General features: G+C 43.4%; 1 protein-coding gene and 1 pseudogene across 3 annotated transcripts; one reads left to right on the plus strand and one right to left on the minus strand.

Moving 5' to 3' along the window:
- The first annotated feature begins 44,041 nt into the window (after nucleotides 1–44,041).
- Nucleotides 44,042–53,669, plus strand: PROKR2 (prokineticin receptor 2). 3 transcript variants are annotated; one of them, XM_037811767.1, is made up of 3 exons: nucleotides 44,042–44,077; nucleotides 45,959–46,566; nucleotides 51,097–53,669. In XM_037811767.1, the coding sequence occupies exons 2-3, from the start codon at nucleotides 46,109–46,111 to the stop codon at nucleotides 51,791–51,793; spliced, it is 1,155 nt and encodes a 384-aa protein (XP_037667695.1). In that variant the 5' UTR covers nucleotides 44,042–44,077; nucleotides 45,959–46,108; the 3' UTR covers nucleotides 51,794–53,669. The 3 variants fall into 3 exon arrangements, with proteins under 3 accessions (XP_037667695.1, XP_037667697.1, XP_037667694.1); XM_037811769.1 differs by lacking the exon at nucleotides 44,042–44,077 and adding an exon at nucleotides 44,613–44,675; XM_037811766.1 differs by lacking the exon at nucleotides 44,042–44,077 and having other exon boundaries at nucleotides 45,913–46,566.
- An 8,330-nt stretch (nucleotides 53,670–61,999) lies between these two features.
- On the minus strand, nucleotides 62,000–62,527 carry LOC119515251 (annotated as a pseudogene).
- Nucleotides 62,528–72,089: the final 9,562 nt, after the last annotated feature.

The following is a 72,089-nucleotide window of genomic DNA, read 5'->3' on the forward strand; positions in this document are numbered from 1 at the left end:
AAGTGTCTCTGGCTTTCAACTTCCTCACCTGTCAAAGAAGCAGACTGCACAAAACGACCTTGAATATTCTTTCTGCTTCAAGATCCCAGGAGTCTAATTTGGATATTCTATTAAATATTCTGTTAAACCTCAATCTGGGTGTTTTCATTTTCTAGCTGGCTTACAGTAGGCTGGCTTAAACAATGGGAATTTATTGGTTCATGGTTTTGAGGCTAGGAGAAGCCCAAAATCTAGGTGTCAGCAAGGCAGTGCTTTCTCCATGAAGGCTGTGGCATTCTGGGGCTGGCTGCAGGTGGTACTTGGTCCTTGGCTTCTCCATCACATGACAATGCACATGGCAGCACCTTCTCCATTCTCTTCCGGGTTCCATTGACTTCTAGCTTCTGGCTGCTCCCTATGGTTTCTCTCCCTCTGACTTTCACTCTGCTTATAAAGGACTCTAGTAATCTAGATTCAAAGCCAACCTGGTTCAGTTCGCCACATCTTAACCGTAGTAACATTTTGAAGAGATCTTATTTACAATGAGTCCACACTCACCAGAATGTGAACCAAGACCAAGAACATGTCCAAACTGGGGTGCACAATTCAATCCTTCACACTGAGTAATGGAAATAAAACCAAACCCTGCAACTCTCAAAAAGGGACATTATTCTTTCTTATGGATTATAACAGCAGAGGGGCTGCACCATGACATTTGGGGTTTGAATAAATGCTGATTATGTTGGTGTGTTTTTCTGTTTTCCCTCTTTCCCGATTATTTATGTAAAATGCAGGTTGAACCATGCATATGTAATAAGTATTTGTGCTTTTTGGGAAAAGCTGTAATTATTTGTAAATGTCTTCATTGTAAGTTCATACAGTTCCTAGACGTTCATTTTATTCAATAAAATCACTTCTCGGAGAGTTTGAGCTTGTGTTATTGTGTGGGCTTGTGGAGAACAAATAATCATACAGACACTTTCTTATCCACAGAATTCCAAAAAGTGGCAAAAACACTATTTCAGAAGAAACCATCTGGTGACACTCACTTTGGCTTTAGTCCCAAACAGTGGGACTATGTATCCCAGGAAAATATGTTCTTAAACTTTTCTATTCCTATGGGTGTGAACTCTTGAATTCGGACCTTTTGAAGAGGTTATTTCAGATAAGGTGTGGCTCAGGATGGGTCTGAATCCTATCACTGAAGGCTTTATACAGAAAGTCACAGAGAGAGAAAAAGCTGAAAGCCAACAGAACCTGGAAGAGAAAGGAGAGGCCAGGGGAGGCCACTGTGTGCACTGCCACATGACAGAGAAGCCAAAACAAGGATCACCAGCAGCCAGCCCCAAAACACCAGTCTTCAGGAAGAAAGCATCAGCTTGATGATGCCTGGATTTGGACTTCTCCTAACCTCAGAACTGTGAGCCAATAAATTCCAATTGTTTAAGCTAGCCCATTGCATGGTATTTGCTTTAGCAACAAGGAAACTAAAACATTGGTCATGAATCAAAAATATATTTTGTATTACAAAAACTTCAATCTGAAACACTAGCAATATGTACTTTGAAGCACTTTATAAACTTCTAATCAGTTTCAAGTGTTAATATTTTGTTCCAACTGAGATTTTGTAGATTAATTCACACAAACACATGGGTCACTAGTGCTTCTGATCCCCTGCATTGAAAAGAAGGGACTGGGCCCAAATCCCAAATTACAGGCTATAAAAGAATACTGTAGGAAAATCACATCAGGATTCAAACATTTTATAACACCCACCAGTATATTTTTAAAATTTTTATTGAAGTATAATAACATAGATACAGAAAAGTACACATAATAAGTGGAAAGCCTGACATGTTTTTACAAAATGAATACACCATTATAAGCATCCAGATAAGAAAAAACATTACCAGTTCCCCAAAAGCCCCACTCATGCTCCTTCCAGGCAGTACCCACTCCCCAGGTGACTCCTGAAAGGAGGTGACAGAGAAAGGCTCCCAAGCAGCTTCATCTAAGCCAAGAATGGCAAAATGAGTCAGGTTTGGACAGGTAAGAGCAGGGGGGAGAGTGGGGGAGGAGACAATGGTCCAGACAGATGGTACATGTTGTATGAATCCTGACTTCAAACAACATAGATTACTTTGCCTGTTTTTGTACTTTATATAAATGGAACTATTGTGCCTGGCTTCTTTCATTCAACATTTTGCCTGTAGTTGGAAATCATTCATTCTCATTGCTATATTCCAGAGTATGAGCATACCACATTTCACTTATCCATTCTATTGTCGTGGGCATTTGGGTCATGTCCAGTTTGGGATGATTATAAATAGAGCTGCCCCACCAGTATTTTTATCAAAGGACTAGATGTGGCATTCCTGGATGTTTTACCCAGTTAGCCCAAAGATGAGAGAACGAGTGTTATAAAACCAACAAACTAGAGCAAAATTTCTCAAACGTTATTAGCGAGCATCAGACTCAACTGGAGGGCTTGTTAAACCACAGCTGGCTGGGCCCCACCCTCCGAGATTCTGATTCAGTAGGTCTTGGGTGAGGCCCAAGAATTCACATTTCTAACAAGGTGATGCTGAAGCTGCTTGTCCAGGGACCACACTTTGTGAGCTCCTGAACTAGAGATATTCATGAAGTTTTGCCTCTATGGCACCAGCAATCATCAAAAGCACTTGATGAATGGCACAGGGAGCTTCCAGCAACCCCTAATGATGAGATTCATTTTCAAAATCTCTCCAACTTTAAGCAGCTCTTATGCAAAAATTTATTTCTGCCTTCCATGGGGGAAGGAGATCTTTCAGATTGTAGGAAACAGAGACCCATTCAGATTTTCTCAGACGATTTGGTGTTCATAAGGAGAAACAGTGAATAAAGGAAGCCCAGGAAACAGTACCAGCAGCCACTCCTCCAGCCTTCTACAGCTATCCTCCTCAAAGGTAAGGAGCAAATGAATCACCTGCAGATCTTGTAAAAATGCAGACTATGAGCTAGGAGGTCTAAGACGGGGTGCAATACTGTACATTTCTAACAAGCTCCCAGGTGGTGCTGATGCTGCCAGTGTCCCCAATTAGAGTAACGACGTGTAGAGAATGGAGAATCCTTCATGCCTATTAGACACTGTAATAGCCCTAGTTACCTGTTGACAGCTCTGGACTCCACAGCAACCAACCCAAGAAGTCTTCCAAGCTCAGCCTCAACACCTTCATTTCTGCTTTTCCCTGTAGCCCCTTCCCTTCTCCTCCCTCATTGACTTTTCTACCCTTTGCCTCCCAATTAATCATGACGTTTGCTTGCTCATGGCTTCTCGTTCTGTGGATTCTTACTTGCTGCCTTCTCTCCACTTCTGTGCTACTTCACTGTCTGTTAGTATGTGTAACAGATCTTACATCCAAATTCCCTAATAGGGAAGATCTGATTGGGTCAGAAAATAATCTTTCCTGTTCAGGATGTTCCTTTTGGACAGAATTCTTGCTCCTTAAAGGCCAGATAAGACCTGTGTTAGGACCAGGTGGGCCTCATTAATTGTAACCTAGAAACAAGGTACAAAGAATGATGACCTGTATGGATGGTTTGCAGGCTTGACTGTGTTAATTAGAATTACCTGGGGTGGGGGCATTTAGAAAATACACAAAGGCTGATACCATGGAAATTCCGATTCTGATCGTCTGGGGTGGGGCCAGTGTTTTCTGTTCTAAAGAACAGCCCGTGATGAGAGCCACTGACCTTTGTATAGGACCCTTTCAGAGGGGCTTATAGCTGGACTGGCATGCTGAGTGTTCTGCAGAGAGTAGCATAGGCGACAGTCACCCTGAATGACCTATCCTTCCCACATTCTCCCCAACTCACCCCCAAACAAACCCAGCTTGGAAACTGACAGTCTTGGTCTTCCCACCCAAGTGTGAGAACGCCACTCGTTTCACTCACCCTGACTGACTTCAAAACTCAAGACTACAAAATTCATAATCTTGGCATCCACATTTGGGAGGTGGTCACCCCCAACACCCTCATTTACTCTCAGACCCACTTACAAAACTGCAAACAGGGCATTCTGCTATCATGTAATTAGTGTCACATACTTTGTAAGAAAAACACAACTCTTTAAAATACCAGACCAAGTAGATGAAGCCAAAACAAAATTTTTATGACCAGAATAATCTGGCAGGTTGGTTGTACTTATTCTGTAAATAATGGGTTTTACAATTTTGCAGGGATTGTGGACTCCCCCTGTAATATAAAGATATAAATGTGGAGAATTCTTTGCATGTCATTAATATTTCTTGCATATTGATATTTAGGATATTTGCAAATCATTTGACAAGGATATGAAGAAAGTTCCAGAATTCCTGAGGACTGGGTGAAAAATACTTCAAAATGTAAATACAATTTTTTATCTTTAAATTTTTTATTGATGTACAATTTACATAGTATTAAACAAAATTTAAGTGCACAGTTTGACGAATTTTTATAGATATTCACTCCCCAATCTCAACCCCTCCCCTAAAGGTAGTCATTACAGGATACACATATATATACATATATATATTTTATTTTGAAATAAATTCAAAGTTATAGGAACAGTTGCAAAAACAATACTAACCCCATACAAAGAATTCCATCATACCCTGACCCCCCCCAATAGCTCAATCCACCAACTTTAACATGCTGTCACATCACTATTTCTTTCCCTCCCTCCCTCCCTATCATCCATCATCTATTGCTCTGTCTTCTGAACATATGAGAGCTAGCTGCACACATCCTTGAACATACACTATAATTCACGTATACACTTCCCATGAACAAGAACATTCTTTTATGCAATCCCATTAAGCGCAGCTACGAAGTACAAGAGATTCAACAATGATACAAAGCTTACATTCTACATTTCCTTTACCTTATGTCTCAACTGCGCCCCTTTGAGCCACCTGTCCTCTATCCTCCAATCCCATCCAAGTTCATCCTTGGCATTCAATCGTCATCTATTTAGACTTTTTTTTTTCAGTTGTGGAAACATGTATACAGCCTAAATCTTCCCATTCCACCCCCTCCCTAGCCTTCCATTAGTGGGATTAATCACCTTTAGAATGTTATAATGCTCTTTCCCACCATCCATTACTAGAAATTTCCCTTCACCTCAAACAGCAATTCCACACTCATTTCTTAAGTCCCCATTGCCCCTTCCCCCATTTCTCTTAACCCAAACTCTACATTTCATCTCTATGGTTATATTCTCTGAAAATTTCTTTGTGTTTGCTGTGGGGGTTAAAATTAACCTCTTAAATCCATATCAATCTTGTTTTTCTTTGATACCACCTTCACTTCAATAGGACACATAAACTATGTTCCTATACTCCTCCATTCCCCCACATATTTTACACTGAGTTCAAAACCACTGATTTGTCATTAGAGTTTGTGTAATTTATATCATGTAGGAAGTAAATAGTGGAGTTACAATTCAAAAATTATTGACTTCTATTTGTATTCCATTGTGGTTGGAGAATGTGCTTTGAGTATATTCAATTTTTTTTTTAATTTATTGAGGCTTGTTTTATGTCCCAGCTTATGGTCCCTTCTGGAGAAAGATCCATGATCACTAGAGAAAAATGAGTGTCCTAGTGCTGTGGGATGTAAGGTACTATGTATGTCTGTTAAAATTCTCTATATCTCTTTCTCCTTTCTTTGTTTCTCTGTTGGTAGGGCTCCCTTTAGAATCTGAAGTAGGGCAGGTCTTTTATTGGCAAAGTCTCTCAGCATTTGTTTGTCTGTGAAAAATTTAAGCTCTCCCTCAAATTTGAAGGAGAGTTTTCCTGGATAAAGTATTCTTGGTTGGAAATTTTTCTCTCTCAGAATTTTAAATATGTCATGCCACTGCCTTCTCGCCTCCATGGTAGCCGCTGAGTAGTCACAACTTAGTCTTATGTTGTTTCCTTTGTATGTGGTGAATTGCTTTTCTCTTGCTGCTTTCAGAACTTGCTCCTTCTCTTCAGTATTTGAGAGTCTGATCAGAATATGTCTTGGAGTGGGTTCATTTGGATTTATTCTATTTGGAGTTCGCTGGGCATTTATGCTTTGTGTATTTATATTGTGTAGAAGGTTGGGGAAGTTTTCCCCAACAATTTCTTTGAATACTCTTTCTAGACTTTACCCTTCTCTTCCCCTTCTGGGACACCAATGAGTCTTAAGTTTGGACGTTTTATTTTATCTATCGTATCCCTGAGATCCATTTCGATTTTTTCTATTGTTTTCTCCATTCTTCCTTTTGTTCTTTCATTTTCTATTCTGTGGACTTCTAGGACACTGAGATGTTGTTCAGCTTCCTCTAGTCTTGTATTGTGAATATCCAGAGTCTTTTTAATTTGGCCAACAGTTCCTTTTATTTCCATAAGATCTTCTATTTTTTTTTTATTTACTCTTGCAATGTCTTCTTTATGCTCTTCTAGGGTCTTCTTTATGTCGCTTACATCCTGGGCCATGGTCTTCCTGATGTCCTTTAAATCCTTTGCCATGTTTTCATTCCCTGATTGTAGTTCTTTGATTAATTCTGCGAGGTACTTTGTCTCTTCTGATAACTTCATTTGTGTGTTTGGAGTTGGATTCTCCATATCGTCTGGTTTTATCATATGCTTTGAGATTTTCTGTTATTTTTGGCCTCTTGGCATTTGCTCTGCTTGACAGGGTTCTTTCAAGTTGTGAAAAAAAACCTATCTAATTTTTCAGAAACACCGTTTGGTGACGTACACTTTCTCTAACTAACCAGCAGATGGCATCTGTGAGTCATCTATACCTCTCAAGTCAGTTCTCCACCTTGTCCCCACGGTGTGTGGGGAAATGATTCTTGTGGGGTCCAGCCGGAGAGCTCAGCCTGGGTGTGTTGCTGGAGCCGTCCGCCCTGAATGCGGGGCGCTTGTACGGGTGGCCAGGGAGGAAGGACAGCCTCAATATTCAAATCCCCCTGGTTCCTGGAGATTCAAGGCTGCTGCAAGAGTCCAAGCCTTCATTCCATTTCAGCCCCAGCCCCTCTCTCTCGCTGTCCCACAAACCACCGGACATGGTGTAGCATCCCTGGGTTCTCCGAGTGGGTCCCCCCGCCCAGCTGCACTCCTCCAGGACCTCTGCCGAGGGAATGCTGTGCTATGTCACCAGTGCGTGCTGTCCCTCAAGGGAAGCCCCAGGCCGCCGTGCCATGCCAGAGCGCTTTCAGCCTGATGCAAAAATGGCCGAATGGGGCGTCTCAACACCCCCTCCTCATACAGTTCCTCCTTCCCAGCTCCAGGACAACTGGCGGGGCTCTGGGCTGTGGGCACGGCCCTGGGCAGGAGTTTATCCAGCCCTCCGGGGGGCCAGCTGCTAGCCGCAGGGTTTCTTTCTGCTTCCGGCTCTCCCCTCCATTCCCCGGGCCCCAAGGGTATCTGCAGTGGGCTATCTTCCAGGCCAGACACCAAGAGGCCGGCCCAGCCCCCTCTTGCTGTGTTTTACTGTGTGGTTCCCACAATCGCAGCTGTAGCCACTCCTGGGTTTTTTCCTTTTTTTTTATTTAAAAGAGCCCATCGGTCTCCAACGGTCTCCAAATGGTGCTTCCCCAGGGCGCCAAGTGGCTGTGGGAATTCCAGCCAGCTTACCCACTTGTTTCAGAAAGCAGGCTCCCGGTTTCACCAAGTATACAGCCCCTGGGAACTAGCAGATCTCGTCCAGCTGGCGCATCACTGTAACCGGAATTCTGGGTCACTCTGTGGTCCTTAACTAGTGTTTTTCACGGAGGTGTTCCTTTGCCCTGTCTCACCTAGCTGCCATCTTAGTTTCTCTATATCAAATACATTTTTAAAGTCATTACTTATGTAAGTAGTGGCCCAGAGCTGACTCCAAAAGTCTAACGGTGATTTGGGTTTAGAGTTGGACTGGGTACAAGAGTTCCCAGTTACCATAGTAGTCAGCATTTATATGACAAAAGTGAGTTTTAGCTGTGGCATTGGCCAAACAACACATGTGAAATGTTTAATGGTCATTGTTCTAGTTTACTAATGCTGCTGGAATGCAAAACACCAGAAATGGATTGGCTTTTACAAAGGGGGTTTATTTGGTTACACAGTTACAGTTTTAAGGCCATAAAGCGTCCAAGGTAATGCATTAACAATCAGGTACCTTCACTGGAGGATGGCCAATGATGTCTGGAAAACTTCTGTTAGCTGGGAAGGCACATGGCTGGCGTCTGCTCCAAGTTCTGGTTTCAAAATGGCTTTCTCCCAGGACGTTCCTCCCTAGGCTTCAGCTTCTCTTCAAAATGTCACTCTCAGTTGCTCTTGGGGCGTTTGTCCTCTCTTAGCTTCTCTGGAGTAAAGTTTGCTTTCAAAGGCCATCTCCAAAATGTCTCTGTAAGCTAAAGCTCCTCTCTCTGCTCCTGTGCATTCTTCAAAGTGTCCCTCTTGGCTGTAGCAAGCTCACTTCACCTGTCTGAGCTTATATGGTGCTCCAGTAAACTAATCAAGGCCCATGTTGAATGGGTGGAGCCACACCTCCATGGAAATTATCCAATCAGAGTTATCACCCATAGTTGGGTGGGTCACATCTCCATGGAAACAACCTAATCCAAACCATCCAACTTAATCCCCACTAATATGTCTGCCCCCACAAAACTGCATCAAAGAACATGGCTTTTTCTGGGGGACATAATATATACAAACCGGCACAGTCACTAAGTGACCTAGACCTGTGTTCGCAGCCATGGAGTCTCAGGAGACCTTGTGACATGGTTATCCGAGCACTCCCTGGAGTTAGCAGACCCTGGCTCCAGTCCCAGCTTAGCTGCTGGGTAGACACAGGCACATCACCCATTGCTCTAAGCGTTGGTGCTTTCGGCTAGAAAATGAGAGTAATACTGCCTCCCTCACAGTGCTGATTTGAGGGTGAGCTGAATTAAAGTGATTAGCACAGTGGCTGGCACACAGTAGAGGCTCAATAAATATTAGCTTTTTAATGGCTATCATTATTTCTGAGATTGCAGTTGCCATTCCTTCACATAATTTACGTCTGTATATGTTCATCATATTATCCAAGAAGAAAGCTCTGTATTTTCCATCCTTTCCTCCTGAACAAGGGTTCTATTTTTTCCCTCTATTTGGTGACCTTCCAACACCTCATCATGCATCAAAATCACCAGACCAACATGCCATGAGTTACCTGTGTACTGCACCATGCTAGGACCTGTGAGAAATACAAAGGAATAAGGGACACCACTCTAACCTCTGAGAGCTTTCAATCTCACACAGTGGGTGCGAGGACCCAGGGCCCGGGGCCTGCCCCTCCTCCATTATGAGATACACACAGCTGCCTACCACGCCAGACAACAGCCTCCCCTCCCCTGATCATTGTTAGTAACCAAATCTCACGAGACTTCGTTGTAATCAAATCTCGCGAGCAACTCCGTTATCACAAACCTTTATACAAGTCCGCCCTTGGCACTCCTCCCTGTTTTTTGAGCGGTTCACTTTCCACAGCCAGTCACAACCGTGAGTCCATCATCTCCCGTCAGTAGGTCCCAATTAAATCCACGTCCACTTGCCTAGCATGTTGTTCCTCTTAGGGCTAAGCTGGGTCGGAACAATGGGAGAACAGAGGAGAGCTGGGTACATCCAGCTGGGGATCAAACAGGTTTCATGGAAGAGGAGTCCTTTGGGTTGAACCTTGGAGGAAAGAGGGCTGGGAACAGCTTTTGTGATAGAGGGAACAGCATTTGTGAAGGCTTGGATTAGGGAAAGCAGAAATAGCAGCAACAAAAAACAAGAGAAGGAGAAAATGTTGCAAAAATACTATTTAAAGGGAGAAGACCTGAAAATTTCTCAGGATCAAAGAAAAAACACCACAGATAGAAATACTCCACCAAGCATGCAGTAAAGTAGGTCTAGTTTGTTTTCTTTCCAGTTCACACCTACATATACCATGGTACAATTTCAAAATGAAAGGATAAAGAGAATATCCAAAAACTATCAGAGTGGAAAGCAGGTAAGCTGCAAAGGATCAAGAATGAGATTGACTCAGGTTTGTCATTAGCCACTTAGCTGCAAAACATACATGAGAAATATTTCCCCAAAATAATGTTGAGCCAAGACTGAAATGTTATACAAATTCTCAGTTCCTGACCATTTGATTCTTTGCCAGTTCTTGATTATTTTTTCTTGTTAGAGAAAGAAATCACTAGCATATCATTAGTCACATTTTAAAGCCCCACCTAAATGTTGCAATAGAACATGAAGAATACTCTGAAGCTGAATCCAACAAAGACTGGATATAAATCCATTCCCTGCTCCCTCCCAGGTTGAAACACTTGACTCCAGGTTTTGAGTGTGGTGCTCTTGTTGACTTCCTGTCCAAAAAAGTGCCAAACATAGTCTTAAGAGAATTGTCTGTATTTCTGTCTCTTTCGATCCAAATACGCAGATACATCTGAAAGAGCAGCCAAATATTGGCTGCCATTCCCAGTGTGCATCCTGAGTTAGGGATTTCTAATTTTAGAAGGACTAAGAAAAGAGGTTGACGGGCTATGAGGCTCAAGTTCTCTGTCTATCCTTGAGCTTTGATAAGAGTGCAGAAAATACCATCTCACAGATACGAAATAAGCATTTTCATTTCTTTTTAGAAAGCAGTATGCTTCTGTTGTATTATTTTAAAGACTGTGTTGAATCTTTTTTTATTTACCTATAATCAGTGATCCTCTGGAGTACTGACACCCAATAAATAATTCATAATTAAACAATTGAAAACTACCAACCTAAAGAATGAAGTCTGAACTCTATGATGTACCAGGACGTGACACCTTCTGTGACCCGTCCTTTGACCACCTCTCCAGGGTTTTCTCTCACCAGGTCCCTCGGCCTCTCACCCTACTCTCCAGTTGTCCTGAATGACCTGAGTCCCCAGAACGCACCACGCTGTCTCACACCTCCTCATCAGCTTGGAATGCCTTTGTTTCTCCCACCTCTTTCCTTCCCTCCTCAGACCAGTGACTCATCATTAAAACTTGGTTCAGAGTCACCTCCTCTACCTGGTTTGTGCTGACCTGCAGAACGTGACAAACATGGTTTCTGTGAGCTCAGGGCCACTGGTGCTCAGACCGTGATGGCAGCAGCTGCCAACAAAGCTCTCTGCCCTAAGGAGAGGGTCACAGTTATATTTAGAACATTCCAGCACTTATGCAAAGGTCCAAGACTGGCTGTGGGGAAACAGCCTCCCCAAAAGTGTCTTCTCCAGCACTTCCCCTACAGCAAGAATTCCCATACCTGCTGTGGGTGGGGCCAAGCTGCTTTGTTTGAGTGGCAATATGCTGTCTGATTAAACCAATGGGTGATAAAGATGATACAAATGTACAAAAAAAGTTAGTGTTGACAATAAGAAAAAAAGGCCACGACTTCAGCGTAGAATAATCAGCACTGTTTGCTCCATAATGTGTAAGTTCTATGCCACAAGCTTACTGAGTATTTTTTAACTGCCTTTATAATTGAAATTCTTTAGGGGAAAAAAAATATGTACGTAAATTCTCCAGCCCTGAATGTATTTTCCCCATTGAAATAGTTATTTTCTAATGCAATTTTTACAAGGCAAGTCATCTTAGGAACTGACCGTCATGGTATGGGAGAACTGATTGCAGGGGCAGGAACATAGGACATTGCAGCGCTGGGCCAGCAGAGATGCGGGGTCAGACACTAAGGGTCATAAATAAAGCCCCTGAACCTTGCAATCACATCTGCTCAAACTCACACAAACAGTAGATGCCCATGAGCTTTAGTTCTAAAAGACTTCTACCAGTTCCCCACTGATAAGATATGGTAGGAGGGCCATACAGATTTCAGTAACCATTTGGGCAGACAGCAGTTGGTCCCCAGTCACTGTGAGCTCTACCCTAGGATGTGCCCTGCTTGGAATGGTGTAACAAAGGATTTATCACTTCAGAGAGCCCAGTGAAGGGAACTTTTCACCAGCTCGTTGAATTGAGCATGGAGAGCTGGAGAGACCAGGTGGCTTTTTTACCCCCCTGTGGCATAAAGCAAGGGTGGGAGTACCCCAAAGATAGAAAGCGACAAGATGCAGAAGCCACACTGCCGGTTGGAAGCTCTGTTGGGCAGTGGGCCCAGGGGAGACGCTGAAGTGGGCAGCAGCAGCCAGCTCTAAGTCATCGTGAGAGCCTAGAATGTGCAAGGAGAGGAATCAGTCACCATCTGGGACCCAGAGGCCCAACCAGGAGAGAGGAAAGTTTTTAACTCTAAATTTCAGGCCTTGCTTAAGAATAATTTTTTAAAATAAGTCTGCTTGGCTGATATGGGTCACATGAGCCTGGAGTCACTCTAAAGTGGAACAAGGCTCAGCAGTTTCATAGAACAGGATCTACTTCCAGTTTTGCAGCTGAATCTAGGACGAGTGGTTTGTGAAACAGAGGAACTGGCGAGTGACAATGACAGTTCCCGTGTTCTTGTGACTTCACACGAGGCAAGGCACAAAGCACCAAAGCGCCATGACACCGGGGCATCCCAGGAAGGGCAGGAGAAGCAGCACACGGAAGCTTCTGCTGCAAAACTGATTCCAACACCCAAACTGAACTCTCAGACCTGGTGGTCTGCAGTGTGATTTAGAGGCAAGTTTCCTGGGGCTCTCCCTTCCCCAGCCTCCTGGGGAGCTTGTGCCCAAAGGCTCTCTAGAATGTGGTGCTCCACCACCCCCGGAAGAATCCTCTGAGGATTGTGCTCTTGTTCTTGGTTTTTGTTTTTGTTTTTTGCCTAAAGGGAAACTCAGAAAATCCATGATATAAAGTTTGTCATTTCGATTTTACTGCAAATACCCAAAACATTTTCTCAAACTATTAGAAACTGAACATTTCAATTAAATTCAAAATTTCAGAACTATTAGAAATTGAAAGAACAGTACGTTGAACACCCATATACCATTTACCCAGACAGACCAGTTGCTACCATTTTGTCGCACTGACTTGTTTTTCACTGAAACTAATTGAAAGTAAATTGCAGACATCACAGTGCTTAACCCCTGAATATGTATCTTCTGAGAGCTTTCTCCTACACAGCCACAATACTATTAGCAGAGCTTAGAAAATTAATATTAATTTAATAATAAACAACAGAGAGTTCACATTCAGATTTTTCCAGTGTACCAAAAAAAATATCCTTAGATCTTCTTTTTTCAGTCCAGGATCCCAGGTTACATTTGGTTCTCTTTAATCTTCTTTAACCTAGAATGGTCCTGCTGCCAATTTTGACTTCTATAATATTGGCACAATGTACCTCAATGTGTATTTCTCTGCTTTTTCCCCTCATAGTGAGATTTGGTGTGTGCATTTTTGGCAGGAGCCCCACAGAAGCAAGGCTGTGTCCTTCTCAGTGCATCACATGAGAAGAGGACATACGCTGTCACTTTATTCCATGATTGGGGATAAGTCTAACCCAGTGGCTACAGTGACTCCCCTGAGATATCACAATTGTAAGGCTGACTTTCCTCCTTTGTATTTAATAAGTAATCTGAGGACTGGTACTTCAAGGCTATTAATATCTTCTTCCCCAATAATGTTCCACCCCTTGGTTTCGGCATCCATTGATGATCTTTCCATGACCCAATTATTATACTGGTTGTAAAATGGTGATTCTCTATTCCATTCTTTCTTCTATTATTTATTTAACTATGGCATTCTTTCCAGCGAAAAGAGCCTATCTCCTGTCTCAGTTTGCTGGTGCTGCTATAACAAAATTCTACAAGCTGGTTGGCTTAGACAGCTGGAATTTATTGGCTTACAGTTTGGAGGCTAGATATCCAAAACAAGGCATCGGCGGGCCATGCCTTCTCCGAAGCCTGTAGCCTTCTGGTGGCTTGCTGGCAATGACTCTCCTGCTCAGTCATCTTTTTCTGTCTAGTTTTCTCTCCTTATAAGGACTCCAGTCATACTGGATTAAGGTCCACCCCGATTTAATTTGGCCCCAACTAATAGGATCTTCAAAGATCTTATTTACAGAAGAGCCCACACTCCCCAGGACTGGGGGTGAGGCCTTGACCATGTCTTTGTGGGGCACGGGATTCAGTCTATCACACCTTCCTTCCCCCTTCTTTTGAGAATCAGTATGGACTCAATTTTTTTTAAATATGTGTAACACTTTCATGTTCTTTTTGATGATCCAATTATCCCACATTTGGCATAGTCCCTTCAAAATGATTTCGCTGTCTTTTTGATATGACCCATTGGCCTTTGAGAACTTCATTGTTTTCTGCCAAAAGAAGATATTCCACACTTATCTGGTCCTTTTCCAGACCCCAGCCCTGGAATCAGCCATTTCTCCAACAAGCCTTGGTTCCTTTTATTGGGATACAGCATTTAGAAACTGAGATCTGGGTGCTAGCTGTGCTCATTGATACTGAGATGTCACTCTCCTAGGCCCTTCAGTGGACAACTAGGAAAAACTCAATATACACATCTATATTAGTCACGATTCCTCCAATTCCATGCAATAACACACATCTAACCACATTCTGTGTTTGTATTTCCTTCCACGATGAGAATCCTGGTTCACAGCTCCCTCAAAATATTTATTTATTGCCCTATTCTACAGTATAGTCAGTGTATTGTGTTCCAAATTTACTTGAATTGATTATTTTTTTCTGCATGGTTATGTTATTGATTTTATTATGTGGTTAGACTCATTTGTTTCTATTTGTATTCAATTTTAGGGGTTTTTATTGTTTTTAAATTTAATTTTTGAATATGTAAATAATTAACATTTCCTAGTTATGTAGTAGGCCCTTTCAATATGTAGATTGTCTTCTTTTATTTACGGAAAGTTTTCTTATATTATAATTTTAAACACTAGTTCTGCCCATCATTTTACTGTTCTTCTTCTGAGACTCTAATAACATATATTCAATCTTCTTTGCCTCTCATCTATTGTCTATATTTATCCCTTCCTCTCTGACCCTTTTTACTTTTTTAATATTGCTTTTATTCCCTTGGCTGTTTTCATTCCCACCCTCAATGCTCTTTATTATTTCAATCAAATCTATTCATCCTTGATCAACCTGATCAAATTCTTAATTTCTGAGCTACTTTTGTCATTTTTTCTTTCCTGAATTGAGTCAACTCTCATTTCACATCTTCTTATTTTACTTTTTTCTATTTCTGTGGTTTTTGGGATTTCTGAATTGATGTGGGTTTTCATACCTGCAAATACTTAACATTTAATTGATGTTGGGGTATTCTGTTAGTTTTCCTTTTCTTCACGTCTGTCATTTTAAAAGTTTGTATACTATTTAGTCAATTGTTTTATAAACCATTTAATGTATAACAAGTATATTTATCTTGATTCAGACTGCCTCAATCACTTTGTGTTACATCTGTATCTTTTGTAATAAACAAAACTTTTGAGCCCTGAAACACATGAAAAAAAAACAACCTCTCCAATTGTCTGATCAATACTTTCTAAAGACAGGACTAAAAATAAAAGGCAAAAACTTTTCTTTCAGTAGGACATATGAAAACAGACATAAAAATGCTCATTAAAAAACAAACAAGAAAAGAAAACCTAGCTAACTTTGCTAATAGTGATGCTTGAGAGTCAAGCGAAAAAACAAGAGGGTTTTAAGTTTCATTTCTGTTATTTCCTGAAGTCCTCATCCTGATTTTCCATCTGACTAGCAAAAGATCTCAGGGTTAAAAGAATATTATATGCAGTCACAAACTCATAGTATAATACATCTAGATGGTCAAAAATTATTAAAATGTGATAATATTTCTTTAAATGTAAATCTTAAAGCTGATACATTCCAGGAACATGTAATTTCTCTGCTTTGTACAAGATCATTGACACATTCCTAGATAAACAATCATGATTTTAAAAGTGGAGAATAAAATAAAATTGGCATAAACTAGAGTGTTAACCACAAGTGCTCACTAAAGATTCTTGATTTTCTTTTCTACAAGAAAGGTTTTAACCTTATTTCCACGGCCAGATGCCTTCTGAATATATAAATCACTCATGCTAACAAGAATGATATTTTTATTTTCAATTCTGATCCATTTAGTAATTTTGCTGAACATTTAAGTGGCTTTTATGTTTAATCTCAGATTTTACTGTACTTCACTGGTGAACTAGGAATAATCTTGGAATAGTTATATAGAAGTATTTGTAAAACATTCTACTGCATTCCCTCCAAAGGTAAATTATATTTAATCCCTTACCTTATTTCATAGTGTCAAAATAACTGCTACTGCAAATAGAAAGGAGAGGTTTAACAGAATATTAATTCATGAATTGGGCAAAATCAAGTAAAAGCAGATGTTCCAAAATGTTGGGGGGGGGGTGGCTTTGAGACCTTATAGCCCCCCAAAAGGGGGGAGGGGTTGGAAATCTCTGTTGTCAGGTGAGTTCTGTTCTAGCAGCTTACTGGAACATCCAGGTTGCAGAAACTTATTCAAAGCTGATTGGTCAGAGCTTGGGTTTCTTTTTTTTTTTTTTTTTTGGTCCTATTTACACATGTCTGAAGTCTGATCGGGCAGTACAGGGCATCCATCTTGCACGCTTGCTTTGCCGGGAACCATTTTTTAACCCAGGCCCTGAAAGTCATTTACCCCTTATCATCAAGATCTTTTGCAGGAAGCATCACTGTTGAAGATTGGTTCTGTGCTGACCCACAGTGCGGGAAGTTATCCTAGGCATTCCAGTAGCAGGAAAGGTCCAGTGTCATGTACTATGCAAGAGGGACTATATTATAGAACTATGGCCAACTGAGGCAACACTGGGAAAATAGACTCCATCAAAAGTCAGCAACAAAGCTTCTAAAAGACACAAGAGGAATATTATTTAGGGGAAACAGTATTTTGGGGAAAGAGAAGGCAGCCATCAGAGGTTTTGCCCTGTAGGGCATCATAAGTGCAGGCCTCAAGATTGAAATCCTGATTTACCGGCTTGATTTTGGAAGTGTGAGATGGTTGAACCGTATCCATTACTCAGTGGTTAGGTGTCACCCATTTGAGTTGAGACAGGTGTATCCAAGAGCCTATGCCAGCAAGTTGAGTAGCACATTTGTTGGTGAGGAGGCCTTGCTATGGTCCTTTCCATCAAGATTCCAAAGAGTTTTTTAGTTAGTGTCTTTTCCAGTACATAACCTCTCCAGGCTGCAGATTTTGGGGGTCAGTTGGAGTAAAGCGATGTTCTCCTTAAAATTCTTCTTCAACCTTCAACTTTCGAAGATGCAGGAGGAGATGGAGAGCATAAAGGGCTGCGGGCACCAGTGCCCATGTCAGACAGAGACTTCAGAGGCTAAAGGAGAGCGTCTTTTGACACCAAAATTGTCAAAAGAACTGCTACATTTTGAGGCTGGGAAATTGTCCAAACCAAGGCATCATCAAGATGATGCTTTCTTCCTGAAGGTGATCTTTGGCTTTTCTGTCACATGGCAAGGCACATGGCAGTATCTGCTTGTTTCTCTCTTCTGGTTTCGTTGCTTTCAGCTTCTCATTTCTGTGGCTTTCTTTTCATGTTTGGTTTTATAGAAAGAATTTTCATTAGATGAAATGCTTTGAGTCTCAGTTTTTTTTCTTCTTATGGAAGCTTTGTATAGGTGTTGCCTAATATTTTCCACTCAATTTTAAATGTCTTATATTTTCTGAACCAGCTATCACAGAATGAGTGAGAAGTCTGGGTGGCCTGCTAACTTTCTTGGTTCAGGAGTACTCTCTTCTGTTGCAGGGAAGTGTCGTTTTTTTGGTATTAGGCACTTTTGTCAGGGAAGGGGATTGATGTGTTTTCTGATTTTGTGATTCTCTTTTCTCTCCATCCTTAACTTCTACAACTTACGTGCTTTTTTCCCCTTCACCACACAATATCCCTGGGATGCCTCCACTTTCCAAGTTCTCTCCCACTGTTCCAGAATTGGTGGTTTCCCAAGACTTCTACCTCTGGCCCCACATGCTTCCACACCTTTCCTTTCAATTTCCCAGCAGCCTTGCTCTGATCCACCAGGTCACAGGCCTATTCACAGTGTTTCCCACTCAGGATATATCTGAGTGTCTTTCTTGGGGAGAAAGTTCTGGGCTGAACCACACTTTGGGTTTTCTTCCCCTCTGCTCTTTTCCTCACAGCTTCTGCCTGACTGCCCACCTAAGCACGTACTCTGCAACTGGCTCTGCTATTTGGGATATTTGTTTCCTTACTTACATGTACATCTGAATTTTTAGTATTGTTGGTCTCCTAATTATGTTTTACTGTGCATTTGAGTTGTTTTATTTGCTCTCCTTGTTACGGGTTTTGGAAAATGGATGGAGAGATTCATATGTGCACAACCTCAATATCTTATGCAAAATATCTAAATGTTTAGATGGGTTAAAATATACTAAGCACCTCTGCTTGGGGGATTAGGTATAAGTCTAATTTATCCTTTCCCATACCTGCCTAATATTCCCTAGTATGAGTGAATCATAATTTAGTCATCATTTTCCCTCCTTATGGTCATTTAGATGTTTCAACTTTGTTGTTGTTGCTTGTTTTGTTTTTCCCCCACTTGATTTGTTTGTTGTTTTGAGGTGGGGTTTTCATTACCACTAGAAATAATTTACATTTCTTATTTGCATTTATTTTCTATGAAATACCTGTTTGTACTCTGTTCTTTTTTTTTTCAAGTTGTTGATTGCTTTTTCTGATTTCTTAAAGGCTTCTTCTAAATTAAAGAAATTAGCCTTAACATAAATAATTCTATCACTTATTACAAATATTTCTCTGTTTGACACTTATTTATGAATTTTGTTAGTAGTATATTTTACAGCACTTCTATTAAAATATAATTCATGTTCTGTAAAAGTCATCCTTTCAACTATTCAGCTCAGGGGTTGTTAGTATATCCAGAGTTGTACAACCCTCACCACCATCTGATTTTGGAACATTTTCATCACCCCCAAAAAAGACACTCATTAGCAGTCACCCACCACTCCTGAAAATGACTAACATACTTTCTGTCTCTATGGAATTGCCTATTACAGATACTTCAAAAAATGGAATCATATTTTTTTCTGGGCAATTTTGGAAATTTTTCATATAGATCATTGTTTTCCTTTCTGGGTCATGGGCTTTTTGCATTGTAGCTAGAAATCTTCCTCCTGTCAGTATTTTATTTTAAAGTAATCAATATTTTCTTCTGTTATTTTTATGGATTTGCCATTCACTGTAAATATTTTATCCAGGGACTTCTGGTTTTAACTCTGACATGTAAGGAGCTTGGAAGTCATCATGCGCATGCTCACAACAAGAAAATAGCTGAATAAACTGAAAAAATAACAACCCTTCTTAGACCCTTCGGAGAACTGAGGTCACAAGACAAACCACTGACCCCAAAACTGGAGAAAGAGGTGGATAGAATCACAGCAGAAGTCCAGAAGCAGAAGCCCCGCACAGGAGCCAGCACCAGTGAAAAACACTTGAACTGTAATTGATAGATTGCTAGAGGCTCAGCTGAACTTGCTTGAAAGAAAAACTCTGGGGTCCCAGCCTTAAAGGGGCTCCATGCTTTCCTGCATTTTACTTCCACCAGGTTCTCTCTGTGACTGTTGGAGGTAAATCCCCTCACATTTCCAGCAGGGAGAGGGAAAAGTAAGCATTTTGAAATATTTAGCTTCCATGAATTAGTTAAGTTGGATTTTTTTTTTTTTTTACATTCTGTTTTTTTTTAATTAGAGAAGTTGTGGGTTTACAGAAAAGTCACATATCAAATACAGGGTTCCCTTATCCATCCTATTATTAACCCCTTGCATTAGTGAGGTACTTTTGCTACAATTGATGAAAGCATATTTTTTTTTAAATGTAATTTTATTGAAATATATTCACTTACCATACAATCATCCAAAGGGTACAATTGTTCAGTTTCACCATAATCAATTTTTGAACATTTTAATCACTCCAAAAAATAAAAATGAAAATAGGAATAAAAATAAAAGTAAAAGAGAACACTCAAAGCATCCCATACCCCACCACCCCCTCATTTAAAAGGATATATATTTTTTTGTTTGTTTGTTTGTTTTTGTTTTTTTTTTTTTCATTTTTATTGAGATTGTTCAGATACCATACAATTATCCAAAGATCCAAAGTGTACAATCACTTGCCCCTGGGTACCCTCATACAGCTGTGCATCCATCACACTTAATTTTTGTTCAATTTTCAGAAACTTTTCATTATTCCAGACAAGAAATAAAGTGAAAGATGAAAAAAGAAAAAAAGAAAAGGAAACTCTAATCCTCCACTATCCCTAACCAACCCCCCTCAATTGTTGACTCGTAGTATTGATATAGTATATTTGTTATTGTTTATGAAAAAATGTTGAAATACTACTAACTGTAGTATATAGTTTGTAATAGGTATATAGTTCTTCCCTATATGCCCCTCTATTATTAACTTCTAATTGTATTGTCATACATTTGTTCTGGTTCATGGAAGTGATTTCTAGTATTTGTACAGTTGATCATAGACATTGCCCACCATAGAATTCAGTTTTATACATTCCCATCTTTTGACCTCCAACTTTCCTTCTGGTGACATATATGACTCTGAGCTTCCCCTTTCCTCCTCATTCACACACCATTTGGCGCTGTTAGTTATTCTCACATCTTGCTATCAACACCCCTGTTCATTTCCAAACATTTGAGTTCATCCTAATTCAACATTCTCCTCATATTAAGCAACCACTCCCCATTCTTAAGCCTCGTCCTATGTCTTGGTACCTTACATTTCATGTCTATGAGTTTACATATTATAATTAGTTCCTGGCAGTGAGACCCTGTAATAATTGTCCTAATGTGTCTGGCTTATTTCACTCAGTATATTGCCCTCGAGGTTTTGTCATCAACCCATTTTTTTTTTTAATATGGTTTTGTTCACTCACCATACATTCCATCCCAAGTAAATAATCAATGGTTTTCTGCATGGTCATATATTTATGTGTTCACCACCTTCACCACTATCTATATAAAAGCATCTACATTTCTTCCACAAGGCAGGAGGGAGAGTCAAAGAAGGCAGAGAGGCAAAAGAAAGAGGAAAAAAAAAAAATGACAGCTAGGAAGCAGCAAAAGGAAAAATAACCTTAAATCAAAGTAGAATAAAGAATCAGACAATACCACCAATGTCAAGTGTCTAACATGCCTCCCCTATCCCCACCTCTTATCTGCATTCACCTTGGTATATCACCTTTGTTACATTAAAGGAAGCATAATACAATGATTCTATTAGTTGCAGTCTCTAGTTTATGCTGATTGCATCCCTCCCCCAATGCCTCCCCATTTTTAACACCTTGCAAGGTTGACATTTGCTTGTTCTCCCTCATAAAAGAACATATTTGTACATTTTATCACAATTGTTGAATACTCTAGATTTCACCAAGTTACATAGTCCCAGTCTTTATCTTTCCTCCTTTCTTGTGGTGTCTCACATGCTCCCCACCTTCCTCTCTCAACCATATTCATAGTTACCTTTGTTCAGTGTACTTACATTGTTGTGCTACCATCTCCCCAAATTGTGTTCCAAACCACGCACTCTTGTCGTCTATCACCCTGTAGTGCTCCCTTTAGTATTTCCTGTAGGGCAGGTGTCTCGTTCACAAAGTCTCTCATTGTCTGTTTGTCAGAAAATATTTTGAGCTCTCCCTCATATTGGAAGGACAGCTTTGCTGGATACAGGATTCTTGGTTGGCGGTTTTTCTCTTTCAGTATCTTAAATATATCACACCATTTCCTTCTTGCCTCCATGGTTTCTGCTGAGAGATCCGCACATAGTCTTATGAAGCTTCCTTTGTATGTAATGGATCGCTTTTCTCTTGCTGCTTTCAGGATTCTCTCTTTGTCTTTGACATTTGATAATCTGATTATTAAGTGTCTTGGTGTAGGCCTATTCATATCTCTTCTGTTTGGAGTACACTGTGCTTCTTGGATCTGTAATTTTATGTCTTTCATAAGAGATGGGAAATTTTCATTATTTCCTCTATTATTGCTTCTGCCCCCTTTCCCTCCTCTTCTCCTTCTGGGACACCAATGATACGTACATTATTGTACTTTGTTTCATCCTTGAGTTCCTGGAGACGTTCCTCATATTTTTTCATTCTTTTCTCCATCTGCTCCTTTGCGTGTAGGCTTTCAGGTGTTTTGTTCTCCAGTTCCTGGGTGTTTTCTTCTGCCTCTTGAGATCTGCTGTTGTATGTTTCCATTGTGTCTTTCATCTCTTGTGTTGTGCCTTTCATTTCCATAGATTCTTCTAGTTGTTTTTTTGAACTTTTGATTTCTGCCGTATACATGTCCAGTGCTTCCTTTACAGCCTCTATCTCTTTTGCAATATCTTCTCTAAACTTTTTGAATTGATTTAGCATTAGTTGTTTAAATTCCTGTATCTCAGTTGAAGTGTACATTTGTTCTTTTGACTGGGCCATAACTTTGTTTTTCTTAGTGTAGGTTTAATTTTCTGTTGTCTAGGCATGGTTTCCTTGGTTATCCAAATCAGGTTTTCCCAGACCAGAACAGGCTCAGGTCCCAGAGGGAAGAAATATTCAGTATCTGGTTTCCCTGCGGGTGTGTCTTAGAAAATTGCTCCACCCTTTGATGCCTCGGGTCACTGTGCTTTTCTGCCTAGCAGGTGACGCCTGTTAGCCTGTAATTCTTGCCTGGTGTGAGGAGGTATGGCCGTGTTCCCCCAGGCTCTGGGGTCTGGTTCTGAATGGAAAGGGCCCCACCCCTTTCCTCCTAGAGAAGACAGACCCCTCAGGTGGAGGTCATTAGCATTTCAATGGTCTCGCTCTCTGCTTGTGCTGTCTCCGCCCTTTCCCGAGTCACAGCCCTGGAAACTGAAAATGACTGGGGCTTTCTCCACTGAGCCAAAAAAGAAACAGATAGTTCCCTTCAGACCCAGTCCAAGGTGACCCTCCGGCTCTCCCAGGTCAGTCGTCACCCAAAGCCTCTGTCTGTTTTTTGGGGATGCGTACCTGTAGTGAGCAGTTCACACTCGCTACTTAAAACCCCAGTTGGAGCTCAGCTGAGCTGTATTCACTTGCTGGGAGAGAGCTTCTCTCTGGCACCACGAGGCTTTGTAGCTCGGGCTATGGGGGAGGGGGTCTCCCGACCTGGTTCCACAGGTTTTACTTACAGATTTTATGCTGTGTTCTCAGGCATTGCTCCCAATTCAGGTTGGTGTATGATGAATGGATGGTCTCGTTTGTCCCCCCGCAGTTATTCTGGATTATTTACTAGTTGTTTCTGTTTTTTGTAGTTGTTCCAGGGGGACTACTTAGCTTCCACTCCTCTCTATGACACCATCTTGCCCAAGTCCGAAAGCACATTTTTATAACTGTACTATTCACTGTACTCCATGGTTTACTTAGGGTTCACTGTGTTGTACCATCCCATGGATTTTTTTTTTAATTGAGATTGTTCAGATACCATACAACTATCCAAAGATCCAAAGTGTACAATCCATTGCCCACAGCACCACCATACAGCTGTGCATCCATCAACACAATTAATTTTTTTTTCAATTTTTAAAACATTTTCACTACTCCAGAAAATAAATAAATACAAGAAAAAAGGAAACTCAGATCCTCCCATACCCCTAACCATGCCCCCCTCCATTATTGATTCATAGTTTTGGTATAGTACATTTGTTACTGTTGATGAAAGAATGTTAAAATACTACTAACTATAGTATATAGTTTGCAATAGGTATATTATTATTAACTTCTAGTTATAGTGACATACATTTCTTCTAGTTCGTGAGAGAGATTTCCAATATTTGTATAGTTAATCATGGACATTGCCCACCAGAAAATTCACTGTTTTATACATTCCCATCTTTTAACCTCCAACTTCCCTTCTGGTGACATGCATGACTCTGAGCTTACCCTTTCCACCACCTTCACACACCTTTCAGCACTGTTAGTTATTCTCACAACATGCTACCATCACCCTGTCCATTTCCAAACATTTAAGTTCACCCTAGTTGAACATTCTGCTTATAATAAGCAACTGCTCCCTATTCTTTAGCCTCATTTCTATATCGTGGTAACTTATATTTCATGTCTATGAGTTTACACATTATAATTAGTTCATATCAGTGAGACCCTGCAATATTTGCCTTTATGTGTCTGTCTTATTTCACTCAATATAGTGCACTCAAGTTTTCTTCATCAACCCATTTCTTTTAAGATGGTTTTGTTCACACACTATATATTCCATCCTAAGTAAACAATCATTGGTTCTCCATATAGTCATGTATTTATGTACTGAGCACCATTGCCACTCTCTACATAAGGACATCTCCATTTTTCCACAAAGACAGAGGAAGAGTCAAAGAAGCAGAGAGCAAAGAAAAAGAAAAGAGAAAGAGAGAAAAACAAACAATAAAAAAAAACAAAACTTGATAGCTAGAAAACGACAAAAGGAAAGATAGCATTAACCTAAAGTAGAATAAAGAGTCAGACAACATCACCAATGCCAGGAGTCCCATACCCTTCCCCTATTCCCCCCCCCCCATATGCATTTAGCTTTGGTATATTGCCTTTGTTACATTAAAGGAAGCATAATACAACGTTTCTGTTAATTCTAGCCTCTAGTTTGCATTGATTGTATTTTCCCCCAATCCCACCCTATTTTAACACCTTGCAATGTTGACATTCATTTGTTCTACCTCATGTAAAAACATATCTGTACCTTTTATTACAATCATTGAGCACCCTAGGTTTCCCTGAGTTACACAGTCCCCGTCTTTATCATTCGTTTTTTGCTCTGCTGTCCCACATGGTCCCAGCCTTCCTCTTTCAACCATATCCACAGTCATCTTTGTTCAGTGTACTTACATTGTTGTGCTACTATCTCCCAAAATTGTTTTCCAAACCTCTCACTCCTGTCTTTTCCTTTCTGTCTGTGGTGCTTCCTTTAGTGTTTCCTGTAGAGCAGGTATCTTGTTCATAAACTCTGTCATTGTCTGTTTGTCAGAGAATATTTTAAGCTCTCCCTCATATCTGAAGGATAGTTTTGCCTGATATAGGACTCTTGGTTAGTGGTTTTTCTCTTTCGGTATCTTAAATATATCACCCTACTTCCTTCTTGCCTCCATGGTTTCTGTTGAGAAATCCACACATAGTCTTATCAAGCTTCCTTTGTATGTTGATGGATTGCTTTTCTCTTGCTGCCTTCAGGATTCTCTCTTTATCTTTGACATTTGATAATCTGATTATTAAGTGTCTTGGCGTAGGCCTATTCAGATCTATTCTGTTTGGGGTATACTGGGCTTCTTGGATCCATAATTTTATGTCTTTCATAAGAGATGGTAAATTTTCATTGATTATTTCCTCTATTATTGCTTCTGCCCCTTTTCCCTTCTCTTCTCCTTCTGGGACACCAATGACACGTACATTCTTGCTTTTCATTTTGTCTTTAAGTTCCCAGAGACGTTGCTCATATTTTTCCATTCTTTTCTCTATCTGTTCTTTTGTGTGTAGGCTTTCAGTTGCCTTGTTCTCCATTTCCTGAGTGTTTTCTTCTGCCTCTTGAGATCTGCTGTCATATGTTTCCAGTGTGTCTTTCATCTCTTGCATTGTGCCTTTCATTTCTATAGATTCTGCCGGTTGGTTTTTCAAACTTTCAGTTTCTACCTTACGTATGTCCTGTGTTTTTATTATACAGTTCAGCTCTTTTGCCATATCTTCCCTAAACTTTCCGAATTGACTTATTATTAGTTGTTTCAATTCCTGTATCACCATTGAAGTGTAAGTTTGTTCCTTTGAATGGGTCATAACTTCATTTTTCTTAGTGTAGATTGTAGTTTTCTGTTGTCCAGGCATGGTTTCCTTGGTTACCCCAATCAGGTTTTCCCAGAGCAGAACAGGCTCAGGTTCCAGAAGGAAGAAATATTCAGTATCCGGTTTCCCTGAGGGTGTGTCTTAGAAAATCGGTACACCCTGTGATGCCTCAGGTCTCTGTGCTTTTCTACCCAGCAGATGGTGCCTGTTAGCCTGTAATTCTTGACTGGTTAAGGAGGTGTGGTCCGTGGTTGTTCTTCCACAGGCTCTGGGGTCTAGTTCTGAAAGGAAGGCAGGTAGTAGAGCTTGGCCCCACCCCTTTCCCCTTAGAGAAGACAGACCCCCTAGGGGGAGGTTATTAGCATTTCAATGGTCTCTCTCTGTGCCATCTCCACCCTTGTCTGGTTCACAGTACTGGGAACTGAAAATGGCTGAGGCTTTCTCCACTGAGCTGAGAAAGAAACAGAGAGTCCCCTTCAGGGCTTGTCCGAGGCAACCCTCTGGCTCTCCAAGGTCAGTCATCACCCAAAGCCTCTGTCTGCTTGTTGGGGATGTTGTACCTCATAGGGAGCAGTTCACACTCGCTAACTAAAATCCCAGTTGGAGCTCAGCTGAGCTATATTCACTTGCTGGGAGAGAGCTTCTCTCTGGCACCATGAGGTTTTGCAGCTCGGGCTGTGGGGAGAGGCTCCTGACTTGGAGCGGAAATTTTTACTTACAGATTTTATGCTGTGATCTTGGGCATTCCTCCCAATTGAGGTTGGTACATGATGAGTGGATGGTCACGCTTGCCCCCTGCAGTTATTCCGGATTATTTGCTAGTTGTTTCTGGTGTTTTTTAGTTGTTCCAGGTGGACTACTTAGCTTCCACTCCTCTCTATGCTGCCATCTTAGATCCTCTCCACCCCTTCTCTTTTAATGACCAAACTTTCCGGCACATTCTTCTGCGTCTCAGGTGTGCGCTGAAACTTCTAAAGCACTTGAGGTATTTCAGTCATAAGGTGACATCCAGGTGGTCCTGGAGCTTGCACAAGTCCCTAGGCGCTCCCCAGGTGAAGCCCGCAGCGAGTGTTAAGGTGGATTTTAAATCTAGGTCCAGGAGGAGGTCAGTTGAGACACAATGGGAAACCGTGGCCATAATGCATGAGAAAAGAGAGTTTGTTACTCACGGATCCCAGAGAGGGGGGGTGCCATGAGAATCCACGGGAAGCGCCATCAGCTCGGGTGGCTCAACCAGCAGGCAGGGAGCACCCAAGCAGAGCAAGAGGGTCCGTGGGTTTGTACCTTTATCGGGTCCAGGGGTGGAGGTTAGTAGCTTTCCCACAGGAGGCAAGGATTGGTTAGTTTAAAGGAAGCACATGCGCAAAGGGAAAGGGACTGTGGCTGGAAGGGCAGCAGGGATGGTGAGCGGATCATTTGGGACCAGCTGTGGGTTTGGAGTGAGATCTCTGGGTGCTGGTGGAAGATGTGGGCTTTGGCTCTGGGGGAGCTTATGCCCCAGGGCGGGAAAGCTGCTTATTAACTAAGGCAAAGATCAGTGTTGCTGCAAGTGGCTTAGACGAGGCAGCACCCCCAAAATTTTGATAGTTATAACATTATTCCCAGGGTGTTCTCTTCTTCATTCTGTTTTCTGTAAGGAAAACCAAAAAGCTGTACCAAAGTCTTACCTGATCTGGGGGAGGGCAGCTAGTCAACTCCAGCCCACTCTAATTTCTGTCTCATATAAGGGGAGGGGAAAAAAGAGGCTAAGAAACCCAAGTCAGAGCTCAGGGACTCTAGCCTGCCAAATAAACCCTGGAAATTAAATCAAATATTATGGAATGCTTCTCTTCCCTGTACCACCACATCAGCAGGGCTTCAGGAGAGTCACAGTGGGTTACAACTGAGACTGCTGCAAGACCCAGATTCTATTTGAGTTTCTAGGGAAACCCAAAGACAACAGGGGAGTCAAAAACAAAAACACTAAAGGAAACTCAAGTCTCTGACCCGACAGCTACAGCAAACATCAAACATCACCTACCTTCTAGCCAGAAAAACATAAAACCTCACACTAAAGGCCTGTTTACCTCCATTCCTATTATCCAATACTGTTATAAGGTAGCCATTCTATACATGAAGCAGTTTAGTGTTATTTGACAGTGGACTTGGATTCGTTGCAAATAGTTCACTGGAATTTATTTTAGGATAATGAGTGAGGTGGAGGTACAGCTTTTCTGGTAGATGGACAGGTGTCCCAACATCTGCTGAATAATCAATCCATCTTTTCCAACTGATATAAAATGCCATCTTTATAACATACTAAATTATGGCTCTATTTTGTTTTAATAGGTTTGTCTATTCATGCTTCTATAGCACACTGTCTTAATTATTACAGTTGTATAGTAGGTTTTAATACTATGTAGTATTTACTTTTATTGACCCCCTTTTTGCCCCTGGTCATGCTCACATGTTTATTTTTCCATATGATGTTTAAAGATGATCTAGTCATTCCTCTCCCCACCAAAAAAAGTTTGTAGTATTTTTGCTGCAATCACATGAAACTTATAGATACATTAAAAAAGAAATGATATGTTTAGAATATTGAGTATATGTTTTTCCATGTTGATGTCATTTTTTATGTGCCCCATGGTAGCATTTTAAAGTTTTCTTCATTAGGTCTTTTAGATTTTTATTAAATTTAATGAGATGTTTTTTCCATTGTATGTTTTTTAACCAATTGTTTTTTGTAAATAGAAAGGCTATCAAATATTATACATTAATTTTGTATCATTTTTTAAGTTTAAAAAATATATTAACTTTGTTAACAGTCACTAAATTCTCTAATTTTTGCTGATGTGTTTTCAATTGATTTACTTGGCTTTTCTAAAAATTGAATCATATCATTGACAATTAATGGTAATTTTGTCTCCTCCTTCCAAATATTTATACCTCTGATTTCTCTCTCTGGAACAGTAATATTTCTTGTAAACTTTTCAGTTGTTGTATAGCCTGTGATGTAATGCAACTTCCCTCCTTTACCCCCAACTTCAGTAAAAGTCAGCTACATACAATTTCCTTGAGTGAGCCATGATTTGAGGGAAGAAGGAAAACATGTCTAGAGGGAGAAAAGCAATTATTGGAAGTGGAGTGAAAGCCATGATCAATAAACAGTTCTGTGAATGAAGAAAATTAACGCAAGAATGTTGGGGAGGAAAGTAAGGGCCTCACTCTAGCCCTATATCCTTTTCATACAAATATTCTCAAACACACATTCACACTTACACACACACACTCATGCACTCATACACTCAAACTCACACACTGAGAAGAGGAATAATGGTGTACCCAGAGTTTATGGGATGATGGTGCAAGCCTTCCATTTTCATATCAAAGGAAAAGTAACCCCCAAATTCAGGAAGAATTGGTGATGTTGAGGTGGCAGATACCCTGGTGGATCAATGGCAGTAACAAACCCAATCCAGTCATGCCACCCTCTATCCAAGCCCCTTGGTAGTGTAACCTGGACCGTGAGCGTGGCCATATGACTTGCTTTGGCCAATGAGACAGAGCAAACATAACACAAGCAGAGGCTAAAAAGTGCTTGCACATTGAAGCTTGCCCTCTTGATGTTTTGGGAACCTTGAGACTATGTGTGAATGAGCCCAGGCTAGCCAGCTGGAGGATGAGATCACATGGCTCAGTCACCTCCACCACCCAAGTCTACAGCTGGAAAACCAACAGAAATATGGGTGATGCCATCCTAGACCAACCAACCCACATCTAGCTCACAAGCTGACCTCAGACACATGAGCGAGAACAACTGAGCTCAGCCAAGCCTGGCCCAGATCAGCAGAACTGCCCAGCTCACCTACAGACTCAGGAAGTCATGAATAGATCTTGTTTTAAGCCACTAAGAGTTGGGACAATTTGTTATGCAGCAAAAACTAACTGATACGATATACTTAGGAATCAAGTTAACTCACAAACTTTGATTACAGATATAAATTGTTGCCTGTTAAAGAAATCGGATCCCTTTTCACAGATCACAACCTTTCTCAAATCAAAATTTATACTGAAACCTTATCGAGGTTGTCCACAAAAACTTAAAATGTTATCAGCAATTCCAAATTGGATTAAATTCAAAACCAATATCCTGTCAATTTCTAGATACATACCTATTTTAGTATTAGGTAGACATATGCAGCTGAAAAAAATATTGGAGCATTTTAAATGTTTTTTAGTTGAGCGGTTAACATAAATACACTGTTCAGTAGAAACATCAATAAAGGCCAAGCTGTTAAACCTCAAAGAGTAAATTTATTGAAAAAAGTTTAAAATAGTAAGAAAACCTCATTGAAGAGTGTCCAGACTGCTGCATACTAGAATCATCTAGAGGAGCTTTTAAAAATCTCAATACCCAGGCCATGCTCCAGACCAATGAAGTCAGAATTTATGGGATTAGACCCCAGGTATCCATATATTTTTTTTTTTTTTAGTTTCTTGGATGATTCCAATGTACAGCCAAACTTGAGAACCATGCTGACAAAGTGTGCCTATCTGTAAGTGGATCAGCAGATGTAAGTCACTTTGCAGTCTGGGTAATTCAATACAACAAGCAATCTACTCATGAATAATTGTTCTACAATTACAAAAACATCAGAAGATATTTTCACGTAGCTCCAATTTCTAATCGTCGCAATTTTGTATTCTAACGAGAGTAATGTAAAATGGGTCCTAATGACCAAACTTCAGAATTATCCAATAATGCTTAATTACGTTCTTTTCTCTTCCACAGTGTCTCCTGAACTCGGGACACTTACAAAACACTCCAGAAGGTCTCCAGCTGTTCAATTAGAGGATTAAATAATGTGATAATTTTCTCAATGGCACATTCCACTCTCAGGATTGCCTATTCTGTCTCTTCCTGCCTGGCAGAAAACACTTAAATCTCCTTGTGAAGGTCATTCTTGGCTTGCTATTCTGAGTTCCTTGGCCCCAACAACCTCACAATTTTATGGCTCATTCAAAGGACTCCTAAGCCACTTGCATGAAAAGTTTTTTTGCGTCGACCTCATGACCTTCCCATAAGGGTCTTTTGTTGCTTGGGGTTTTCATCTGGAGTTTACAACCTGGATCCTACAAATCCTCTGCAATTTTAAGCCACGTTTTCTAAAATGAGCCCAACTGTTTTTCTCCCTAGATTTTTACGACTTACCAAAGCACAGCTCACATCACACCTGCAGGGCATGGGAGACATGATTCATAGCCCAGTATCCGAAGCAGTAAATCTAGGAATGGTCCCAATATCTCAAAGAATATTCTAAGGTCAATGAAAAATATATTGACCTCCAACTACAGTAGAGAAAATGCCTTATCGTTTCACAAAGGCTAATGTAGTGACATTTTGAAATGTGTGCTCAGCTGTGTTGGTCTAAAGGGACAGTGAGGAGCTGAGGGAAAGGCAGGCAGTGGCAGTTTGGGATCAAAGGAAATTTGGAAATTCCCTGTCACCAAACAGGCACAGAAGTGAGGCCCAAATGAAGAATGACCCATTAGTGAGCCAGCTTGCAGAGGATGGGGGACCCAAGGGACCCTTGACACAGCCTGGAGTTTCATCAAATACAGAAGGGAGCAGAAGCTGGGGGAGGAAAAACAGATGCAGAAGAGACCAGCAGCTTTCCAGAAACATGGATTTTTATATCTAATACGGGAACAAGGTCTACAATTAGAAACAGATTTCAGAAAACCATGAGCAGGCTTATGGGGAGTGGGTTTGAACAGAGTTCAAGAAGGAGAATACTGGTTGCATTCTCTGAGCCAAGTATATGGGTTCGGGGGTGCCTGGAGAAGCCTACTAGACCTCACCCCTCTTCTGCTCCCTCTGCCAGCAGATAAAATCTCACACCAACTCGGATGTTTCAACATTTTTAAGATGAAAGCTTCTCAAAGGAGAATGTCTATTCCTTCCTTTAATAAGTCACTTGTTTTCAGTGGTGAGTCTCAAAAATGTATCTTTTATTTCAGTCACAGTATTTGATGGTATAAATTGAGCCCAGATGATCTCTATTTTTCTTTCCTTAGCTATACACAATATCATATTTAGCAACTTCTAAGCAATCTTCTCCAGACTTACAAACAAGGGTTGCCCTTTCTTCATGGAAGATGCCAAGACAAAGTACCACCAGCCTCAGTGTAGAATGATCTGCCTTGGAAAAGCAGAGTGGAAAGTTCTAGAGTTGTTTTTGTTTCTCGTTTAAGGGGCAGGGGGGGAGTGCTATCCTCCCCACCCACCTGCCTGGCAGAGACTATGTGATTCCGTCTGTCCCCACCCAGCCACAGCTGATGGACTAGGGGTAGACAAGGGCTGCCAGGTACTGTTGCTTGGGTTGTCCCCTGCACAAGGAGAGGGATGGGTGGGGGGAAATGAAGCCTGAGTTGAGTGCCCTGACTCAGGGCTGCATTTGCCTGCAGGAAGGGCGCCCTTCTCAAATAACACAAATGCACCCTGGGGGCTACCAGCCATGCATGGTAGGTGTCTGACCCAAGCTGGGTCCAGATGAATTCTGCCTCCTAGGAATTTGGGAATCCTGGGCTTTCAAAGTGGAAGGTCAGAAAGACCTCGGTCTGGGGCAAAGAGAAGAACGCAGCAGACACGTGAAGAGAAAAGGGCCTGGACACCCAGGCAGAACCCCAGAGAGTGGAGGGAGACGCACGTTGCTGTAATGACCCCTGAGCTGTGTTTCTGGACCCCAAGAGTCCTGATTTGGCTTCCACGAGGCCTACCTGGTTCTCTCTTCTTTCTCCCTCCTCAGCTTGGGCTAGTTGAAGTGCCTTTCTGCTGTTTGCCACTGGTGATGTCTCAGCCTGTGAAAAGCTGCTCCCCGGTGCCAACGCGAAGAGGCAGCCGAGTGTCTGCGCCTGCGCAGTATCATCTCCCCCGGGGCGTTTCTCTACTGACCCGGGGGAGCCCCTGAGGTGAGGAAGGTTCACGATGAATTTAGCTTTCTCCCCAGGGAGCCTTTACACTGGCGAACCATTTGGCCAAATGGTTCTTAGCCCATCGTTTGGCTACTAGAAAACATTTGTGCAAAACTACGTGAACGGTTTCATTCATGCTCCAAAGAACTTTTCAGAAACAGTGAATGTATCAAAAAGAAACACTTGTGTGGCACCCAATGCCTTGATAACTTTTTGTTTTTTATGTGTGTGTATGTATTCTGTTACAAAAATAAACCATATCTTCTGTGCATCAATTTAAAAATAAAGACAATAAACATTAAAAATTTATCCATCATCCCACCACTTAGGGATAATCACCACTAAAGTGCAATTTCTCATTCCAAGAATTTTTTCCAAATACATAAAGTATCTGGATTATAACCAGCTTTCTGCTACCCAGCATTGGCTTCTTTGAGGGTCAGGCTGCCTTGGTGAGATATTTTCATTAATAATAGCTTTTATTTATTTTATTTTATTGTGGTAACATATATATCACACAAAATTTGCCATTTTAACCATTTTTAAATGTACAACTTCATGGTATTAATTGTATTCATAATGCTATATTACTCTCACCACCATCCATTACCAAAATTTTTCATCACCCCAAACAGAAACTCTTTACCCGTTAAGCAATGACTCCCCATTCTCCTTTTCTCCCAGCCCCTGGAAACCTCAAATCTACTTTCTCTCTCTATGAATTTGCTTATTCTAGTTATTTCATATAAATGGAATCAGACAGTGTTATTCCTTTTGGGTCTGACTTATTTCACTCAACGCGATGTCGTCAAGGTTCATCCATATTGTAGCATTATCAGAACTTTCGTTTTATGACTGACTAATATTCCATTGTGTGGATATACCACAATTTGTTTATCGGTTCATCTGTCAATGGACACTCATTTGTTTCCACCTTTTGGCTATTGTGAATAATGCTGCCATGAACATGGGTGGACCAGTAACTCTTTGAGTCCCTGTTTTCAATTCCTTTGGGATATACACATAGGAGTGGAATTTCAGGGATGTATAGTAATTCTCTGTTTAACTTTCTGAGGACCCACCAAACTGATTTCCACAGCAGCTGTACCGTTTTACACTCCCATTAATAATAGTTTTTAAAGTGAGACTAAAGGAACTTAGGAAAAGAAGCCATAACAGGGGTTACCTGCTCGAGCAGCCATCAGGCACAATGAAGTTACTGCATTGGCATTTGAGGGGATGCAAAGATGGCACTCTTATCATTTAGCTCTGGGAATTGCCAGACAATGCAAAATGACCCCTCTATCCCGTTCAAAGGAAAAAAAAATATTAGCAATAATCACAACTTCAAAACATAAAGTTGAGCCAGTGCCTCACTGTGGGAAATCTGAGCCCAGATGATGGGCCTCAGAGAGCATGTGGTACTAACCAGGTTTGGATGGCATGTGGAAGAAGACGGGGAAATGCTGGCCTCAGAACTCTGTGCAATTCAATATCCAGTGGCACCGACTGAATTAGTTGGCCTTAAATAACAGGAAAGTTACTGTCTGAACCCCAGTTTTGCAGGTGACAATGCAGAGGGCATTCTAGGGGAACAGATGCACCAAGGGGAAAACAATGAATTCAAGAAGGGCTTTTGCCATTAAACAACAACAACAGTGGGGTTTGGGACTAGAAGGAAGAGAAGGCACCTGCCATGCATTCAGGCACGGACAGTGTCAGTGGCAGGCTCACTTCTTTATTTTTACCTTCCAAGATTTCATAACATGAATATTTTATAATATTACATCTCATCTGTCTCTTGTCCGCCTTTTCCTCTTTCTTTCACCCCCATGTCACCTCCACTTGGGTCTCTAGGTTGGAGGGCTGGATCTCAGCAAATAAAGGCCACATGTCCTTCAGCCTCTACCCTTGCTGTTTTGCCATACAGAAGCCCCATGGCCCCGCTGATCCTGCCTCTGCCCTGATCCTCACCATTCCTAGGAAAGTGTCCCTGGTGGGGCAGGGACTGTGCTGTGTGGTGAAGAAAGTACAGGTATCACAAGACCAGGCCTCGAGGCCACTGTGTGATTCTGACTCCACCCTCCCCATCCCATCTCTCGCCCACCATTTCCCCCCAAACCACAGCATCCAAGGGAGCAGCTCCAATGTCAATGTCCCATGCTCTCAGGTGCCTTTGCTTAGGGACATCTTTTATCTTTTCTATGGAGGTTGTTTGTGTTGGGAGCAGTAAGGTTCGGGAGCTGCAGGCTCCTTTATTCCAAGCTCAAACCCAGAGTGAAACAAAGTCCAAAAATGTGTCACCAGCTGCTCTCCAGAGGCTGCAAGCACCTTATGACTTTCATCCCCATGAAAGCATGTTGGGACTTAACTGGAGCTGCCTTCGGTTTAAAAAGAGACATGTGTGCATCTTTCAGGCCATTTATTGGTATATAGTTTCAAAAGATCTACTTCCAGTTCCCTGAACAAGCTATGCCTTTAGACAAGCTGGTACCGCACACCTTTCCCATCTTAATCTCAGACCAGCTGCACCCTAAGCTGCACCTTTCAAAGCCTTGCCTTGAAAAGTAGATTACATAGAGCTGGTACTCAAAATAAGCATGCCCAATGTGTCACTGATCCTAACTTTTACTTCCTGGCTTGTGTGCGTGTGTTTTAAGTGGCTTTCGATGTGTGAGATTCGAAAGGGTTCAAACTGAATTGAGTATAGAAAAAAGAAAGAGAGAGAGAGAGAGGGAGAAGGAAAGACGCCCAAGCCTTGAATTTAAAAAGAAGAAGAAAAGAAAAGCTTTCACACAATCTTGGCTGATACAAGAGATTATGAGTAAGAAAACAAAATGCCATTCTACTGGGAAGATGCTCTGCTGTTTTGCAGCCGAGTTCCTTAAGGTCTACTTCTGGAAGTCAGTGATTTCCGATAGGGTATTTTTAGTTTTCTTGTTGTTTTTGTGGGAATCCCAGTAAAGAATGAATAGTTGAAGAAGCTGGAAAATCTTACTGATATGCAAAATAAGAATCTACCAGCCTAGGGGGCCAGGCACGTGTATTTTATGAGAGCTCTTGATGCACAATCCATTTTAAGAACTACCATTATAGCAGGCCCAATACACTGCCATCTGCATTGGAATGTTCTCATCCCCCAGATTAAGCATGCATCCTGGGGATCTTGTTCATTCTTCTCCCTTTTTGTCCAGTTCTTGCTTCAATATGACACGCCCTCCCCTGCCATACTCTATACCATCCCCCACCCCTGACCCCCCCACCAGGCAGGCAGAGTCTTCTAGGAGTAAGCATGTGTGATGAATCCTGACTCCAGCCTGTCTCTCCATTGCATGAAGGAAAACACAATTCTGAAGCTAGCATGGTAGGAGCCTGGATTTTGGCACCTGGTTTGAATCCCAGCTCTCCACCCACTAGCTGTGTAACCTTTGGAACTTAACCTCTCCAGGCCTGTTTTCTCCTGAATGAAAATACCTGGATGTTTTAGGGCTCCTTGACAGCCAGCAGCAGAAGCCAACTCTGAGTAAATTAAGCCGATGAGGGAAATTACCGAGGGAATGAGGTGACTCACAGAATCAGAGCAGCAGCTGCAGAAGCAGGACAGGCATCTCTGGGATCCCATGCACAGGAGCTAACTGGGGTGGATTGGGTAGTTCGGCCGCAATTCTTCATGCCTCCCTGCATCTGTGCCCTTTGTCATTTAACTTTGCAGCACCTTCCCGCAATGGGTGGGGTAAGACCTGCCCTGACCCAGGACCCTCGGTTTCAGCCAATGGGGTGTTAGCAGGGTTGGCACAGAGGGCAGAATGGGTGAGCACAATGGGACTTGTTTGCTCTTGCCCCTCTGCCATCGCCATGAGAAGGACATATTCCGATGTCTCTACTAGAGGCAGAGAGACGTGAAGAATGGAGCCAGCCAATAAGTCACAGTGCAGCCATCCAAAGTAACGCCCATGTGGCAAATGTTCTCGGTGCCCCCCACACCCCCTCGCCCTCTCTATTTCAGTACAAGTCTTCCAACTAACCACATGGACATTTCTTTGCTTGGGGGCTTTCTCTGGACCCAAGGGTCTGTTCTGCCCATGGTCACATAGACTAGAAGGACTGAGAATTAATGGCCCACAGGAAGAGTTCGCTAGTCCCCTCCTGTGGTAGAATTCTGGGGTGCTTGTTCCACACTGTCGCAGAGCTCACCAGTGGAGTTCAGGTCCAGTTGCCCGCAGTAGTAACTTGCTTGATTTCACACGTTTCGTGGCTGCCTTCCCTTCCCTGCCTCATGTTTCTACTCCCCTGACGGTGTTGAAACTGGGATCACCTCCCCAGTTAACTCCATGCACTAGAGTCTGTGTCTTAGGATCAGTTTTGGAGGTAACCCAAGCTAAGATAGCCTCCTTCAACTTGGGGCATGAACCAAAGTCACATTCCTTTAACAGTCAAATTAAATAACCCGGAGCCTTATGTCAACTGTAGTGAAAATGGCTTTCCTCCTGCACCCATTTCCTCCCCTAGTAAGCCCAGACATTCCCAAAGCCAGTTCAGTTTGCACTTGAACATACAAAGTCCAGATAATAGGGGTCACCTCCAAGGGGCTGGGTTGTGGATGGTAGGAGGGAGAGGAAGACTATAACTTTCACCCTTCTACCTTTCTACATTTGGGGAAGTTTTTCCACATGCACCCACCCAGACCCCCTCAGGTGACAAAGGGAGGAGTTTTGCTTCCCTTCCCACACTCAGGGAGAGATGGCCTGTCAGCGCGATGATACAGGGCCTTCACCTCTGGAGGGGGACCTGACAGAGAAGCTGGAGGTTAAAATAAATCAATACCCAAGCACCTCCTTGTACAATTAAACCCTTTCCAAACCCAACCAAACCTTGACTCATATCTTGAATATCTTTTATCTTTCTTGTTAGCTACACACAGTCCTCACATTCATTTGTCTTTCTGTCCTTCTGGCGAGTGGGGTCATTATCACAAAGGGGAGTTCACTAAGAGAACTTGCTTGTTATGGAGTCATGCTTGGCGTCCCTAGATGTGCTGCTTCTTGCAGGGACTTTTTTTTTGGGGGGGGGGGCGGTTTCCCATATTTTTATTAAGGTGCTATCTACACATAGGAAAATTCACCCTTTTAATTATACAGTTCTACAAGTTTTTACAAATGTATAGTCATGTAACCACCACCACAATTAAGATATAAAATAGTTTCATCACCCCAAAATATTCCTCCATTCCCTTTTTTTAATATTCATTTTATTGAGATATATTCACATACCATGCAGTCATACAAAACAAATCGTACATTCGATTGTTCACAGTACCATTACACAGTTGTATATACATCACCTAAATCAATCCCCGCCACCCTCATTACCACACACACAAAAATAACCAAAATAATAATTAAAGTGAAAAAGAGCAACTAAAGTAAAAAAGAACACTGGGCGCCCTTGTCTGTCTGTTTGTTTGTTTCCTTCCCCCACCTTTCCACTCATCCATCCACAAACTAGACAAAGGGGAGTGTGATCCCCATGCCCCCCCCCAATCCCACTGTCTGCCCTCATAAGCCACATTTTTATACAATTGTCTTCAAGATTCATGGGTTCTGGGTTGTAGTTTGATAGTTTCAGGTATGCACCACCAGCTACCCCAATTCATTAGAACCTAAAAAGGGTTGTCTATATTATACACAAGAGTGCCTACCAGAGTGACCTCTCGGCTCCTTGCAAGGACTTTTACACAGTCTGATCGCCCTCTCCCCACCAGCACATCCGCCAGAGGCTCCGAGGATGTTCTGAAACAGTTTTAAGAGCAATCACAAATTTCTGGCCACTTGCTAGCTTTCCTTGAAGTTTATCATTTCCTTGTGTCTTCATAGATGAAGAGCACAATTGGTGGGCACAGAAGCTGGCTCCTCGTCTCATGCCCGACCACCATCTTCTTGGCACAGTGTGGTGACCTGGAGGCAGATGGAAACCAGAGAGAGAAAAAGGGCCTCTCCCCGGGTCGGGGAGTCAGCGAGCACGTCTAACACAGGCACCGCGGCACAGGCCTGAGAAAGCGGCATGGATCGGGCCAATGCACATTGAACCATTAATTGTCACCTTTTCCAACTATATTTCATTGAGCTTAATTACATTTACTTTCAATGTAATCATTGACAATGTGTCAACAGTCAATTACATGGGCTTCTTCTTTATTTGATTATTAATTACTCCATGAGTAACCCACAGACGCACAGAAAAATAACATGAGGTAATTTTCTCAGGAAAGGTGTCCCCTCCCTAGCGTACTCTGAATACTAAGACGGACACACAGCATTTGAGACTGAGGAGAGGTGCAAGAGAACAGGATTTTTGAGAAAATCATGCTTTTGACTATTGCCTTCTTCAACTTCAATCAACATTTGATTATTGATTCAGGTGCAGCACTGGGGACCCAGCACTCACTGCTACCGTCCAAAGATGGTTTACTGGGAAAGTGCAGAATGGCGAGAGCCCTAGGGAGGTCAATACAGCAATATCTATCAAAGTTACAGTGGTTTTTAGGCTTTGACTCAGCAGTGCTGCTTCTAGGAATTTATCCTGCAAATGTATTTGCACATAGACAAAAAGATGTTATGTACAAAGTTATTCATTGAAGCATTATGTATATATATCATCACATATTGTAGCACTATAATACATAGTTATAATAATTTACCTTTCTTCTTTTTAGGAATTATATATATTATATAAATTTTTATATATTATATAATAATATAATAGCTAAAAAATTAGCAATAGCTCAACTTACAATGTAACAGGCATATTTTTTAAAACATTAAACCAATGTGTCCATCAATTGGGAACTTTAAAATCAACTGCGGTAGACATATCCACACAATGGACTACTCTGAAATCGTAAAGGCAAGAATGAGGATGCTATCCATATATTAATATAGAAACTTCTTAAAGAGGGATAAATGAGAATATATCATTGTTTTTGCAAAAGGGAACACTAGAAGTATATATAGGAAACTACTAAAAGGCGGGTAGGGGAACAGGGAAGTTGGGAACAGAAGTAAGAGTGATCCTTTACAATATACAATTTTGCATATGTATTGATTTTTAATTATGTAAATTAATTATTCAGTCAAAAAATTGTAATGGTTGCATGGCATTTCATAAAGGACATATGTGTCACATGTTAATCAAGTTCTGGGAAATTCAGGCCATTTCCAATTCATGGTAATTCTAACAACTTGGCAGTGACATCTTTACCTACATTCTCAATTATTTTCATAGGAAAGCTCATAAAAATAGAATTTCTAGGTTAAAGAATGTAAATATTTTCATGGCTTTTCATGTATTGAGAAACCAAGCTCTAGAAAAGCTGTACCCATTTTTAAAATGATCTTTTAAAACATTTACTTACATAACCGTCATAAACCTGGAGACCTATGTGGCTCTGTCTCAGAAAAGGGTCAGTTTCAAGTCGCACAATTCAAATGCCAAAAGTAATTTAAAAGAAGTTATCTGAAAATATGATTTACTTCTCAAGCCTCCCCCCCGCCACGTTCACACGAACTCTGAGCAGTGGAGAGGCAAGTGGTATATGTGAGCAGGACTAAATTTAGTTCAACCTGGTAATCTTAAGCTCATCCAACAATTCAACCCACCCGTTCAGGTATCCAGCATCCCTGAGAGATGTTCCGCTGAGGTGGAGTAAGCCCTCTCCCATTTCCTGAATTAATAAAGATGGACTGCTGCCAGGGAATATGATTTATGGAGGAAAGAAAGAAAACATACTGGGGTTTACCATTTTCAAAATATTATACCATTAAAATGTTATTATTCATGTCTCTCAAGTGGATTCAAGGAGTCTTCTCTACCCTTCTCCATCCATTTTCCTCACTCCCAGTTCCAGTCAGAACCTCCACCCTGAGGATCCCCAACAACTCCTCCTCCACCCTCAGCCTCCAGCTTTTCTTTCCTCCCCTTTGCTTTCCCCCTTCCCTCAGCGTTTTATTCTGTAGATCAGCTGAGCCTCTTCCAGCCGGACAGACTCTTCCCCTTCAGAGAGGCAAGACTTCGGGCTAGCAATTGCAGAATTCTTTTTGACCATAATGAAGTCCATTAATAATCTTCATCCTATTAGATTGAGGATTCTCTGCTTCCCCAGTTCTCACCAGCTTGTGAGCACCACGTGGGGACGTAATGTAACTACAGAATGCAAAAATCTCCAGCTCCATTCAGAATCCCGCCTCGCCCCACCCAAGTTTCCCATGTGAGTCTATGAATGAACTGCAGGGTTTCCTCCTCCTGCTGCCCGCATCTCTTGCAGCCGATGTGAGATTGATGACCTGCCCCTTACCTCCTCTGCCCACCTGAGATCACCTGCTTTCCGACTCCAAGACATGCAGCTCTCTTCTTCTCAGACATTCTCCAGCCCCACAGCACAGGGCACAACCCAGAAGTGGGGGAAGGAACACCCTCGGGGAAACTCTCACCTGGTGGAAGGTGGGGATTGTGGATGAATGTCCCAGCGGCCCTGTCTTGTGGTGGGACAATCATAAGGCATGTTTCAGATTCCCAGAGGGTTCCCAGGAAGAGCGAGCCTTGGTTGCCCACGGAGGTACTAGCTCTTCTCCCTTCCTTATTGCACTTACCTTCTCTCTCACTTGTTCCGGTTTGCTAATGCTGCCATTTTGCAAAACACCAGAAATGGATTGGCTTTTATAAAGGCGGCTTACCTTGATTACACAGTTAAGTTCTTAAGGCCATAAAGTGTCCAAGGTAAGGCATCAACAATAGGGTACCTTCACTGGAGAAAGGCCATTGGCATCCAGAAAACCTCTGTTAGCTGGGAAGGCATGTGGCTGGCATCCGCTTGCTCTCAGGTTGCGTTTCAAAATGCTGTTCTCCAAATGTCAGTGGCCATCTTCAAAATGTCTCTCTAAGCTGCAGCTGCACTGAGCTCCTTCTATCTGAGCTTTTATAGGGCTCAGGTAAAGTAATCAAGAACCACACTGAATGGGTGGGGCCACACCTCAATGGAAATAATCTAATCAAAGGTATTACCCACAGTTGGGTGAGTCACATCTCCATGGAAACAGCCTAATCCAAAGATTCCAACCTAATCAACACTGATACATCTGCCCCCACAGGATTGTATTAAAGAACATGGCGTTTTGAGGGACATGATACATCTAAACCAGCACACTTGTGCTTCCCAGATCATCTCCCAAATAAACTACCTGCACCCTAGTCTTTGTCTTGGAGTCTGCTTTTGGGGCAACCCAAACTGAGACAACTCCCTTGTCACTTTATCACCTGGTTCGAAAGCAACAATGTGCTGCGAGGACTGCATGTCTGTCCCCAGGCACAGCTCCTAAGCTGCAGAGGGTAGTCAGGATATTGAGTAACTAAAATGGCATCTATGCATTTCCAGATCCGTGTGGAAGCAACACTGCCATAACTCTATCTTAGAGGATGTCTGTGACAGTGCAAAATGGCAGGTACCCCAGGGATCTGTTTGCCTCATAAAAAGAGGGTTGGCATGGTCCATGGGGTGAGAAAACCTTCAGTTGAGGTATCATCAAGCCTTTGAAAGGAACCTCCAAATAGTGTGTCCAAGGTATGTAATTGGCCACCTCACCCCCACCCCCTCCTCAAACAACAGAACCTCCTTTTGCCTCCACATCTGGAAGTTGCTCTGTCTACCCACAACACCAGCCCCTCCCTGAGAGGAAAACAGAAAGCTGGATCTTCTGCCTTTGGTCATGTGTGGGGAGAAGCCAAAAATGGGAGGAGGAGAGTGGGGTAACTTCCATATAAGGTGGGAAAGGCAGAATCACAGAATGCCACAACCCAAAGGGGCTTTGAGATCATCCATCCAGGAATTATAATTGGCAGCCCAGTGGACTGTATTCAATCTGAGATGTGTTCTGTTTGGCCAACACAGGATTTTCCTTTTGTTTTAACTAATCCAACAAAGTATTTATAAAGTTCTGAAATTCCAGACTCTCTTGAAAAAATGGGAAGATCTGGCAAAGCTGAGTCCAATTCCCACCTGGCAATAATTGGCTGGGGTTTAACAGTGAGGGGTGCCCTTTAGACCTCAGTCTCCTGCCACAGTTCCCAGTCCCAATTCTATGCAGCTGGAGCTTCCCTCTGCATTTTTCAGCTACCAGTCTTTTGAACTGGCATCCCCTGAGAGTTTATCCCCCCACCCCACCCCGATTATAAGGAAACCAAGGACCAGAGAGGTTATGCGGGTTGCCTAAAGTCAGAGCCTGTTGGAAGCAAAGCGCAGGCCTCTGAAAATCCCCGGTGGGTCTCCGTCCACAATAGACCGGCTGAGGCCCGACTCGGATTGTCTTTGGAACAATTTTCCAAGGAACCTGGCAGTGGCCGTCACCGCAAAGTTTGGGTGAGGACTTCAGGGTCGGAGCTTTGAGCCAGGCAAGCTGCCCGCAATGAGATGTCCATCTTCTTCCCTGGGGGGATTTCTCCAGCCCCACCCCTCACCTCAAAGCCCCACGCTGTATGTGACGGAGCCTCCCCAGGCCCCAGCTCTAGGACACGAAAGGACTGCAGCCCGGGCTTCTCCTGAAGATGGGACCTTGTGGCGGAGGCGATCGCTCGCACTGGGCTCCAGCAAAAGACAGGACGCTCGGTTCCTTCACGGGCGAGCCCCAGGGGGTCCTGTTCCTCGGAATCTCCCCCATTGAAACCCGGCTTCTGCGGTCCCATCCAGACCCGGGTGCGAAGGCTCAGAAACCCCTGCGAGCGGCCGACCCGGGGGCTGGGGACCCACTCTAGTGCGGCGGGAGCTCGGCGCGCCAAGCGCCCTGGGCGCACCAGCCAGAGGGCGCGCGGTAGGTTCAGGAGCCGGGCGCCCACCCTCCGCCTGGGCGAGGAGGCGGGCGAGGGGCCCCAGGGCGGAGTCAAACGTGAGGCGGGGCGCCCGGGGCCAGGCGGTGAAGAGAGGCCGCAACCGCAGGGGAAGCGCGCTGGGCGAGAAAGAAAGAGGGATCCCCTCGACGCAGCGCCAACGCGAGAGCAAATCCCAGTCCCGGAGGCGGGAACCCTAGCTCCGGGTCGCCGGGGCAGCGGAGCGCGCCGAGTAAGAGGCGCCGAGGCAGGTACGCGCTGAGCTCTGCTCAGTCTTGGGCTCCACCGGCTCAGGGGTGCCGTGGGGGCGTTGCCCCGGCTGGGGCTCAGGCGCCCCCTTCTTTCTCAGGGGGATTCGGGCTGCTTTCCCTCCTGCCACTCTCGGGATGCACCAGGCAGGCTCGGAGTAGGGGAGTTGGTGCCGAGAGATATGCCCTGGCTCGCGGGGACCTGGCAGGAAACGGTAAGCTGAGGCCCGGGAGCGAAGGCGGATGGGCTTAAACCGCGAGCGCTGAATTACAGGGGCGGAGTGGACAGACACCTTCCTGAAAGGTGAGCGGAAAAGAGAAGTGTCTCTGGGAAAATTGCCGCGAGCCGCATCTTCACACTTCCTCCCCGCCCCTCCCTCTTCTCCCCGGTCCCCAGACTTCTTCCAGCCGGGAGGCCCCGCATGCTTTGCTTTTCGAGCCTTATTTTCAGACCTGATCACCGACCCTGCATGGGTGGCGCCTGCGGGACCGCGCGGCCGGCGCCAGGTGGTTAATGAGGCCGAGGAGGGAAGGGCGCCGCTGGAGCGGGCTGGACAAGGGGCAAAGAGTACATCCGCGACATGCAGCAGGGGCCTGCCCCCGCCTGGGCGCACGCCCTCTCCTCCTGAGTCTGGGGGCTGGAGTAGAAGACAGGGGTGCCGGACTCCCGCTTCTCCGCCTACCGCAGGGCAGAGTCTGCGGGGATTGGGACCTCGCGTGGAACAGGGGAGGGGACGCGGAGGAAGGACGCCCCCGGCTGCGGACGCCGCTGAGACTGAACCCCACCTCACGCAGCAGGCAGGCGCGCCGCAGGTTAGGGGTTCCTGCCACCCCTGCGATTGCTGTCCCTTACCAGCGGCAGCTCTTGCCCCTCGCACTCCCCCGGCCCCACACAGGGACAGACCAAACCCGCGGTCCACTTTGGTCCCTTCTTGCTACCAGCACTCCGCGGGCCTCAGACTTGGGGGCATTTCCAGGTATGTTGGGAAGGGAGGAGTGATTCATGGCTGGATGGCCGGAGATCCCCCATTACGTGGGTGTTGGGGTCTGGATTCTTTTTCCAGCCCCTCAGTGATGCCTTGAACCCTTAGGTGCCCCATTTCCGGAGGGCTCAGTATTTTACAGACCTTATTTCTTCCCCCGTGGACCCCCTGAGGCACTAAGAAATTAAAGAATTTATTCAGACATTTGAGGGTAGTTCAGCCAGCCCTGCAGGGTCCTTAGTGACCTCCGCCTGGGGTTTTCAGTTAAGCTGAGTCTTGGTGTGACCATCATTCCCAGGGCCCACAGATCTTGGTGACAAAACATGGAGCCTCCCAGCCAGGGCTGATTCATTGAGGGAACTGGGGACCCACCCGGTGAAGAGAAGGAGGGAGCAGGTCCAAATGAGTGGTGGCAGGGAGGGAGGCAGACAAAGAATTTCTTTCTAGAACTGGTTCCCAAAGAACAGAGAAGCAGCAGAAGCCCCTGCCACCCACAGCCCCCTCCACTCACAGCATCCTCCTTAGTTTCCTCATTCATTCATTCAACAGGTTCTTTTTCAGCCCCACCATGTGCCAGGAATTTGGTACATGGGAAGATTGGGACTCAGAGAGCACACACCACTGGCCCAAGATGCCTCAGCCTGTCCATGTGAATGTGGATTTGATGATTTCTGAGTGGAAATCCTCCTGCTTTGGAGGACAGGCCTTGCTGCATCCCAGCCCTCCCATTAGCCTTGGCCCTGGCACACCACTGTGATGGCTGCAGTAGGCTAGACCAGCTGCAGGGAGCAGCCTCGGAAAACCCCCATGGGTGCTGATGCTGGGGTGACTGGGCAGTCAATTCAGTCCCTGGCCCCTGGGAAAAGGGCAAAAGGTGCACATTCTTCTCAGATGTCTCTGGAGAGACCAATCTATCAGCAGGCTAGTTCCTGCCTACGGTTGGGCAATTATTGGGTGCTTTCTCAGCTGCCAGATCTCTTGTCTCCCATCACAGTGCTCGGGGTAGCTCTGTCACAGGCAGGCAGTGGGTCTGGTTGGTCTGTCCCTGGGGAACTGCAGGGAAATGCTGCCAGGGGTTCTCCTGCAGGCTGCTCACTGATTGTCTCCTTCCAGGATCCACAATGGCATGTCAACTCTCCCCAAGGATGCGGGCAGGGGTGCTAGGCTCCCTGGCCCTGTGAGAGCAGAGGGTCTGGACCTCCAGCTTGGAGCACTCAGAACCTCCAAGACTCCCACAGCACCACTCCACCCGCAGGCATCACCATGGCAGCCCAGAATGGGAACTCTAGTTCTGTACCCAACTTCAACCCATCCCATAGCCATGTCTCCTCCCCCCCCTTCAACTTCACTTATGGAGATTATGACCTCCCTCTGGATGAGGATGAAGACATGACCAAGACCCAGACCTTCTTCGCAGCCAAGATTGTCATCGGTGTGGCACTGGCAGGCATCATGCTCATCTGCGGTGTCGGCAACTTTGTGTTCATTGTTGCCCTTGCCCGCTACAAGAAGCTGCGCAACCTCACCAACCTGCTCATCGCTAACCTGGCCATCTCGGACTTCCTGGTGGCCATTGTCTGCTGCCCCTTTGAGATGGATTACTACGTGGTACGTCAACTCTCCTGGGAGCATGGCCATGTGCTCTGTGCTTCTGTCAACTACCTGCGCACTGTCTCGCTGTATGTCTCCACCAATGCCCTGCTGGCCATCGCTATTGACAGGTGAGGATGATGGGAAGGGGAGAAACAGGGGTCTGGGTGGGCTGCTCCTTTCTACACTTCAGCTCTGACAGGTGGGCACTACCCCAGATTTGAAAGCTCAGGGGCAAGAAGAGAACTCGTTTCTCTAGTTGTGGCCTGTGTTCTTCCAAATGTGGGCAAAGGCCCCAGTTCTGGACCATGCCCCCAGGTACCAGATCTGCTTCAGAAACAGGCATGTCACATGACGGTGAGTGGCATCAAACACAAAGGCAGAAGAATAAAGTCCAGGCAGCTACTACTTAAAGGCCCCAGGGAAGTTAGGAGGGCAGCTTCCAGTCAAGACACCCTGTACCGAGTTATTCCTGAAACCACTGCCCAGTAAAGATGCGGAACATTTCCATCATCTGAAAACTCTCCTCATGTCCCACCCCAGGAAATCATGGATCTGATTTCTCTTACTATAGTTCAGTTTTGCCTGTTCTTTAACTTTACACAAATTGACTCATACAGTATGTACTCTTGTTTCTGGCGACCTTGCAGAGCTGATTTTAAAATAAGGTAGCAGGGTTTGTTTGCAGAAAAGGGGGAAGGACACCTTGCCTTTGCTTTTTTGCACAGATCGATGTGCTCATTTGCATACATCTGCATGAGATGTTCCGGAAGTCCTTGTACTATTACAAATTTGTAAAATAAAATGTATAATAGCAGCTTAGGACTAATCTTATGCATTATAGTTATGTGAACTGTTGTAGGCCAGCAGGGGACCACCAGCGGCTCTGCTGGAGGGTCAGCCTATTCAGTTGGTGTCATGTCCTCTTGGTTACTGTCTGCCATTGTGAGCTTTTCTGAAGCTCATTTTGATGATGTGCTTTCTAATCATCTTATTTCCCTTTTGTCTCCTTTCAACCCTTCACTTTTTCCCTGGTTCTTAGTGCCATTTAGGTTTGTTGTCCTTTTTAACCAACCAGTACATTATTTTTGCTTTTTTGGCAATAAAATACACATACAGATATAAGAAGTATCTTGCTTTTTATAACATAATTCTTGAAGGAGAAACAATTTTGTTACTACAACTCTGAGACTCTCCAGCCCCAAATCAGTGTTATGAAATATGAACCTATTAACCAACTGCACAAAATTCACCAGGGAAAATAATGCAAAGTCAGCTTCCTGGGCCCCATCCTAGCCCTGCTGAATGTGACTCCCTTGGGTTGGGTCCCAGGAAGCTGAATTTTTTTTTTTAATCTTCATTTTATTGAGATACATTCACATACCACGCAGTCATACAAAACAAATCGTACATTCGATTGTTCACAGTACCATTACATAGTTGTACATTCATCACCTAAATCAATCCCTGACACCTTCATTAGCACACACACAAAAATAACAAGAATAATAATTAGAGTGAAAAAGAGCAATTGAAGTAAAAAAGAACACTGGGTACCTTTGTCTGTTTGTTTGTTTGTTTCCTTCCCCTATTTTTCTACTCATCCATCCATAAACTAGACAAAGTGGAGTGTGGTCCTTATGGCTTTCCCAATCTCCTTGTCACCCCTCATAAGCTACATTTTTATACAACTGTCTTCGAGATTCATGGGTTCTGGGTTGTAGTTTGATAGTTTCAGGTATCCACCACCAGCTACCCCAATTCTTTAGAACCTAAAAAGGGTTGTCTAAAGTGTGCTTAAGAGTGCCCACCAGAGTGACCTCTCGGCTCCTTTTGGATTCTCTCTGCCACTGAAGCTTATTTCATTTCCTTTCACATCCCCCTTTTGGTCAAGAAGATGTTCTCCGTCCCACGATGCCAGGTCTACATTCCTCCCCGGGAGTCATATTCCACGTTGCCAGGGAGATTCACTCCCCTGGGTGTCTGATCCCACGTAGGGGGGAGGGCAGTGATTTCACCTTTCAAGTTGGCTTAGCCAGAGAGAGAGGGCCACATCTGAGCAACAAAGAGGCATTCGGGAGGAGGCTCTTAGGCACAATTATAGGGAGGCCTAGCCTCTCCTTTGCAGCAACCGTCTTCCCAAGGGTAAAATCTATGGTAGAGGGCTCAACCCATCAAACCACCAGTTCCCTATGTCTGTGGTCATGTTAGCAACCATCGAGGTGGGGTAGGCCAGTACCCCTGCATTCTCCACAGGCTCCTCAAGGGGGCACTACATATTTTTTTCCTTGTTTTTTATTTATTTTTTTTAACTTTTTTTTCTTTTTTAAATCAACTGTTTGAAAAAAAAAAATTAAAACAAAACAAAACAAAACAAAAATACAGTAAAAGAACATTTCAAAGAGACCGTAACAAGGGAGTAAGAAAAAGACAACTAACCTAAGATAACTGCTTTACTTCCAACCTGTTCCTACTTTACCCCAAGAAAGTTACCTAATATAAGGAAGCTGAATTTTTATCTAATTCCCTGGGTGATTCTGATAGTCATTAAAGTGTGAGTTGTTGCTGTTCTAATCCCCTTTGTCTCACTGAAACCTTTGTCTCCGTAATGTCATTTTTGGTAACGCTGGAGTTTCTTGGGAAGCATCTACCCTGTTACAATGGACAACAGAACAGTTCCTTTTTTATCCTAAACCGACTCTGGCCCAGTCAGATTCCAGCTCTACCAGCAGTTTCACCATCCTGCCAGTCACCCAAGTAGGAAACATGACCATCCTTCTTTGCCTTTTACCCTGTGCCACCCCCACCCCAGGTCCTAGCAATTCTCCCCCCAGCTTCATCTCTTTACAAGTCATGTCTGGACCATTGTAATAATCCTCTAACCTCTTTCTCTTTACCCCCCAAAAGCCATAGTGACCCATATTAAGTGGCAGAATACCACCACCATTGCTAAATCTTCCTAAAACATGTCATTGCTCACAAAACCACCAAAAGCCCTACTCCCTGCAGAATACATGCCAACTCCTGAGGCTAATATTACAGTGTCTTTATCATCTGATGCCGAACTGTCTTTCTAATCTCATGCTGTGTATAGAGATACAGATTCCTTTCCAAAATACTTTGTCTTTTAAGTGCAATTCCCATGTCTTCTATCCCTCTGTCTCCACAGTGCCTAGCAAAGAGCCTTATGTTTGTGTCTTGGTTTGAGTTACCCCCCAAACAGAGCCTTAGACAAGGATTCACCTACAGGTAGCACCTAGGAAGCACTCATAGGGGTGTGGGGAGTGAGGAAGGGAAGAGAAGACAGTGGAAGGCAGCCAAAACACAGTGCATTATTGAGCAAATTTCCACTGTGGACAGCTAGTGCTTATTTCTGCTGAGGACCTCTTGGAGCCACTGTGGATCACACCTCAAAGTTTTCCCAGGAGGGGTGATGGAGCTGGGGTATTTTTACAACTCTTTTAAATCATAGATTAGGGCTGCTTTGCAAATGCTGCACACATATGCCTGTGTCTGGGCACCACAGACAGAAGAGCCACGTTCATGCAGAGAGGGCCAGGAAGATATGCTACTTCAAGTCACAGAGACCCTAGAATGATCTGGATATAGCCAATGAAGTAGATGCAAAAAAGACCTTACAAATGTCCCTCTTGCCACCCCTCCACCCCCACAAAGCATAGCAATTATCCTAGAGTTCCAGAGTAGTTAAATAGTTTTTGTTAGATTTCTCTGCAAAGAAGGTATTCAACCCACACAAATACGCTCATTTCTTCACAAAGATCCCCTCCGCTTTCCCAGGCAGTGTGGCTCATTGGAAAGAGCAGGAGTAAAGCTTCACACTGTGTGGGGCTTTATGATGTCAAGGCAACTTCATTCACCTGCTCTTTTGAACTTGAGATGGTCCTCAGAATTGGATGCAAACACTGTGTATCAGAACCCTGGATTCTGGTCCCTGCACAAAGTGAGCTTGGCAAATCACCTACTTCTCACTGGCCTCAGAGTCCACTACAACCCCACCCCTACCTCCTGCTTCTGTAATGCAGGATGACATCTGGGGAGGAAAAGAAAGCCCTCATCGCTGCCCTGAGAAAGGCCCCACCTCTACGAGATCCACAACTCCTCTTTCACCTCTGAACAGTGAGATATTTGGAATGAAGAGCTTTGAAAGCACCATGCTCTAGCGCAGAAAGAGCGGCAAGACTGAAAGCCAAGGTGGTATCAATAGGACTCAATATTTTAATAGGCCACACATATTTATTGAACACCTACCATGTGTCACGTGTTTTACAAACATCATTGCATTTCTGTTTACAGCAGTCCTGCAAGGCAGGTGTCATTTTAGTCCACCTTACATTTGAGAAAACAAAACTCAGAGAGATTGGTTAATTCACCCCACACCACAAAGCCAATCAGGCGAAGAGTCTGGGTTTATTTATTCAGGCTGCTTGATCCAAAGCCCCTGTTGTTTCCACTAAAACAGCTGCTACTCCAGATGCCAAATAATGTGGCTAAAATAAGATGAAGCTTGTAGAAGTTGGGTAATGGGAACATGGGGATCCGCTGTGCCGTTTGTCTGCTTTTGAGTGTGTTTGGGTTAGGGAACAACTAGCAATGTTTCCAAGCATACCTCATTATTACTGTTGGCTTCCCTCCCCGACCAGATATCTGGCTATCGTTCACCCCTTGAAACCACGGATGAATTACCAAACGGCCTCCTTCCTGATCGCTTTGGTCTGGATGGTGTCCCTCCTCATCGCCATCCCATCGGCCTACTTCGCCACAGAAACCGTCCTCTTCATCGTCAAAAGCCAGGAAAAGATCTTCTGCGGCCAGATCTGGCCCGTGGACCAGCAGCTCTACTACAAGTCCTACTTCCTCTTCATCTTTGGCATCGAGTTCGTGGGCCCCGTGGTCACCATGACCCTGTGCTACGCGCGGATCTCGCGGGAGCTCTGGTTCAAGGCCGTCCCCGGCTTCCAGACGGAGCAGATCCGGAAGCGGCTGCGCTGCCGCCGGAAGACGGTGCTGGTGCTCATGTGCGTCCTCACGGCCTACGTGCTGTGCTGGGCGCCCTTCTACGGCTTCACCCTCGTGCGCGACTTCTTCCCCACCCTGGTGGTGAAGGAGAAGCACTACCTCACGGCCTTCTACGTCGTCGAGTGCATCGCCATGAGCAACAGCATGATCAACACCGTGTGCTTCGTGGCGGTCAAGAACAACACCATCAAGTACTTCAAGAAGGTGATGCTGCTCCGCTGGCGCCCCGCGCACCACGGCAGCAAGTCCAGCGCCGACCTCGACCTCCAGACCAGCGGCGTGCCCGCCACGGAGGAGGTGGACTGCATCAGGCTGAAGTGACCTGCCGGCGTCTCGCCGTCGGAAGACCGGAAGCCAGTCTTCAGAGGCTTCACACACCATCCGTCACTGTGTTCACCTCACTCCTCTCAAGGAACTGGGCTTTTCTTAGACGTAACATGCAGTGAGACTAGACAGGGCAAGAGCGGCTGGCATTTAGGATATCTGCTCAACACCTACTGTGTGCATGACCACAACGATGAGATTAGACAAGAGCAAAAGAAGCTAACATTTACAGATGGCCTACTGTGTGCAAAAACATCTTTAAAATAAACCAGCAGAAGCTGTTGGAGTCCCCAGGCTATGTCTAGAATATATAGATAGTCAGACAGAGGCGTCACTCACCCTCCATCTTCCCTCCTTCTCGTCAGTGCAGGAGTATCAAAAGGCTGTGGAAGGAAGATACTTAGACTGATGGAAATGTGAGGATCAGGTCATCCACGTGTGGGGTTTACAACCTCCTGGGAAGAGAGTGCCTGCCATTACATCGAGCCTTCCCACCAGCTCCTGCCAGCTCCCCAGGACATTCTCTAGGATTCTGGATGCCAGAAAGGAGTTTTTCTTGTAAATAGGTCAGTCTGATGTGGTTATCTACGATTATGTAATTTCAAAGGAAAGAACCAAAAAATCTCTTTCCCCCTAATACTTGAATGTTTATCATTCTCTTGGGTGAAGGCAGACAACCCTGAGACTAATAACAGCCAGTTCCTGACACCTCTGTGTAAAGGATTTCAGGGCCTCTAGTGTCAGGCAGGGAGGAAGGGGACAGAGAGGGGTGCAGGCTGCCACTGATAATGAAAAGGGCTTTAGCCTTTTGCTAAAGCCTGGACCAGTATTCTGGAATACATTCCCTTTTACAAAATAAACTCTTTTTGGAATCCAAAGAGCTGGGTTCAAGTCCCAACTCTGGGACTTGTGTGACCTTGATTTGTACTCTCTCTGTATCTCAGTTTTGCTTCAGTGACATGGAGATGTTGAAAATGCTTGCTCTGCCTTCCTCGTGAACTTTTGGGAGAGCCTGCTGAAGCCATACTTTATGAACGTGCTTTTCAACTGTACATATGACAAGAATGGATAAATGATATTGCACTGTTTGGATCAGGGAAACCCTGCCCACTGTGGCTTATCACTGAGAAAGACTCCTGAACTCTTCACAGTACAGCCCACCCACATTGGGGCAAAAAGGAATCCCTGTCCTGGGTTATATTCCGGAAGATTCAACCTCAGGGTCTCAGTGACCCCTAGACCCTCAGCGATCACAAGGTCAAGAAGTGTTGACCATCTTCCCCTGCATGTCACCAAACAGCACAGCCCAAGGCTGCATAAATGCCATTTCTGACTCTGTTTCTGTTATTGTATATCCATGGTGATTTGTTTGTACTTGTCCTCACTTCTTCCTGATTTGTTGTGAAGCAGAGAATATAAAAGGGTACTGGTTTGGGATTGACCCATCCACATTTAGGCAACTTCTAATTTTTTCTAGAGAAGGAGTTGTTGAGTTGTTTGTTTTTAATTAGGTGTTGTTTCCCTCCAAGAGTGAAGTTTAAACCAATATTTTCTTTTATCATCACCTAGCAGCCTCATCTAGAAGCCCAATCATTGTCCCTTTAGAGAATACAAACTCACTTTAATATTAGCTGAAGCAAAATGGTTTGTAAATTCTGACTTTACAAAATTACACAATGCATTCCAAAACCAAGCAAGTAGGTATTTTGGATTATCTGTATTTTTACAAATATAATAATAATTGAATTGTTATTTATTATCCCTGTCCTGGTTCTCCTCCTAAGAAGAAGATTCTTTAAGATAGACTGTGTATCAGTTGAGTCTGTCAACAGAATTCATCCCCCTTTTCCCTTTTATTCTACAATGTACCATCCCCCTTTCTTTTAAGTGTAAACGGAAACAACTTTTGTAAATATCAGTGTGTGTTGTGATTTTCCAGTGAATAAAAGTGTTATGTTGATATCAAATGAAATAATTAATATATGGAATCTTTATAGATGTATAATTTTTTTTCAATTAGAGAAATTGTAGGTTTACAGAAAAAAAATATGGAATCTTAACTACAGTGTTTAAGTGTTTTCCCCACTAATCTCTCATATTGGTAGTATATTCAGATAAAAAATGAGGTAATAGCCATCTAAACAATTCAAACCTGAAACAGAAAAAGAACTTATTGAAGGAATTTTTAAAACAGTAGCAACTCATACCAGCAACCAGCCTCATGTCAGTGACATCCTTCAACCTATAGCCCAAGCGTGCAATTCATGGGAACAAATGAGCAGAGCACCACTATGCTGTGCCCCTTCATTGTTTAAATGAAAACTGATGTTTGCTTGGAGACTGTTCATCCCTCCAACTGGTGTTAAGGTGATGAACACCTTGTTTTGCGTTTACCCTTTTTCTTCTCAGTATCAATAAGTTTAGGATACTTTTAATGTACTGAGATATGTGCACATATATACATATCATTGTATATTGAATGTGCCAGTTTAAATGTATTGTGTCCCCCAAATGCCATTATCTTTGATGTAGTCTTGTGGGGCAGACGTTTTGGTGCTGATTAGATTTGCTTGGAATGTGCCCCACCCAGCTGTGGGTGATGACTCTGATGAGATATTCCCATGGAGGCATGGCCCCACCCATTCAGGGTGGGCCTTGATCAGTGGAGCCATATAAATGAGCTGACTCAAAGAGAAGGAACTCAGTGCAGCTGTGAGAGACGTTTTGAAGAGGAGCAAGCTTGCTAGAGAGGAACGTCCTGGGAGAAAGCCATTTTGAAACCAGAATTTTAGAGCAGATGCCAGTCATGTGCCTTCCCAGCTAACAGAGGTTTTCAGAATGCCATTGGCCATCCTCCAGTGAAGGTACTCAATTACTGATGTGTTACCTTGGAAACTTTATGGCCTTAAGACTGTAACTGTGTAGCCAAATAAACCCCCTTTTTATAAAAGCCAATCCATCTCTGGTGTTTTGCATTCCGCAGCATTAGCAAACTAGAACAATTGAATAACTAATCTCATTTGGCAAAAAGTTTCTGTTCCCTCAGTCGAAATAAGAAAAAAGGATGGCTTTGTGATGAAGCAATTAGAGATTTTTTTGTTTAGCATTCAACATTTGAAATCAGTTAGTTCTCAAGTTGAAGAAATCAATGATAGTTTCAGGCACTCAGGCATGAAAACCATTTCCATACTTGGGAGGAATGTGACTTGTGTGGGGTGATGGGAAAGCTAAAAGTGAGTTCTATTTCTAGGCAAAAATGATGGCTTTGAAACATATCCCCCAAATTAGTCATTTTCTCTTCTTTGGGCTCAAGAGGACACACACACATACACTTACACACCAAGAGGACACTGGAATGGGAAAAGCCTTTTAAGGGCATATAATTGAACTCACTCCTTTTCCAGGTGAGGAACCCTGAATTCTGAGTGGAGAAATGACTTGCTCACAGTCATACCGCTAACACTTGCTGGAACCAGGACCCTGCCCAAGGCCCAGCTCTGGTTAAGTGAACTGCACCCGAGTCCAAAGAAGCAGACTCTCTCTAAGAAGGAGGAAAGGGCTTTTTAAACTGGCTTCTGGTTTCCCTGGAGAAGTTTTAGCTGCACTGATGAAACCTTCCCTCCCTTTGGCCAGCCAAGGGGGCATTCCATCCAAGGGACCTCTTAACCCAGATTTGAGGACTTAAGGGTATTGGGGAAACCAGCGAGAATTACAAGAGGACCACTCCAGTGCTCCTGCTCTCCTCTCAGCCATGGGGATGCAAGACATTTTTCTCACCTGCTCCTGGTACCTGGAATTCTTCTCCTAATAGAGAAATGGAGACATGCTCCTTGTGGGAGAAATTTTAACACACTTGACAGGAAAGTACATGAAGCTATTTGTAAGGGATGCTGGAGCCTTGTGGGAAAGCAGATTGTGATGGGAGGCAAACCTGGCCCCAGGAAAAGCTGGGGGTTGGTGTGGGAGGGGGCTGGGCAGCAGTCTTGTTCACATTCAAAGACAAACAATGCATGGCCAGGGCCACCCAAAGTAGAGTGTATAGTGCTTTGTTTTTTTAACTGTGGTAACATGTATCACAAAATTTCCCATGTTAGCTATTTTTTAAGTGTACAATTCAGTGGCATTAATTACATTCACAATGTTGTGTTACCATCGCCACCATCCGTTACCAAAACTTTTTCGTTACCCAAAACAGAAACCCTATACCTGTTGTTCTAGTTTGCTAATGCTGCTGGAATGCGAAATACCAGAAATGGATCAGCTTTTATAAAGGGGGTTTATTTGGTTACAAAGTTACAGTCTTAAGGCCATAAAGTGTCCAAGGTAAGTCATCAACAATCGGGTACCTTCACTGGAGGATGGCCAGTGGTGTCTGGAAAACCTCTGTTAGCTGGGAAGGCACGTGACCGGCATCTGCTCCAAGTTCTGGTTTCAAAATGGCTTTCTCCCAGGACGTTCCTCTCTAGGCGTCAGCTCCTCAAAAATGTCATTCTTAGTTGCTCTTGGGGCATTTGTCCTCTCTTAGCTTCACCGGAGCAAAAGTCTGCTTTCAAAGGTCATCTCCAAAATGTCTGTGTAAGCTGAAGCTTCTCTCTTAGTTCCAGTGCATTCTTCAAAGTGTCCCTTTTGGCTGTAGCTCCTCTTCAAAATGTCACTCTCAGCTGCACTCAGTTCCTTCTGTTTGTCAACTCCTTTATATGGCTCCAGTGACTTAATTTAGACCCACCCTGAAGGGGTGGGGTAACACCTCCATGGAAATTATCCAATCAGAGTCATCACCCACAGTTGGGTGGGGCTTATCTCACCGGAAACACTCAAAGAATTGCAATCGAATCAACACTGATACCTCTGCCCACACAAGATTACATCAAAGATAATGGCGTTTTGGGGGACATAATACATTCAAACTGGTACACCTATTAAGCAATAATTCCCCCATATTCTCCTCCTCAGCCCCTCTAACCTGCTTTCTGCCTGTATTAATTTGTGTGCTGTGGTTTGGGTAAATGTGACACACACACAATATAGATACTTCATGTAAGTGGAATCATACAATATTTGTCCATTTGAATCTGGTTTCAACATAACTCAAAATAACATTTTCATGGTTCATCCATGATGTAGCATGTATCAGAACATCATTCCTTTCCCAGATTGAATAATATACCATTGTATGTTTTTGCCTCATTTTATTTATCCATTTTTCTGTTGATGGACAGCTGAGTTGTTTCCACCTTTTGGCTGTTGTGAATAATTCTGCCATGGACGTTGGTGGACAATGGAGTGTGCCATCTCCTCCTCCTCCCCCACCCTCCTCCTCCTCCTCATTATTAATATCGACATTGACCACCTCATCTGCAAAGGGTTATGAGAGCATCCAAGGGAAAGATGCAGAAAATTGGGAGGTCCGTGGCTGACCCAGGAGAGTGTTGCCATCCATATCGACGCTGTTTTCATAACACTATTTTATTTTATGGGTTAGGCCTCTGGTTTTCAGGTCTCTGATCCTCATTTAAATAAAGGGGCAATCCCAGCTTAAGCTCCAAGATTACTCTTATTATTCACCATTAAAAGAAAAAAAAAACATGTTGATCTTTCTGGTTTTCAGATTATTCCACTTGAGCCTGACTTCTTTGCTCCAAGGATTTTAGGTAAAAACATCTCTTACTGTTGGGTTCATAAATCCACTAAAGTTGCTCTGAGTGGTACTTCTATTTCCCAATGTGGTAGACAGACTAATGACCCTCCAAGGATGTCAAATCCTGATCCCCAGAACCTGTGAATACATTTCCTTACACGATGAAAGGGACTTTGCAGGTGTATTAAGTTAAGGCTCTTAAGATGGGGAGACTGTACTGGATTACCCAGGTCTAACCGAAAGGGTCCCTATTATTAGGGAGGCAAGAGAGTGAAAGTTGGAAAAATAAGATATGATGACAGAAGCAGAGGCTGGGTTGATGCACTTTAGAGATAGAGGGAAGGGCCATGAGCCAAGGGAAATGGGCGCCTCTAGACGCTGGAAAAGGTAAGAAAATGAGCTCTCCCCTGGAGCCTCGAGTAGGCACACAACTCTACTGACATTTTGATTTTAGCCCCAAAAGATTCATTTCAGACTCCTGACCTCCAGAATTGTAGGATAATAAGTTTGTGTTGTTTTAAGCCACCAAGTTTGTGACAACTTGTTCCTGCGGCAATTGGAAACTAAAACATGTGGATATAAATTCCATTGCCATCATTAGGGTAAATAATCAGAAAGCAGGTTGCTTCTCCCCAAACTACATCCCTCTGGCTGGATTATTTGCCTTTGTGTCTCAATAAAATATTAGCTATAGACTGAGGCTAATCTGAAGGGCACAAAATGTGGTCCAGAGAGGCCTGTACAATACTGCCAGTCAAGGCAGGTTAAGGGTTAATCCTGGGGAGATCAATAAAAGCAGGAAGGACCAGGCAGAGTCCAGGAGGTCAAAATAGCACCCTCAGCATCTGATGTGTTCACCTCCTCAGCCAGCAGTGGCTGCTTCTCTGCTTCTGACCTACAGGTCAACAGGTTGTGGGAGTTGTTTGCCACAGAAAGAGTTAAAAGGCCTGTGGGGAACCCTGCATTGACTGAAATCAAAACATAATGAAATGTATACATGCAATGGAATATTGTGCAGCTACAGAAAGGAGTGAAGTAATGAGGCATGCAGTGAGGTGAATGAAACTTGAGGACATTATGTTGAGCAAAATAAGCCAGAAACAAAAAGACAAATATTGTATGGTTTCATTTAGAAAATACTTAGAAGAAAATTAGGGCTCAGATTGTAAGCCCTTACAGCAGTCACATTTATTCCTGAGTTTTAAGTGTTATTTCTAAATTCTGAGATGCAGTGTATAACCTGGTATTTCCCTGGAACTTTGAGTAGCTGTGTGACACTTAAGACTCAGAGTTCTACAGCTCTGAAAGTCAGCATTACTCCATACAGCAGCTATTAAAGAAGACAAAAAGGAGATCAGACTTCAATTAAAGATATGAACGAAGGTGACCTGGTTGGGACTAAGGTAAATCAGAATACAAGGTAAAGAATGACATTGTCTGTATTTTAAAACTTCACTTCTGTATATGACCTAAATAAGAGATGTTTATTTTGTAGAAATTTAAATTTCCTGTAGCATACGATCTAAATTAACCTGTCTGGCCGGTTCATTTTTAAACAACCTAAATATATGGAGCTTAGAATAGGGAACAAAATCTTGTAATTCTGTATAGCTTAATGACACATTCCAGAGTATACTGGGCAGATAATAAAAAAGTATTTGCAAAGTCCCTTGAGGTACTGGAGAAAAAATATGAAACTATTAACTTCCCACCTGGAAAATTCCTAATACTCTCTCAAGCATTAGGGACTCCCAATTTAATAAGCCAAGCCCTCAATCTTGAGGCTTGCTCCTATGAAACTTATTTCTGTAATGGGGAAGCTAAGCCTACCTATAATTATGACTAAGAGTCACCCCCAGAGAACCTCTTTTGTTGCTCAGATGTGGCCTCTCTCTCTCTAAGCCAAACTTTGCAAATAAACTTATCACCCTCCTGCCTACATGGGACATGACTCCCTGGGGTGTAAATCTTCCTGGCAACGTGGGATATGACTCCCAGAGATGAACCTAGCCCTGGCATCATGGGATTGACAATGCCCTTTTGACCAAAAGGGGGGAAAGTATTGTAACAAAATAAGGTTTCAGTGGCTAAGAGATTTCAAATAGAGTCAAGAGGTTATTCTGGAATTAACTCTTATGCAAGCTTCAGCTAGATATTGCAAATTGCCACAGTATGCCAAGCCCCAACCAACGGTATTCCTGAAAATCTTAATACCAGGGCTCTAGCTTAGACTCTAGAAATGTTTTACCTAGAAAGCCTATCTTTTCAGAAACTTAAAGTATCCAGGTTGTTCCTATGCCAGATAAGCTCTGAAACCCAGAAGTACCAATCTCTCCCAGAACATCAACAAGTTGCATCCCCTTTCCCCATAATGCCAACAACCCTTTTCAATGTGAAGAAGTTAGAATAGTCATTGCCCAAATATCCCTGAAGATTGAGAGAATGATCAAATGAGCGAGAGAAGTTGTAACAGAGAATATAGGATTTAACAAATGATTATGACTACTGAACCATTAATATAGATATTTCTTTTTAGTCTGTAATGTATTAGAACAGCTAGAAGGAAATACCTGAAATTGTGGAACTGTAACCTATACTATATGTTCTAGTTTGCTAATGCTGCTGGAATGCAAGACACCAGAAATGGATTGGCTTTTATAAAAGGGGGCTTATTTGGTTACACGGTTACAGTCTTAAGGCCATAAAGTGTCCAAGGTAAGCCATCAACAATTGGGTACCTTCACTGGAGGATGGCCAATGGTGTCCAGAAAACCTCTGTTAGCTGGGAAGGCACGTGGCTGGTGTCTGCTCCAGAGTTCTGGTTTCAAAATGGCTTTCTCCCAGGACTTTTCTCTCTAGACTGCAGTTCCTCAAAAATGTCACGATTGGTTGTTCTTGGAGCATTTGTCCTCTCTTAGCTTCTCTGGAGCAAAAATCTGCTTTCAGTGGCTGTCTTCAAACTGTCTCTCATCTGCAGCTCCTCACTCAGCTCCTGTGCATTCTCCAAAGTGTCCCTCTGGGCTGTAGGAAGCCCGCTCCTTCTGTCTGAGCTTATATAGTGCTCCAGTAAACTAATCAAGGCTTATGCTGAATGGGCGGAGCCACACCTCCATGGAAATTATCCAATGAAAATCTCACCCACAGTTGAGTGATCACATCTCCATGGAAACATCCAATCAAAAGTCTCCAACCCAATCAACACCAATACATTTCCTGCATCAAAGATAATGGCATTTTGGGGGACATAATACAGCCAAACCAGCACACCATACTTTGAAATTTGCTCTATAATTACTTGTTAAACTGTATTTTGAAATTTATCACTTTTCTGTATATATGTTATATTTCACAATAAAAACTGTTTACAACAAAACATAATGAAGAGGCTAAATTCCCCCCACCATCATTCTCACCCCACTCACCCTTTATATAGGAGTGAAATCACTGGGGAAAGTGAAGTTGTGGGTTGTTGATGGGGCTGCCTTCTGAATAGCTGTTGAGAGCATTGTACATGGCATCTAACTTCATCCGGGAGTTGTGCAAAGAAAAAGTTTACAGGGTTGTTTTTTTTTTTTTTTTTAGCTGAATTAAGTTCTTTTAATAGATTGCATATATAGATGTTCAGCCACACTCTTCAGTCTACTTTTTTAAAAGTAGACCTTTATATCCAATTTACATGCTTCAGATAAAATAGCCTTTCTTATTTGTAACAGTATGGACTTGTATCCAAACTTCCACTGGAACACTAAGAGTTAAGAAAAAAACATAGGACACAGAGGAAGTTGCCATTTTTTAGCAGCAACGAAATTATCATTAACCCCTTTTACATACCGAATTCAAGTCACTATCCAGAGGTGAGTTAACCACAAAGTCACCAGGTACAAAATTGCTATTTCATTTTTAAATTAACTTGAAATGTCCCTTGACCCCCATCCTATTACATCACTTCTTTTTATAAACAGCAAACATGTTGCTATTTTATACATGGTTAGCAGACTTGTTTCAGTATGGAAGTACTAATTCACTTACATATTTCAAAATCAGTTACGTAGTGCTACAATAAATGTCCAATCTACATAGGAACAATCTTTGATGAGTGAAAATGATTAAGTTTGAATAGGGCTATCAGATTACCTTATCTTATTTACATATAAAGAATAGATACCCAATGGTAAGGAAGAGACAAAAATTGGACAAATACTCATAGGTGAAAACATTACATCTACCTTTGAGCTTATACTGTAAATGAGACATTTTAAATAGTCCTGTAGCCCATGTCTATTTTTTTCCTCAGAAAAAGAAAATCTGCCTTCATGATATTTCCCCTTGTTTGTAGATTTCTACAGTGTCATTTGAAGCTTCAGAGTTGGGATCTTACTTTCTTCAAAAAATAAAGAAAATACCCCCCAAGTCACCCTCCTTCCCCCAACAAAATCCCTGTGGTATGTTTTCCAGTGCCATGTTGCATGGTCAAGTCCCCCCTCCTGGCTTTTTTTGTCCAATCTGTTGATCAGTTAGCTTAGAGTAAATAACATGAACCAGTTCTGGAACCACTACTAGGAGGATCACAAGCTGTTCACTATAATCACACAGCAGGAAAGAAAGTGGTAATTCATCGCTGGTGCTGGGCCTCCAAAATTGAAAGAACTTGGCACAACTGGAGCACTGAATGTGTAACCCTCATGCTTTTCAATCATTTTGGATTCATGGGCCACTCTACTTTGATCTGCCAGAGTTGCTATATCCTATATCTGTTGTCTTGTTCTTCATTAAGACCATGAGTCAGAGCCTGATACCATACAGGATTACAACTGTGAATAGTTTGAAATAAAGCGTTAAATATCTGATACTCATCAACAAGCTTATCTTCATCATCAGTGGGTTATGGAATAGCCTTCTAGAGCAGTCTTCTCAGCATCATCTTCTTCCCAATCTTCATCATCTCCATCCTCACCTGCTTGTTTAGCTAGAATCTCCAAATATTCTTGCCCATCTTCATCAATGTCATCTTCATCACTACCTAGTTCCTCTGTTTCATTATCTTCAGCTTCATCATCATCACTGTCATTCTCATGTTTGGCATGGCAGGCATAAACAGGGTATTTTTAAGAAATGGTATTTTTTAATGTGCAACCTCTTGTCTATATAATATCCTGGGTTCAACACTTCCTTGTCATCCAAACAACTTTGGATGCCAGTTGAATAAACCCATAGGGTCCAAGGTTTGAATTGGCCAAACTGCCACTTGTAGCATCTCTGCCCCTCCTGCTTCCTGCCCATGTCTGCATCCACTTTGGTGTGAATTGAACCTCCTTGAAAAGGAAGGTCTACAATGGACACACTCACATTTAACCAAACCACAGCACACACTTCCTGGGGAATACATGTCTCAGAGTGCAGCCTTTTTTTCCATTAAAAGAACTGAACTTTGAAAGCCCCAACTCATCCATTTTCTAGTACTGCTATGGAACAGGAAGATGAAAACCACATACCATCCCTGCCCCAGTTTGCAAAGGAGGGTAGCTCTTAGCTAAGACTTTAATTGAACACTTACTGGCAATTTCAAAGCTTCAGTTGGTCTTTGCAGAACTAAGGGAACAGTTAATAAGAGGTAGTGCCATTTCCTACGCCTGGCAGACCCAGGGGCACAGTCTGATGGGGGAGGTGGAGAGAAAAGAAAGGAACCAGCCATCTTGCACATGATAATGTGAAGTTAAACCCACTGAGGAGTTGTGGTCTTGAAAATTAAGGAGTGCAAAGGAAAATGTTACTCTGCCTCCTTGTGGGTTTAAACGTCTCAGAAAATTATCATTCATCCTTGGAGAAAGAAAGAGAGAATATGAGGGAGAGACCGTCTATGCAGTCACATGCCCTTCCATCTGCTTCCACCACTGCTCGCTGGAAAAGGCGAAGGATGAAGAGCTATGCCTGCAAAATACGTGGATGGGAAGAAGACCTAGAAGGAAAAGCTCATCCTGGGCATCTCTTTAGGACCCGGAATGCCAAAAGCCACTTGTACCACCCATCTGGAGACCCCTTCAGGGCATTCTCATAAAAGGAGCTTCTCAGATACAAAGGAGAGGGACTGAGCCTGGGTGAGACAAGTCCCTTGGGGAGGTGACAGAGTTTTTAAAAGGGGGAGTGCAGAGTACCATGGATAAGGTTAAAGAGATGTTGGTAAGCCCTTTTAAGGCAAGAACAAGACACAGATGCCTGCTCCTATCTCTTCCACCCAACCTCTATTGGAAGTCCTAACCAGCAAAATAAGACAAGGAAAAATGTTAAAAGGATTAGAAAACAATACCATTGTCATTATTTGCAGATAATATTGACTACATGGAAAAGTCCGAAAGAATCTAATGAGAACTAAGAACAAATAAGAGAGTTAAACAAGGTGTTTGACTACAAGATCTGGATACAAAATCAACAGAGAGGAACCACTCCATTAAGATGGCAAGTGAGATGCTTCGGGGCTCTGAAAAACCAGCAAGAACTGGCAGAAACATCCTCAATGCTCCAGAAAACAGTTAAAGGACTGCAGTAAAAGGGCAAGCACTGAATCAAGAAAAAAAGGCTACTTAAAAGTGGAAGGAAAGAGGTTGTTTAAAGGCATGTATTCCACAGATTAGTACTACAAATACAAATAAGTGCTTGCATAATCTACTTCGAATGTATGACAAAGAGTTAACAACACAGTGGTATATGGGAAAAACTACCTATTGCATACTAGGGACTATATTTAATAGGAATAGCTTACTAGTCCCATACTAATACTAGAGATAAATAATTAGGGGGTGATAAGAGCTTTGGGATGTTTGGGTTTATGATAATTGTTTAAAATTGTGAGTGATGAGGATTGTACAACTAAGTGAAGATAATGTGAGACATTGATTGTTTATCTTGGACAGAATACATGCTATGTGCAATTAGAAACCCTCTACTTAATAAGTCAAGCCCCCAATCTTGAGGCTTGCTCTTGTGAAACCTATGGCTGTAAAGGAGAGGCTAAGCCTACCTATAATTATTCCTAAGAGTCACTTCCAGAGAACCTCTTTTGTTGCTCAGATGTGGCCTTTCTCTGTCTATGCCTAACTCCGCAAATAAATTCATCACCCTCCCCCTCTACATGGGCCACAACTCCCAGGGGAATGAGTCTACCTGGTGATGTGGGACACAACTCCTAGGAATGAGCCTGGCCCTGGCATCAAGGGATTGAGAATGCCTTCTTGACCAAAAGGGGGAAAGAAAGGTAACACAATAAGGTTTCAGTAGCTAAGAGACATCAAATAGAGTCAGGAGGCTCTTCTTGAGGTTACTCTTATGCAAGCTTCAACCAGATATTCCAAATGGCCACAGTATGCCAAGCCCAAATCAACAGTAATCCCCAAAATTCTAAAGAATACCCAGGTTCCTATCTGAGACTCTATAAAAATTTCACTAACTTTATTTTTCAGAAACTTAAATCCTCCAGAGTGTTCCAATGCCAGATAAATCCCCAAACCCAGAGGCAACAGCCTCTTCAAGAACATCAACCAGATGTATCCCCCTTCCCCATGATGTCGACACCCCTTTTCAATATAAACAAGTTAGGGTGTCATTACCCTGATATCCCTGTAGATTGAGACAGTGATCAAGAGGGAGAAGTAGCAACAGACAAGATAGGATTTAAAAAGATAGGATTATAAACACTGAATCTTTATGTAAATATACATATATATATATATATATATATATATATATATATATATATATATATTTAGTCTCTAGGGTTTTACAACAGCTAGAAGGAAAGAACTGAAATGGTGGAAGTATAACCCATAACATTCTTTGGAATTTGCTCTGTAACTACTTGTTAAATCGTACTTTGAAAGGTATCACTTTTCACAATTCAAAAATGTAAAAAAAAAAAAAAGTGGAAGGATCTCCTGGCGCCTTGGCTGGGCCCCCACCCTACCCCTCACTGGCTCGGTGTGGAACCAGCCCACACTCCCAGTGCAGATCCCTGGTTCCGGTTCTGGAGGGAACAGAGTAGCCCTTGTGCACATGCTGGGAGCATGTATGTCTGGCAAATCTGCCTGGTGGTGGCCTGAGGGACTCACCACCCCAGAACTTGTCCTGAGTGTAGAAGGCAGCTCTTCAACCTCTCCTACAGAGCGCTGTGGGAGAGCACTCAAGGGGCTGCCTGGGGAAAGGGAATACTGGCTGAAAGATGTAAAGCGTAGCGCCTGAGACTGTGAGGAAATGTTTCCTAGGGAAGTGGGTCCATTATCTGTGTAACAGGGGAATTCCCAGGGCCACACAGGCATGCCCAGGACAAGACACCTGGGCAGAAAGGACCAGAGCAGCTCTACATTTTGTCCTGAAGCTATTCTCTACACTCACTGTATGAATAAGCTCTGAAGTAGGGCACTCTCACAGCTCAGTCGACAGAGACTGAGAAAGGTGGTTCTCTTTTTTTGGTCAGCTCCTGGCTTTCAGGGAAAGCTTTATCATAACACTAGCCAGTGCAATCCAAGACACATGGAGGAGCCAATCCTGGAGGGATGGAGCTGATCCTGGAGGGATAGAGGCACAGTCCAAGCTGGGGATGGGGTGGGGTAGGGGGTCTGTTGCAGAATACCCTGACCTCTCTCACTTTCTGCCCTCCAGGGTCCCTCACATGCCTTCCATTACAAACCCAATCAGAATCTAGCTGGCAAGAGAGCCTAAAAAAAGCAGTCCACAGGGGCAGCCTCTAGGGGTGGATGCAGGTCAGGGAAGAGGGGAGAATGGATCTGGAGTGGGCAAACAGATCAAGCAGCCTATGACCCCCACATCAGGCCCTTCATTTCCCCTGCAAGCCTAATGGCCTCGGCTCCATCAAGCCCAGACCCAGGCTCCCCAGGCCTCTTCATAGAGCACTTCCTCTTCAATCCTTCTTGATATGTCCACCTGGCAAGAGCTCCAGGCCTTCTGGCTTCCACAATGTAAATTTCTAATTGGATACAAGGGAAACCATAACTCTGACTTCCTCCCACCCCCAGGGGATCCCTGGCACTTCTCTGATGGCAGAAGTTACTGGGAACTCAAGGAGAGAGGACAGGTAGGACACGCCCATCCTCCGGGAGCTCCCAGCAGAGACCCAGGCATGCAGGACAGAAGCAAAAGGGTTCTTCTTTCTAAGAAGCCCAAACAGAGCCCTTTGTCCCAATCACTTGGGACAGACGAAGAGGCGGCTTTCTCTTCTCCTGCCAGAAGGCCCCCAGTGAGAGCAGAGTGGCTAAGCAGCCTGGCAGGGAGGGCCAAGAGTGTGGATGACACCCACTCCAAGCTCGCACAGCTCATTCCGCTGCCCAGACCAGGAGACACATTCTGCCCCACCGCAGGGTGCATCCAATTATCCTGCCCTGACTTGGTAGATGTTCCCCTACCTGCTTCTCGTTTTCTTAGTTCCTTCCTCTTCTTCCTTTGTAGGCTTGTTTATGTGATCCCATCACTTTTTGTTGTCATGTAGTCCCAACTTCACATTTCTTGCCAATTCAGCGACTTTTAAAATATGGTTGCCATAACAACTCTTGCAAAAATCATGGGCTGACTGCATTATTTAGCAGCTGGCATGCCCCACCTTGGAGAGACATCTTGGTAAAAACAGAGGGTGTGGGCTTCTATTTTATGTGAACACTGAGACTAGAACCAACAGGCTCATCAGGAACATCCATTAGTGTATTTAATCCTCTCAACTACCTGTTGATGAATGAAACCATTGTTAGCCCCATTGTATAGACGAGGAAACTGAGGCTCAAAGAGGTTGAGTAACTTGCCCCAGGTCAAACTGCAAAGGGGCAGTGGTGGGACATGAACCCAAATCTATACGAGTCCAAACCACATGCTCTTGACCAGTAAAAAGAGTTTCTCATGTAAATCACTTCAAAAATCCCCAAGTGAGGGCCTGGTCAGCGGGCATTGCAAATTGGACCTTGCCGCTGCTCTCAGGCTCCATGGAAGATCTGGGGTCTTTTCTAAAGGATCATTCTGCTGCGGGGCAGGTCTGACTGGCGGAAGCTGATGCACCTCTGCTCTCTTCCTTCCTGACACCCTGCAGTATTGACTAGAACACCTTCCTGGGGCCCAAACTCTGGGTCCCCCACAATCAGAAGGGAACACTACAATTCCACTTACACCTGAGACAGGAATTCAGGTGTAAGGCATCCATTCAGAAGTCATAAATTCCTTCACGAGTCTGGATAATTCATTAAGGAGAAACCAGTAAGGGAATAGGGGAAGCAGGATAGGGAAGGGGAAGAGGCCAAGCAAGGGGGGCTTGCAGGAGAAACCCCAGCCTCAGCCTGACCCCATGGGAAGCCTCTAGAGCAATTCAACACCTCAGAGTTTTTCCTACCTTGGAGAACTGAGCGTCTGTACCCCCACAGCAGTCCTTGGCTAGGAAGGAGGGCACTTGGGCAGTGAGGGCAGAAAACTCCCAGGCATCTCTGGCTCTCCTTTGGGTGAGGTGGCCACACTGCCCAAGACAAGCTTCTGAAGGACACAAGTGGCAGTGTTAACAGCAAAACACACAGAAGCTGGCAGAAAGACATTGTGTGTGGGTAAAAAAGGAGGGAGGGCAGGGGATCTGGGCGGCACAACAAGAATGTCTACAACACCTACCAATTCTTCTCCTACAACCAAGAACCAATATTGTTCCACTTGGAGGCTCCCCTCCTGATTCTGTTGCTCTGTCCTCGAGGCAGTTCTGAGGATGCACTGGTTTGTTTTCCAGCCCTGGCTCGAGCTTTGCCCAACCCCTCTGCATTACTGCTTCCCTTTGCCCTGCCAAATGCCCAGGGTCCTCAAGTTCAGGTGCAAAAGCAGCATTTAAGGGATACTTTTCTCTCCTCTTGTTGAAGTCATTTTTCTTATTTCCCCTCTGATTCCGTATAGATCTCCCCCTCCATCCACTGTCCTATGTTTCAGAAAAAGTGACTGAGCGAGCAAATGAATAGCCAGGACTATCTGGAGCAGCCTCCCGGGTGCGGCGGCCTCAGCACCAGGCTGCTTGGGCAGAGCTGGACTCCCTGTGGCTGGGCCTTTTCAAGCTCCACTCGACAGCCAGCCATCGTGTCCTTGTTCCTTTGTGCCACCCTGCTGCCCTCCAGGAACAGAAGAAAGAACTTTTGTTTTCTACAGGGTGTGAGGAGGTTGTGTGTGTGTGTGTGTGTGTGTGTGTGTGTGTGTCATTCTGAAGGAAGTAAACTGAGCCAGAAAGCAGCGGGGCCCCTAACTGCTCCCTCAACTGCCAGCTGTCACTGTCAGTACAGGAGTTATTTCCACACCATAAAACCAAAAAAACATTGGAGCTAGCTCTTAACCATTTCCTGCATTATATATATATATAGAGAGAGAGAGAGAGAGAGAGACACTTTGCAATCTCTCATTATCCCCCAACACACACACACACACACACACACACACACACACACACACACACACACACGAAGAGCCCTGTCCTGAGTGCAGACTGGACATATGACCAAATGCCCATGACTATTTACTTGCTGATGCTAAACACACATGTGCTATTTGAATGCTCATAGACTCCACAGCCCTCTCACTCTCTGAATAGGAAAATCAGGTCCAGAGGGGCAACCTGTCCTGTGCAGCTCATAGAGCCTGTTAGTGGCAGACTATGGTCTAGAACCCAGGTCTTCTGACCCCCAGGCTGAGCCATCCCATCCACACTGCCACCCCTCCATGGGGTGGAGGACGGCAGGCTCCAGCCAGGCTCAGACTGTCGGGTTTTGGAGAAGATGTGTAGGGGAGAGAGGTCTCTTATAAACCCAACATAAGTCTGATGGCCTTTCTCAGGCCAGAGACAGCCCTTCCCAAGTGAAGCTGCCAGATTTACAAATTACAACACAGGACAGCCCCCTCCCCAATCAAGATGGTGGAGTGAGAAGCTTCAGGGCTCTGGTCCCCACAGAAGCTCTGAACAACCAGAAAGAACTAGCAGAAACATCTTCCTCAAAGCTCCAGAAAACAGTTAAAGGACTGCAGTAACAGGGTGAGCACCAAATCAAGAAAAATGGCTACTTAAAAGCAGGAGGATCTTATGCCAGATAAGCCCTGAAACTTAGAGGTGCCAGTCTCTCCCAGAACATCAACCAGTTGCATCCCCCTATCCCATAATGTCGACACCCCTTTTCAACATGAAGTTAGAAAGTCATTAGCCAAATATCCCTGAAGACTGAGAAAATGATCTAATGAGAAGGAGGAGTTATAACAGAGAAGTTAGGATTTAACAAATGATTATGACTACTGAATCACTGTATAGGTATTTCTTTTTAGTTTCTAGGGTATTAGTACAGCCAGAAGGAAATACCTGAAATTGTGAAACTTAACCCATACGATACTTTGAAATTTGCTCTATAACTACCTGTTAAACTGTATTTTGAAATATATCATTTTTCTGTATATATGTTATATTTTACAACAAAAATGTTAAAAAAAAAAAAAGAAAGAAAAAAAAAAGGCAGGAGGATCTCATGGGTCCACGGCTGCCCCTTCTCCACCCCTCACTGGCTGTGCATGCACCTGGCTCAGAGTCGACACATACTTACATTCCCAGTTCTGGAGGGAACAGAGTAGCCCTCATGTACATACTGGAAGCATCTATGTCTGACCCAGTTTGTCTGGTGGTGGCCTCAGGGATTCGCTGCCCCAGAAGTTGCCGTGTGTGTAGAAGGCGGCTCACTGAACTCTCCTACAGAACACTATGGAAAAGCAGTCAAGTGGCTGCCTGGGGCAAGGAATTGCTGGCTGTAGGCCATAAAATGCAGTGCCTGGGACTGTGAGGAAACTATTTCCTAAGGAAGAGGGGACATTCTTATCCATGTAAACAGGGGAATTCCCAGGGCCAGGCCCAAGACAAGATGCGTGAGTAGAAAGAACCAGGACAGCCTGGAGTTATTCTCTAAACTCATTATATGGATAAGGCCTAAAGAGGGCACTGCACAGATCAGTCTGCAAAGATTGGGAAAGGTGGTTGTGCCGGTTTGGATGTATTATGGCCCCTAAAATGCCATTATCTGTGATGCAATCTTGTGGAGGCAGACATACTAGTGTTTATTCAGTTAGAACCTTTTGATTGGATGTTTCCATGGAGATATGACCCACTCAACTGTGGTTGATGACTTTAGTCAAAATGTTAAAGGAAAACATGGTCAAAGAACTAAAGGAAATTATGGATAATTTCCATGGAGGTGTTACCCCACCCATTCAGGGAGGGTCTGAATTAAGTTGCTGGAGTCATATAAATGAGCTGACAAACAGAAGGAACTGAGAGCAACTGAGAGTGACATTTTGGAAGAGCTGCAGCTAAGAGAGAACAAAATGCCCCAAGAGCAACATTTGGAGAAAGCCATTTTGAAATGCAACCTAGGAGCAAGCAGACACCACTTACATGCCTTCCCAGCTAACAGCGGTTTTCTGGACACCATTGGCCATCCTCCAGTGAATGTACCCTATTGTTGATGCATTACCTTGGACACTTTATGGCCTTAAGATTGTAACTTTGTAACCAAATAACCCCCTTTTATAAAAGCCAATCCATTATGGTATTTTGCATAATGGCAGCATTAGCAAACCAGAACAGTGGTACAGTGGTTTATTTCTTTTTAGTTTCTTTCTCTCTCTCTCTTTTTTTTTTGGTTAGCTCCTGGATTCAAAGATACCTCAGAATCTAAATTCCAGCAACAACACACTAAAATATCAAAATGCCCAGATTTCAACAAAGGTTACAAAACATACAGAGAAACAGGAAGTGGTGGCCCAGACAAAGGAGAAAATTAACGCATTAGAAACCATCAATGAGGAGGAAGACCTGGCACATATCAGACAAATACTTTTTAATGGTTCTAAATATGCTCAAAATGTTAAAGGAAAACATGGTCAAAGAACTAAAGGAAATCAGGGAAGTGACAGATGACCACAAAGAGAATATTAATAGAGAGATGGAAATTATGAAAAGGAACCAAACATAGCTGAAGACCACAGTAATAGAACTCTAAAATTCCCTAGAGGGATTCAACAGCCAATTGGAGCTGGCACAAGAAAGAACCAGAAACCCTGAAGATAAGACAATCATCCAGATTGAGGAGCAAAAGGAAGAAAGAAGGGAGAAAAGTGAACAGAACCTGAAGAACCTGTGGGACACCATCAAGGGTACCAGCATACACACTGTGGGAGTCCCAGAAGGAGAAGAGAGGGAGTAAAGGGCAGAGAGAATAGTCAAAGAAACAATGGCTTAGAGTCATAAACTAGAATACAGGTTACCAGGGGCTGGGAATGGGAAGTTAATGCTTAAATGATACAGAATTGTTTGGGGTGATGGAAAAATTGGGAGAATGGATGGTGGTGACGGTACCACAACATTGTGAATATAATTAACACCACTGAATTATATATTTGAATGCAGTTAAAAGGGGAAATTTTAGGTTATATATATATGTTACTAGAATAAAAAAGTCTTTAAAATCATAGGACTGTACAACACAAACAGTGAACCCTAATGTAAACTACAGACTATACTTAATGGTACAATTATAATATTATTTCATCAATTATAATAAAGTACCACACTAATGCAACGTGTTAATAATGGGGGTAGGGAGGGCATATGAG

Source organism: Choloepus didactylus, chromosome 19, assembly GCF_015220235.1.
Source record: "Choloepus didactylus isolate mChoDid1 chromosome 19, mChoDid1.pri, whole genome shotgun sequence".
NCBI classification, from domain to species: domain Eukaryota; kingdom Metazoa; phylum Chordata; class Mammalia; order Pilosa; family Megalonychidae; genus Choloepus; species Choloepus didactylus.

Excerpts from the sequence above, each read along its gene's own strand:
- PROKR2 (XM_037811767.1), top strand. The coding sequence starts at position 46,109 with ATGGCAGCCCAGAATGGGAACTCTAGTTCTGTACCCAACTTCAACCCA. Across the intron at positions 46,567-51,096 it reads CTGGCCATCGCTATTGACAG|ATATCTGGCTATCGTTCACC; the intron begins GTGAGGATGATG and ends CTCCCCGACCAG.